The sequence below is a fragment of the Urocitellus parryii genome, chromosome 3 (assembly GCF_045843805.1).
Source record: "Urocitellus parryii isolate mUroPar1 chromosome 3, mUroPar1.hap1, whole genome shotgun sequence".
Taxonomy (NCBI): domain Eukaryota; kingdom Metazoa; phylum Chordata; class Mammalia; order Rodentia; family Sciuridae; genus Urocitellus; species Urocitellus parryii.
This window is the reverse complement of record NC_135533.1, coordinates 76,348,921-76,421,009: the sequence shown is the minus strand read 5'-3', so window position 1 is coordinate 76,421,009 and position 72,089 is coordinate 76,348,921. Positions and strand designations below refer to the sequence as shown.

Genomic DNA, 72,089 nt, shown 5'->3' with positions numbered 1-72,089 from the left:
AATTGGAAGTTTGTAATGATATTTATATTAAATATTTTAGTCTACTCAGTATTCTTTTAGGTACATCTGTTGTTAAAAAATCTTAACCTCTCTGATGATATTGCAAGTTTTAGTTTAAAGCAACTTATAAAACAGACAAATCTCTGTTTTTATATAGACCAAGGGACCTCACAATATCTTGGTAGGACAGATGATAAAGAACACTATGCTTGCTTGGATTACATGTAAGCCAAGAAATCTATGAGACTAACTTATTAAATCACAAGAGATAGAACATTTGATGTTAACTTTGAATGCTAAAAAGGATCTTTGCAGCTATTATATTTTTAAATGAAAAAAGGTTTGCCTTTCAGAGGGTATGATAAAAATACAGTTCAACAAATAATAGAAAGCTCATGGAAATTGGATGATTATTAAAGGAGTTGCTGACTTGGATCTATTTTCACAAAAGTAACTGGTAAAAAGTCAAGATTTAAAGAACCAAATGTAATCTCTTAGCCCATAACAATTTATGGGAATGAGTCAAAATAACTGGAACTCATGAACAAAATTAAGTAGTATATTTATCAGCTTCATGGTGCCAAAATGAAATACCTGAGGCAATTAACTTACTATAAAGAGAAAAGGGTTGTTTGAAGCTCAAAGTTCTAGAAATGACAAGCTACATTGCTATAAGCCTCAGGTAAGTACATTGGATAGTAATGGTAGGGAGCATGTGTCAGAGCAAACCACTTTCATCACCACAAGAAGCATAGAGAGACCCGATGGGCTCAGGCTACGTGATGCCTTTTGAAGGTATATCCCCAGTGACTCCAGAACCTCCCACTAGGTTCAGCTTTACTAAAGACTCCCCCAGTAGCACCACCCCAGGGACCAAGTCCTTAACTAATGGACATACGAGGACACCACTGACAAATGAAGTACATAGTGAGTAGCATGAATAAATCAAAAGTATCTAATATAAGTCCATTGTTACAAATTCTGCTCTGAATGTGACAAACCCCAATCAATTGGTGATTAATGTGTGTGACTGTCGTTATAGGCAATGCTAACAGTGATTTATAAACTTCTATTCTTTCAACTAAAAATCTCCTGTGATTTTACTCAACAAAGTGGTTCAGGACAATTAAACCCCCTCGTTGAACACACTAACAACATTCGTGGTGGTCAGTCTTTCAACAGTAGAGCTACAGTGAAAAATATAGACAACATTCCCTTAACTGCATTTGCAAGTACATATTATGTCTATGAGCAGCTAATTCTGTGAGTTCCATGGAGGAGAAGCCATCTCCAGGACCACCTGGACTATCTGCAACAGCAACAGTTCTATATTTATGCCATCTTTTCAAGGTTGTCTCAGAGATGGAGTCTTTTAACCACACATGCCTCATTGGATTTTCCTTTAAATAATTTGTATTTAATGAGAAGCTAGATCACCCACTGCAAAGTTGTTCAGGCCTTGGAAGATGTCTTAAATTCTCCAAGATGTATTTTCAATGACACAGGGGAGAAGCTCAAATGCAAACAAGATAAAATATTTATTTTAAAAGTTGATGATGTTCAAATATATATTATTTCCCCCTGCAATTTGCAAAAATAAATTGGGACATTTCAATAGAACAGATAAGAAACTACAGGTTCCTTTTTTTGAAATGTTTTCATTTGTTGTCTTTAAATTTATTTATTAAAGAACTAAGTGAAATAAAGATAAAATTAGAATATAAATAAAATCAGCATAGTACTGAAACCAAGATAAATTATTTTGGCATCTAGAAGAAGATTGAAACAAAACTTTTTCATAGGTGGACTGCAATAGTCTCTAAAATTTAAAGACAGAAAATGTCTGGGGATGCTACTACCTCCCCAGTCTAGATTACAGATCTCCCCTTCTACCCAGGATAGCTCACAAAAAGTCTGTGACTTGTGACTTCAGAAATTATTATGGCCATGGCAGTGATGTTGAACTGTGAGCCAAATACCAGTCAAGTTTTTCTTGTTCCTGTTTCTTTTACAAATTTAAATTTCCAAATCCTGGTATTAACTCTACTTACCCCAGAGGATCCTCTGGTGCACTTCTTGTAGGGGAAGAAGCACCACAGATAGAGACTAATGCTTTTAGAGTTTTCAGGCATTAAATTTTAAAATCAGGTCACTATAATGCTTTATTTTTATTTTTGTATATATTTTGGTACTGAGAGTTGAACCCAAGGGTGCTTAACCACTGAGCCACATCCCCAGCTGTATGTATTTTATTTAGAGATGAGTTTCAATGAGTTGCTTAGGGCCTTGCTAAGTTGCTGAGGCTGGCTTTGAATTTGTGATCCTCCTGTCTCAGGCTCCCGAGCCACTGGGAGTACAGGCGTGCACCACGGTATCCGCAGTTCACTCTAGTTCTTACGTCCATTTCTGATTCATTAAACTCTGGTCCAAATAATGTTAATTATTCATCCAACATTTCTTCTGTGTCTAATGATCTACTTTATTTTAATATGACTACTTTACATTGGTCATTTAAAATATTTATATTAATCCTTTTGTCTCTGGAGAAGAGAAATAAATATATGTGACTATTTTATATGAAATTTGTCTAAAGACTTAACATTTCTCTCCATGTTTAAGGTATTTGAGGATATAAAAATTAGCCTATTATTAATGGAAATACATTAGTAATGAAAATATATCACCCATAGAATATTAACGTACTGAAAGTTTCACTGGAAGAAAGTACATTGGGGGAATGGGGCTGTGTCTCAGCAGTAGCACACTTGCCTAGCATGTGTGAGGCACTGGGTTCAATCCTTAGCACTGTGTATGAATAAATAAGATAAAAATCTATCAACAAGTATAAAAATACTTAAAAAAATAAAGTACATTGGGATAAATCTTAGGACTTACCATAAAACACCAAGCTTCAAAGCTGTGTGATTTGAAACACAAGGGCACACAGTCTGTTGGACATGCTTCTGGCAGCTCTCAGAGCCTTGAGTGACCTCTGCAACCATGCTGTCAGGGTGGAGAGACTGAGAGTCATACAGTTAAATTTTGTCATTAATATGGTTAAATGTTTAGTTAAGTTACTACAAACTTCATTTTTTTAATTTGTCCTGTTAATTATTAAGATAAGCAGAGGTGGCTCCACAATGAGATCTAGGAACACGTGTGCCTTCTTGCTGGAGAGGAGAGATCGGAGCTCTGGTAAGTTATTCCTGTGCTTCATTATTTGGTAACCTTGGGGAAGTTACTTTCCTTCAAATAAGCTTTTAAAAACTGAATAATTTGCATACCAAAGTCCTGCAGGTGCCTATTCTTGGCCCAAGTACCATAATTATAATATACCTAAAATTTATCTCTATAGATGTCCTTGATTGACATAATGAACATTAGATAAAACCTCTCACCTTAATGCTTTTTATTGTGAGTGCATTGCAAAAGGAATTCCATACCCATCACCAGGCCTCATCCTCCCTGGGAAAAAAGTACTTCTTTTCCATGAGAGTCTGGAAAAGCCTAAGGTGACATGTTCCCTGTCACACCTGGCTGCAGAGTGCGCAAAACTCAAACTCTTCACTTAATATTTAGTAGGTTTTACTGCTGTCAGTGATACATGTACCTGCTGTCTTAAGGAAATCCATTATTTTGTGAATTCAATCTCCTAAATCAATAACGATTTACTATAAATTGAAGCAGGATGATTTTAAAAGAGAGTCAAAAGGGGGAGAATGTGCTCTATTCAGCATATTGTATCATGATATTTTTGAAATTTGGAATAAAAATTGAAAGTATTCTCAGGACCATTAAATAACAGAACATATTAGCTTAGGAAATGCCTTTGAACTATATGAAACCAGAATAAAAACTAAAATTGTCTTAATTCTGAAATGACAACTAACTGAAAGGTATCATCAGATCCCTACAAGAGCAACACTATGAAAGGAAGAGAAGGGAAATGTTGCCATCACCTATGGGAGAGCGTGCCATATCCACACACAGAGACACCTACGCACACTCACCCACGATGATCCTCATGTTCCTTTACATATTTGTATATTTGAATATCACATTAGTCAGCTTTACATCACTGTGACCAAAACACCCAGAAAGAACTTAGAGGAGGAAAAGTTTATTTGGCCTCATAGTTGTAGAGGTTCAGCCCATGGTCAGTGACTGCAGTGCTTTACGCCCCAAGGTGAGGCAGAGAGCCATGGGGCAGAAAGTCTTGGTGGTAGAAAGCTGCTCAGCTCAGCTCGTGGCTGAAGGAAAGCACGGAGCAAGAGAGAGGAGCTGGGGACAAGATATAATCTCCAGTGGCATAGTCCCATGACCAGACGTCCTCTAGCCACACCCCACCTGCCTCCAGTTACCAGTTAGTCCATTCAAATTAGGATGGACTTAAAGTTACAACCTCAGAAATCAAATCATTTCACCTCCTGCATCAACACAGGAACTTCAGGGGAATGCCTCATATCCAACCCTTAATGGACACCCCCAAATGCTCTTATTGTTAAGTTTAGCTACATATTTTTTTTATAAGAAACTATACATTTAGCTGTTTTTCTGTTAATGACTTATAGAGAGCTTTTCATTCTGTCTAAAATACAGAGACCAAAGGTGTGAAACACAGACCATTCACCACCAAACAGGCCACTGTAGCCTTATGTACTTCTGTTTTTGTCAGTTTATTTGTCCTAAATCTGTAACTACAAATGTTACAAATTAAATTCATACAAAGAAGAAATTCTACTGTTTCTATGAAAAATAGGTTAAAAGTTTAAAACTGAAAGGGAGTCACTAAAAATGCTTTTTTTCTTTTTCTTTCTTTTTTCTTTTCTTTTTTTTTTTTTTTTGGTACTGGGAGTTGAACTACCCAGGGGCACTCAACCACTGTGCCACATCCACAGCCCTTTTAATTTTTTTTTTTTTGAGACAGAGTTTCACTAATTGCACAAACTTCACAATCTTCCTACCTAGGCCTCCCTAATCACTGGGATTACAGGTGTGTACCACTGCACCTGACCTAAAAGTGCTTTTGAATTAAATGTGAACAAGAAAATCATTTAAGATTAATGTAGAAATTAATTTGGAAAATATTAACATTCTACAGTGTTTATTTTAAAGTGTCTTTGAGTTCCTACTCCACTAAAAAAAAAAAGGTATAGAAGTTAATAAATTACTGGTGTAATAGATATGAGAAAGAGAGTAACCAGCTCTGGCTCTAGATCCCTTACTAAAAACAAGAACTTGAGTCTACATCAAAAGATCAATTAAAATATGCACATTTATATAGGTTAAAATTTTAAAAGTGAAGGTGTGTACTCATCCTGTTTCCATGACTCCTGCTTTAATTTAATTTTTTGATTAACCAATTTCTTATCATTCTGACTCTCCTCACAGAAGAGCTTGTCTAACATCTTTAATGTACATAGCTCCTGTTCCACAAAACACTTGAGTCAACTTAAAAAAAAAAACACATATGTTATGCAAAAATATTCAAAGCCAAGATTCTAAGGAAGAAAGGAAAAAAGGAGAGTGAGAATAGTAGGTTTTACTCAGTTTTGAGACTTGGGTCAGTTTAATTTTCTAATGCCAAGGCAAAAGGACAAATCCATTGCAAGATTCGTAGCATCTAAATGAAGAAACAAAGCAGCCAACCTCTAGCACCTGAAAAACGAAAGGAAATGGACACTCATTCTTGAAGAAACTGACCCTGCCAACCCCTGGACTTCTGCCTTCTGAGACTGCTTCTCTGAGGCAGGTGTGCTTAACTAGAACTCAAAGATAATAAATGTGTGCTGTTTTAAGCCATTAATTTCTGGTAATTTACTTAAAGTATCAATAGGAAACTAATAAAATATAGGCATCATTCAAGATAGATGATTGTACATTCCATTTGATTGGTCTGAATAACTAGTGTGAATATTTAATTCCTTACCAAGTATTTAAGTTTAATACACTACTGTCAAAATATAGTCTGCTGTTGGTTTAGATTTAATTGATGACTTGAGAAAAGATTATTTATGCCATTTTTGAGACTAGTTTGTATAAGTAAAAATTCAGATTTAAAAAATTAGCTGGGTGTATGACTCAGTAGTCGATGGCTTGTCAAGCATGCACAGCACCCTGGGTTTGATCTCCACCCCATAATTATAAATAAATAAGAAAGAAAAGATGTTAGCTAAGCCCAGTGGCACATGCCTGTGATCCCAACTACTCAGGAGGCTAAGGCAGGAGGATTGTAAATTTGAGGCCAACCTGGGCAATTTAGTACAACCCCAGCTCAGTGGTAGAACGCCCCCAACTTGGGTTCAATATCCAGTACTGCCTGGGCAGATAAGGAATGGCTAGTCATTTTGCTGAAGGATGTTTGTTTACTGAAAATAAATTTCCTGCTTGAGTCTTGAACATTATGGAGCCACACTGAAACATTTTAAAAGTGAATCAACTACCAAAATTGCAAATTGTTTCAGAATTTGGGGAGCACATTTATTTCATAAAGAAAAGCCAACATGGAAGAAAATAATGTCTAATCAATATCAACACTTCAAATTCATTCCAGTACTCACCTGTTTAATTTCTTAAGCATGAAGAACTTTAAAATAGGTTTGCATTTTTAATCTAATGTTCTTCCTTACCTTCCCTATTAGTGTGCAAATGAACTGAGTTCTTGTAAAAATAAAACGGATTATATACAGGTAGCTGGATTAGCATCTGGCACATGGCAGGTATGCAGGAACTATTAGCTGAGTGTGAACACAGTTGGTGGTGGCAGAGTTCTCTTAACCCTGAGAGAACGTTAAGAACAAAAGGCTACTTTAATTGATTATTTTTGTACGATATTTAGCCAAATGCCGGATTAATTGCTTTTTTTTCTCTTCATTTATTTTTGTCAATTGAATATATGTGAAACATTTCCACTAACACTGCATTTAGAAAAATTCCCTCAAATTCATATGGAGCACAGGGTAAGCTGACTTACAGTAATTGGATATCAATATAAGCTGTTGCAAAGTTCAGCCTGCTAGATGGCTGAGGTGGTAAGCAGAAGACAGCAAGTTTATCTTAAAGTGATGTTGGCATGTTGGCACTTTACATATGATGGAAGATTTCTCACCACCCAGCTAGGTGTTCCCTGAGCCAGGACCTGTTGGAGGCTGTACATAGCTCTTGTCTTACCTTTTCTATGCTTGCACTGATAACAATAGAGAAAAGTATTGATACTTCCTACTGCCTACCACCTCAGCAAAGACTAAAGCTAGACCTGGAATCAGATTTTTGCTTAATATGAAGTTTGTGTCATTTAAAAACAGAACATTGATAGGACCTTGAATTCACTGTTTAAACAGAAAGGATTGTACCCAACAGGTCTTTCTAACTTAAACTCAGTGTGTGACCCCAACACTTAATGAACTTCCAAAATCACTTTCATACTCAAAACTACATAATTCTGTGTTTTAAGCTACTTGCCCTTTCAATAAAGAATAAATCACTTTTAAAAGCAGGGGTTATTAGCTGGGGGTACTTTTGCTTCCAAAGGGACATTTGGTAATGTTATGGAGACATTTATGGTTGTCACGCCTGAGGTGGAATGCTACAAGCATCTAGTGTGTATAGCCAAGGGTTACTGCTAGACATCCCATGTATGTAGACTAGTCCCCCATAGTAAGCAAGAACTAATCCCCAAATGTCAATAGTGCCAAGGTTGAGAGACTCATCAATGAGCGCATGAAGAAAGGAATAATGTGGGTTAGGGAAGGAAACTTGCTATGAGTGAAAGCTAGTAGTTGTGTTCCCAGGGAATATTTTGCTAGTTGCCTAGTTGCAATTTTGCAATGTTGATTATTACTTAAGAGGAAGCAAAGCATGCTCCAACTGAGTGGGAGAAACAGCTACGAACTTTTTAATCATGATAGGTCCCTCTGCCAAGGATACTCAGGAATAAAATTTGTGCATTAGTACAAATAGAAGAGGACATATCTTATGCAATTCTACCTCCAACCTTGAAACTTTGCTTTTGAAATAAGCACTTGAAAGAAATTCTATTTGTTTCAGACATAGCAAAAGAATTCTCTGATGGGAACTCCCTACTATACCAGGAAATAATTCATGGTGGGAAGTCCTGAACATTTTTCTCCTGGAGGCTCATGTCCACACAACTAGGCTAGGGTGTTACCTAAAAATACTCAATATTCCAAAATGAGGGCCAGCAGTTTGGGCGCAGGAGAGAAGCTTGTGAGATATTCAGACTCTCAGGACCTCCTGGACTTACTGGTTAGAGCCTGCACTGCAACAAGATCCTTCAGGGATTCCTATGTATATGAAGGATCAAGATGCTTTTCTGATGATCTTCATTCCATGGTAATAAGGCCTATTTTGTTGACACCATGAATTAAAGGATTTTGCTGTTATCAAGGTATGTGGGCCTTTGTTTATGACCAGTAATGTTGCACTGAAAAAGTTAGTTTAGCTTTTGGGCTTCAATATTCTCATTTGTGAAGATGAGAGGGTCTCTGAGTTCTTTTCTAATATTGCAAGAATTATAATGTTTTCCTCCAGTGTAAACACAATCCATAATGGTCTAGGTTGTCCTAGTGAGTGTAAATGTGTGAAGCACAGGGTCTCTGTCCAGTGCCTAGAATATGGTCAGAGCTATATTAATAATCATTGAGTTCTTATGCAATTATACCTCAACTTTGAAACAGCTTACTGAAGGGGTGTGCCTTGGGCCTACTCTTTACATAGGTATTCTTTGCCACCCTCGTTGCCAGAAAATTATGTATAAATTGACCCATTACCAAGAACCAGCTTAGCCTGAAGAAGCAGGCCTTGCTGGGAGTGTCAGCGTGGGTGCCGATGCCTTGCCTGCTTGCTCTTGGACACCCTCATCTGGAAGCAGATTTCCCAGCTACCTTCTAGGCAACACTGTCTGAATGCAGAATGCTGGGTAGGGAGGGATCTTGAATCATAGCTCACAGAGTTGAAAGGAGATCTATAACGCCCCTTGTTTTAAGAACTACCTTTGGGAAGTGGTTTGGGGAGATGGTATCTCAGCCTCATTGTGGTGATCATTTCACAAAGTAATCATATATCAAAAGACCACACTGTATACTTCAAACAATTACATCTCAATGAAGCTGAAAAATATATAAATGAATCAGACCACATATTAGAATATAAAAACGCTACATTACATATAATATCTTAAAGAATATATTTAATTGGTTAAACGTTTTAAAAGGTTTGTAAATAATAAAAATAGCAGGGGACAAGCAAGACCATTCTGCAAATAAATCATAAAGGCCACCACCCCTCTGTTCTTGAAAAGTCCAGGAGAAACCCTCAAAATTTTTGCCTTTTAAAATGATGGGATAATTAAAGTAGGAAAGTAAAATTAACTTTTACTATAAACTAAAGCATAGAAAATTTTTTTAAAAAATCATCATTGTACATTTAGTCATTAAAAAACTCTTCTATGATCTAGAGATGGGAATAATGTAACATTTCTTCATTTCTCAAACCAAGATAGACCTGATCCCAGCTGCCAAATACCATTCAGCAGGAAGTCCAGCATTACTTCTGCTCCCTGGGTCTTCAAGAATAACGAGGGCTTGCGCCTTGCTGCTTTGACAGGTTACCACCAGGTGGGAGGCCTGGAGGTGGCACCCTGACTGGACATTAATGCAGACCCAGAGCAAATCTTCATACCAGGCTCTGCACATGTCTGGCTGGCACTGCAGCTCCAGGCACATCCAGCCTCCTGCCTGGCCCCCTGCAGATGGCTTCATAGCCAGTACCATTGCCTCATAGCCTATACCACTCACAACTGTCTTGATGGTTTATGCCAGACCCTTTAGACACTCTAGGATTTTTAACTGGAGCATTTCAAGGGAGTTGACAGGTCTGGAACCTCCCTTGTGTATAATGGCACCATTGTAGAACCAGAATAACCAAAAAAAAAAAAAAAAAGAAAAGAAAAGAAAAGAAAATCAGCTACCATGAACTTTGTCAAGATGATCCCAAGATGAACTATAAATGTTAAACAATCTCCTTGCATTCATTATATCTGTTATCATAGGTTCTAGCATTCAGGGTTGTGACCAAAATAAATTTTCTTCCTTTCATTCCATTCTTTGTTTTGTTCTTACTGAGCCAGTCATTCCAAAGTAAGTGGTGGGGGAGGGGAGACTTGAATTTGATTAGAACAAAAATACATAAAATAACATGAACAGAAAAAAAATAAATGCAAAATAACAGCAGAGAAAAGAAAGAGTAGGAGGTTAATGCAAACTAGTAAGAGGTGAAAATATAACTGTGTGGGCTATGACAACATAAAGCATTGTCATAGTTGTGCCCTGATTTGGTTTTAAGCTTCCTTTTGTTCAAATAAAAAGGGAGTTGTTTACAGTTTGATGAGGAGAGAACATGCTATTTTCCTAGTCCAAACAATAGAAACAAACGGTCTTTTCTAAGGTGATTAAGTATGATCCCTATAGCCATCTTTCTCATACACTACTTTTCCTAGTAACTCTATGAAAACTAAGATAAAAACACCAGAAACTCAGGCAAATTCTTTCTGCAGATGGCCAAAATAACACGGCTGAACTACAAAGAGTTTTCTGATGGTCAATTTTGATCAAAAGAAGATTTTAGAATGTTTTTATAAATGAGACAGAAAAGAAAACACACAGTGGATACTTCAGATGTGAAGATAGCATTCAATCTCCCACCAAGTGAAAAGCTGGATTGGGGAATGAGGTAGAAGCATGCAGGAAATTCTTGAGTCTCTTTGCATAGGCAGCAAAATGGCAAGCAAGTTTAACATGGGCAGAAGCTTCATATCTGTTCTGAAGCATATTACAAAATAAGGACTCTGAGCCACAGAAAATACAAGTGAAGACCCTGGGGTCATATGTATGTATGTATAAGAAACAGACAGCAAGAGAAACAATAAGAGAGGTAAATAGGGAGCCTACACCCTGGGAACAAATATTTATCCCTCACACCTCAGATAGATTTTTAATTTCCAGAGTATACAAAGAACTCAAAAAATTAAACAATAAGAAAACAAATAACTCAATCAACAAATGGGCCAAGGATCTGAACAGACACTTCTCAGAGGAGGATGTACAATCGATCAACCAATACACGAAAAAATGCTCACCATCTCTAGCAATCAGAGAAATGCAAATTAAAACCACTCTAAGATACCATCTCACTCCAGTAAGAATGGCAGCCATTATGAAGTCAAACAATACAAGTGCTGGCGAGGATGTGGGGAAAAGGGTACACTTGTACATTGCTGGTGGGACTGCAAATTGGTGCGGCCATTTGGAAAGCAGTATGGAGATTCCTGTATGATATGTCAAGATCATTGTAATGTTTTGAGCAACTAATAAAAAAAATTTTAAAAAAGGCAAGCTTTCTAAATATGTAAGTAAAAAAATTCCAAGTTAAATTTCCCCTAGTAACTGTAATGAATTTCTTTGTGTAAATAATAAAGTAAAAATATTAGTATGATGCACTATTGTGCAAAATAAATATAAATGGTGACTTACAAAAACAAAACAGACATGATATATATATATATATATATATATATGGTTGGAGCTGTATATATATATATATATATCCACAGGTGTTTGTGTGTATGTGTGTATATGCATATATATAATACACATTAAAAACATTTATCTATATCAATATCTATCTATCTATCTATCTATCTATATATATAAAATGTATATATCTCTTGTGATTTTAGGCATCCACTGGAAGTCTTAAAACATATTCCTGTGGATAAGTGGATCAAAATAGTTGGATTTGGAAATCAGGTATCTTAAGTCTAATCTAATCTTTGATACCACCAGTTAATATTTGTGTAATGTTGAACAATCTTGGCTTCTTCCTTTTCAATAAAAACTCACCTTATCGTGTAGTGATAAAACCAATTCCAATAATAGATCTGAAGTTGCTGTGCAAATAAAGAATGACAAATATATGCTGTACTGTGTTCATATAAAAAGCATTCTGATAGTTTGGGTCACTTATGCTCATTTCATAGTCTTTTCTTAATCCTACTGGGTGTTATTATCCTGATATAGGTAAAAATTTAATATATATATTTTTTCATACATAAAGACCTGGGACACATATAAAGCATACCAAAAACAGCTTTGTGCAGAAAAAAAACATTTTAAGATGGATAAATGACACTGCTTGTATACTGTCTAATCCACTGCAATAGAGTATGTTTCTTCTTGGATGGACCAATGTTTTAGGTTTTTTTGTTTTTTTTTTTTTTTTTTTACAAGAACCAGAGACATTATCAGGGCCCTTCTTCAGAAACACATGTGAGGCTGTGAGCAACGCATTTCCTGGTTGCTCACATGAGATAAATATCTGGACAAGGCAAGATGGTAATGTGATTTTTCCACATTTCTTTGCAATGCTAAAGCAAGGCTGGGGTGCATCAGACACCACTGTCAATCTCATAGAATGGGGGCTCTATTTCAGGTCCAGAGACATCTCAGGGCAAAGAGGAGAGACGGGAAGTACTGCCAAATCTTCCTGGATCTTTGCAGCATGATAGCAAAACTGTCATAGTCGAGTAGAAGCAAAGAACAACTTCCATTTTTCTTTAGTTATTATCTTAATGGAGTAGATGCTTTCTTTCCAAATGCATCTCTTGTGTTCTTAAAAATCTATCATCATTGAGTACTTTCCTATTGTTGCTGTAATAAATTACCACAAACTTGGTGGCTTAAAACAATACAAAGGTATTACCTTAACAGCGCTGGAAGTCACAAGTCCGAAAGTCAAGGTGTCGCAGGGATGTGTTCCTTCTGGAGGCACTAAAGGAGAGTCCATTTCCTTGTTTTCGCTGGCTTCTAGGGGCTGCCTGATTTCCTTGTTGTGTGGTCTCCATCTTCAACACCAGCATCATATCTTTCTTTTTCTCACACCCTCTCTCTCTTCTCTGGGTCTGTCATCACACCCCTTTCTCTGACCCTCCCACCTGCCTCTAATAAGGACCACTGTGAGTACATTGGGTCTGCCCAGATGATCCAATTAACTTCTGTGTTAGCTTTCCTTTACTTTCACAAAATACCTGAGGCAATAAACTTAATAAAGGAGAAGGTTTATTTTGGCTCTTGGTTTCATTCCACAGTTGCTAGTCTTCTCGGTGGAACATCATGCATGGGGACAGAGTGGAGGAGTTCTGTTCACCTCATGGCAGCCGGGAAGTAAAGAGAAAAACAGGAAAGGGCCAGGGTTCCCTTATCCACCTTCAGGGGCACACCCCCGTGACCTAACTTCCTTCCACTAGGCCCCACCTCCTACAGGTTCCACCACTTCGCAATAGTGCTGTAGACTTTGGTGGATATTTAAGACCCAAACGATAGCAACTTTCCATCTCAAGGTCCTTAATTTACTAACATCGGCAAAGTTCTTTTTGCCACCTAAATTAATGTATTCAGAGGCTCTGGGCATTAGAGTATGAATGTATGTGGCAGGCCGTTTTTTTATTACTATAATCATCTTTGTCATGTTGATTGAATTTGAAAAATCTAGCTTACATATCTGTAAAACTGGAATTATTATATTTACCTCATGGAAATATAGGAAATAAAGGAAATAACCTGAATCAAACAACAGGCAGAACAGCTATCAGAGCAAAGCCTTTACACAGTGGCTGCCCAAAGATCTACTCTTAGTTAGTAGAAAAAAACTTAGATCTGTTTCTACCAAGACCCGAGTGACTGGAGGTCCCTTTGCCTTTATGGTCTCAGTTTCCTCATCTCTAAGATATAACTTGAGTTTTCTCATCAGCTTGTGTGAGTTTGCAATAGTGATTCAAGTTTCAATTTGACCCCACCCATAAAAGAAAGTACTTAACAGTCCTCCCCCCCAGTCTCACTTATTTATTTATTTGTGGAGGTTTTCAGGGGCTATTTTAAATGCATCAGCACAGTAAACTCCCTCCAGTCTTTCCACTCTGGTCCCCTTGGTTTACTTTGGTTTGACAAAGAAAAGAGATAATATGTATAGGAAACAATAGATCTAAGACAACTATAATTGGGCATATGAGAGAGGCCAAAAGAAAAACAAACCCATAGATGTTGCAAATAATTTTAAGTAAGCAGGGTAAAAGGGAATGAACATGCTGGTGTCACACATCTTTAATCCCTTCTACTTGGGAGCTGAGGCAGGAAGATCTCAATGCTAGCCTCTGCAACTTTACTGAAATCCCATTTTAAAATAAAAAAATAAAAAGGACTGGATGTGAAACTTACTGATAGAGAGCCCCAGGGTTTAACCCCCAGTACCACACAGTACCACAAAATAAAAAAATTAACATATATATGCATATATATGTATATCTATATACAGAAAGAAAGAGGAAAACAGGGAATGAGCATGGGAACATGTCATATTATCTGGAGAGACAGACAGGATCCCAACCATTATTCATAAACTATTGTCTTTGTACCTTAGACACTACTTCTACGCTGAGCCAATTACCTCCTATACAGCCTGCTAAGTTCCATTGGCCAATAGTTTACCTAAAGATATTCATGAATAGTTTATTTCTCTTCCAATATTTTCTCTACTTCACTACATTTACTGACTGCATCTTTATATGGATAATACATATCCTACCTTAAAAGATTTTGTGGTGCTTCAAGAGGGAAGAAATAGGAGGAGTAGTAATGCAGAAGCACAAATGCTTTTTCCTGAAATAACAGCAAGGGAAGCTGCTACGTGCAAGAACAAAGCTGAATTTTTGTGATTCCTAACAATGTGAAGAATTAAGTTAAATAAATGATACAGTACTTTTTCAGAAAAGACCAGCATTTTTCTAAGTGACCTCGTTATAGATTTTTCTAGTTTTTACTTAGAAGTCATTGAAAAAAACAATGAACAATGTAAACAGCCCTTAATAGAAGTTTTTTGTTTTGTTGTTGTTTTCTTTCCTTTAGAGTAAGAATGATGATGGTGATGATGGTGATGGTGATGATGGTGATGATAGTGAAGTTTTGGACAGAAGAGTCTTTTTCTATTACTGAGATTTCCATGAGGAAGGATGAATGCTCCCAGCCTCTTCTTGCTTTATGCCTTAAGTGGTAGAAGGGCAAGGTGGGTGGCAGCCATGATCCGCAGCATTCCTCAACATGTCAGTCTGATAGAAGGAAATCTATCAATGGTCCTGGGCATGAGGAATTTGGTCTCCTCTCTCTCTCTCTCTCTCTCTCTCTCTCTCTCTCTCTCTCTCTGTGTGTGTGTGTGTGTGTGTGTGTGTGTCTGGAATTGTAGGAGACAGTGACATGAAGTAGTGGGCTGGCTTAGTCAAAGTATCCAGGTCTGGCTATACTAAGGGTGGACTTTTAAGTTTAAACTCAATAATCCAGGAAGGCTCATGGGGCCTGCTTAAACTCAGGCCAAGTGAGTGTAGGGTCACTCAAAGCACAATGTGGTTTGGATCAGGCCTCCCTCGTCTAATATTTAAGATATGCTTGTGATTTTTAAGGATTGTAGAAGGACAAAGAGGTCCAAGAGTAAGCAGGAAAATAATTAAGAGTATAGTGTTACAGAAGCCCAGGTAAGAATGTATTAAGGAATGATTTCTTAATTTAATAGACCATTTGCACATGTGAAATTGGCATAGTTAAATCCAAACTGAAGGTTTGAAAAATGGAGGTTGGCAAGGAAGCAAAGAAAGCAAGTCTTAGCCAGCGGCTCGGTCAGATGTATAACAATTCTTTTAAAAAATGTAAGGAAAAAAACAGTGGTGATTTTATTTATTTTCCTTTTTAGAAGAGGATTGTTATGCTCATACGCTGAAGAAACCAATGTAATCAATGACTAAAGATGTGGGAAGACGAGGGTAAGGAAAACCTGAGGGGAGAGCTGGTAGAAAGAAATGTGAAAGGCAAAAAGAGTAGAGAACTGGAGATCATGTCAGACTCTTCACTCAAGTTGGAGATAATGCCATTGTAGAATGAGAAGACAGGGCCATGGTGGGACAGGTGGTGGGGTACAGAATCCATTTATTTCTATGGATCAGGGTTTGCCTGGTAGTTCTGTCAGAAGGGACTCTGGATCTTCCTCTTTTGTTTGATCATCATAGTTGATGGCTTCTGTTACCTAGCTCAAGGTGGCTGCTGGATCTCTATTATCACATCCACAAGCACTGGCTAGAAAGACAAAAAGCAGAAAAAGCTCTTTCCGGTGTCAGCAGGTTTCTTTGAGCAGCCTTTCTGGAAATACTTGACAAAATTTATACTTTCATATATTTGGGTATGTAAGGTACATCTATCTACAAAGAAGGATGGCAAATGTCTCCCCCCACCTCCAATGTAATCAGCAAAATGTCAGGGCTTTTGTGCTAATGGAGGGTGAGATGCTATGGCTGTAGGCAATCATCAGTCTCTGACACAGACATCGTAGGAATCTGGTGAGGTCAATTACTTTAGTATTGTGACTTTTGTCTAGTAAGACTGCTCATGTTATCATGAGCCAGGCCCGTGGACTGAAGTGACTGTTATCAATAAGAAAATGAACAAATCCAGGATACAAGTAAAAATACTGCTCAAGTCCTGATACCAAGGCCCAGGCTGGACTAAAAAAGGGCAATACAAATTTAAGGGTCTGTAGGTCACAGAGGCTAAAGAGTTGAACAAGATTGGGAAATGTTTGGGAAAATGATTAGAAAAGGAAATTTTGAGATGACAGAGGTTAGGCAATTACAAACAGCAGAAGTATGAGGTTGGCTGTACTTAGCTGGATGGAAAATAGGTTATTATAGTTGATGCTAGGAGATCTGAGAATCCAGCTAGAAGGGTCATTGATAAAGATGATATCTGGAGAGCAAAGTGGAAAGGAACATTTTAGGAATTGGAAACCACCTATTTATCAACTCAACTGTCAGCAGAATGAGAAGGACTAGTGGGGTATGGGTATACCTACAAATGAGAAGAGGCTTTTGCAATACCATAGGAAAATATCAAAGGCAGATGCTTACTGGGTACTTGCTATGTGGCGATTAAAAACATTTTTACATGAAAATTCTTAAACGATTGTGAAACAATTTTAAATTGTCAGAAAAGTTGGAAGGGTATGAAAAGAATTCCTTTACCCACCTCCCTCAGTTCCTCTATTGTTGGTGTGTAATGTAACCATGGTCTTGGTGAAAACTAGAAAACTGACCAAGTGCAATAACTTCACTTAGACTTCTGACGTTCTCACTAGTATTCGTTTCCTATTGCCAGATGCCACCCAGGGTATGCCTCTTTAGTCTCCTCTGATCTTTGACAATTTCTTGGCCTCTCTTTATCTCTTTCATGACCTTAACATTTACAGGATGCTCTCAGGAATTTTGTGGAAGGTCCCTAAATTTGGCTTTGTCTGATGTTTTTTTATGCTTAGACTGTTTTTTGTTTTTTTTTTTTTTAAACTTGATCACTTGGTTAAAATAGTGTTAGATTTCAACAACGTAAAGTTTTTATTTTTTCCTCATCTGTACTCTTACGTTTTGGAAGCAAGTAACTGAGTCTAAGTTAACTTCAAGAAGTTGGTGGAACCAAGGTCCACATTTTGGAGGGTAGAGTAGCTAAAGAAATTATTGGGGATTTTTCCAAGGGAATGATTTTTTTCTTTCCTATTTTTTTTCCAGGCATTTACTTAAATAAGGATGTATTAATGAACATTTTATTTTTTAGATTGTAATCTGATACTATCATGATGTTTTGTTGCTCAAATTAATATAGTTTTGGCCACTGAGAGCCAAGTATTTTTACATAAATTTGTTGAATCCTCCAACAATCTAGTGAAATAGGTATTAACTATTATTCTCCTTTTGTAAAAAAGGAAACTCAGGTTCAGGGAATTGAAGAAACTTTTCTACTGATTCATTTCTTGCATGTGTTGGAGCCAGGGTTTGCCTCTCATAGTCTCACTCCAGTCCATGTGATCAGCCTTGTTAAATACTCTGCAAGGAAAAGGATGCTCCACAAATGCCAGAGGTGAGACAGCTTATCACCTCCTTTTACAGGTAAGGTAACATTTGAGGGTGTTCCTCTTAGAGATAGTAGCTGCAGAATAGATAAGTATGCACAGAAAGATCATGAATAGTCAAAACTAAGCCTCTTGCCAGATGGGAAGAGGGAAGAGAGACTAACAGAGGGGCAGGGAAGGAATGTTAGGAGTTTGAAGGACAAATAGTATCATGAAACCTAAAGGAAGAAAAATGTTCTTTAAAGTGAAATCTGGTTGCAGGGCCATAGAAAATCAGTCTATGGTAAAAAAAGAAAATTTTAAAAAACCCAAAAAATCAGATTTAGGGTGACCAAAACTGTTTCTCAGAAAGGAGTCATAAGGTAATTTAGTCAAGAAAAGGGATGGAGTCCCAAGTGTATTTTCCCCAGGAAGAGGGAGACCTGTACACACAGACTAGGAAGAAGTATGAAGAAGCTATTTGCATGAGAATGAGAAAGGAAGGGAGAGCCAAAGAGATGAAGGAGTTTGGAGATGAATGTACAGACAGATTTTAGATGAACCTCTCCATGTTATTACCCAAACTGGAAGCACGGACATCTGCAGAGTATTAGAGAAGTATCACCCAGTCCTGTGGATGGCCAACACTACTGGGTCAGTGTTTGGCGGACTTGGTGAGCTGGGGCCAAGCTGGAGTTGTTCATGGTTGAGGGAAGCCACTGGGTTGAGGGCAAGCAGAGATCAGAAACAGATTATGGTGTTGCATTGCTCAAAATCAGGGATCCACTGTGAGAAATGAGATGTGAGATGATTTTGTTGTGTGAATACCACTAAGTATACTTATTTAGATGGTATAGCCCACTACACATGTGTAATAAATGCAATCTGTTGCTGACTGAAACACTGTTATGCAGTGCCTGTTTCTGGAATTTTTTTTTTTTTTTTTTTTTACTTTTTCCCCCCTTCAGACCAAATAGTTAAAAACAAATGGTTTTGCATGCATATGACCTTGGGTCTAATTTCTAGTATCACAGAAACAAAACAAAATAAAACAAAAAGCCACCAAATGCCTGAAAACCCTGAATATTTTAGGTAATTCTTAAAAGACAGTGTTAGTCTTTCTAAAATGTTCTCCAATAAGTGTGATGTTAACTTATGATCTGGTTTTTGAGAGAAATACCTGAAGGGACACACATAAAACTAAAGTAAAACTAATTGTTACTGGAATGAAAACTTTGCTTATCTCAGGAATTATTCTTCAATGAATTCCAATTTCAGAATTCTTGGAGACTGTTTAGCAGTTATGAACTTAAGGTCAAGGTTTCTGTGTCATTTATATTCGTTAACAATAAAGCCCTAGGTTTGGGCAATATTTTTTCTAAAGCAAGCATAAAATGTACTTAAAAAGGGTTATTTCAAATTTTTTAGAAGTATTCTTAAATTCTTATTTATTAAAATGGGGTTTTGGATTTTAGTCTTAGATCCTAATGCCACTACATTTATAACAATGGCAATACAATGATTTTTAAAAATGCTGTCCATTTCACAGGCATTTTAACTTATGAAGTTATTGAAAGTTTGTTTTTTTATATTTAAGTAAAGATCAAAATATCTAGGGGCAGGATTGGATAAGAAATTTATGAATTACTGACTTAACACATCCTTAAATATTGTAGGCTACCTTTGTCTAATGTAGTTATAACACAATACTACACTGTCTGAAATCATTTCCTTTATGAGAACCAGAAAGAAGAATTTACATAAAAACATTATTCATACTTGGTGACTGTTTTATTATCATATATATTATTATACACAACTTTGATAGGAAGGATAGTTATAAATCATACTCTAAACAAAAATCTATGCATGGCTTATGTAAGCAGTAATAGTTTGAAGGATAGAGAAAAGCCATGAAAATGTTCACCCAAAATTGATTAATAGTGAAAAATGCTAGTTTGTACATATAATGATTGAAAAGCTTCATAATACATTGGAACACTTATAAATCTTCAGGTACCATAAGAACAACCCGGTATAGGAAAGCTCAAATTTGACAGTCACATCCCTAGATGGGTACATCATCTCAATACAGCAGTTAGCATTCTTTCTTTCTTTGGCACTTAGCAATACAGACAAAGGTATATTTGGTTTAATGTGATTTTTATTATTCTTAAATTTTAGTTATTTTATATAGTTAAAAATATACAATACTGCTTTAAAAACTTTAAATTTTATAAGTGTATAGTTGATTATCATCATATTCACAATTTTAAAAGCCTATTTTTTTCAACTAAACAATTCATCCCATACATGTGAAAGAGACTAACAAAAAATAGTTTATAAGAAGACTTCAATGAGAAGTTTAAACATAAAAATAGAATATTAATCTAGAACACTGGTCTAAATCCTTAGTGATACTTCTGGCTGAAACAAATTATGAAATGTTTAGACATATTTTTTAACATTTAAATTAATCCTATAAATTCAAAATTGTGACTTAAAAAGTTTAGAATTGAAGAGATTTTGTTTGAAGCCTTATTTATATACATTAATTTACTAAAAAAGAGAAAAGAAATGAAAAATAATCTATTCTAATACTACATTTAAGTTTGAGATTCCATCGGATTTTAAAATAATGTATGCACAATGTTTTTACAACCTTCAGGAGTTATATAAAAACAAAGCAAAAGAAGAATGGCAGATAGTAGCATTTTTTCCTTTAAATCATTTGAGGACAGTAAAATTGGAAGGGTGATTAAATTTGCTTTATGGAATACAGGCCATGATAGCATAAAAACAACCTAATGTTTAAAGGTAAACAAACTGTGTGGCTTTTTCTTAATATCAACTTAAACATTAAATTCATTATTTAATGTAAGAAGATACACTGATAAAATATGTAAAGCCCAAACAAATTATTTATGTGCATATATAAGGTATTCTTATATGAAAAGTATTTTACAAATAATTTTGTTCATCATATCTACACAATGCAACATTCATTTCACTCTTTACAATACTTTGCACCAAACATTGCTATCTTCAATCTTAACATTCCTCAAATATGAGGAAAAACAAACCGTTTCCACTGTTCTAAAAGTGAAATTTATAAAGTCAATATATCATAAAGGATTACAGATCTAAGATAGTTTTTAAAGACATTTATACACATTGAAATGAGTGCTTTGCTTAATTTAATTAAAAAGCTAGACATAAAGCTCTTCTCTTCATTTCGATTCAATAAACATGGTTACATTTAACAGCAATTTTTTTTCACACTGAGACATTAACTATCATTGTGGAGACTTTAGTAAAGGTATAAACAGTGATTATCTTTTTGGAAAACACTTTTGAAATATAAGTGCTACAGTCTTAATATTTATATAATAATTAAGAAATAATTTGAAAAGACATTTTACTTTCAAAATTTTTCAACATAAGGCACATAGCAATATTTAGTCTAGAAACAACTAGATTACATAATAAATAATTATCTTTTCAAATATTATTTACCCTCTACCTGAAAATAGAGGGTGAGTAGTGCAGTAAAACATGCCTGAATTACTTAAAATGATTTGATTTAGGAAACAAATAATATTTATGTGCCAAAAGAATGTTATTAGTTTAAAAAAGGAAAGGAACATTTATATAAAATATACATCCTACAGTGTTATAGGTAGGAAAAAATGTGAGGCACTTAGATTAACAGTGTAGGAGGAGAGCATTGAGATTATCTATTTGTAAAGCACCAAACCATTTATTTCAACATCTGAGATAAAAAAGCAGAGGCTAAAAATATAGGGAAATAGGTTAGTCTTGTAACTTTGTACTTAGTCTACTAATGAGAACCCAGAGTTCAAACTGAAAGTGTTTCATTTTTATTCTGACAAATAATTTACATAAAGTTTTCTAATTTGAGAATATCAAAGTTCCCCTGAATAAGTTTTGTGTCTTCTGCAGTGCTCAGGTGATATGAAACATAGATGGCATCTCACTACTCTGTGGCACCACACTTTCTATTGTAATGATGATAATCTACCACATTGATATGTTTTTAAAACTCCTTTTGTAAAAACAAAGATTAAAATTTGGTTTGGAATATCAGTGCGAACAACATGCATCAGTGCCTCCATGTGAACTTGCTGATGCCCAACATTTACAGTTTTATTGTTCTATGATCCTTCACAAATTAATCTGATCCAAAAATTCAGGTGAAAATTGGACTTGGCATTATAGGAATCCACCAGGTGGCAAGTCAGGGAAAGGTCTGGCTTCTAATGGATGATGAAGTGGCTGCAGATGAGTGGTGGTCTGAGCATTACTTAAGTTGTTTAATTCAGCTGGATATGTCTCATTTAAAACACCTCCATTCTGAAACTGAAAACAAAAACAGTATTGCAACTTATTAGGCAAGATCTTTCAAATGTCTTAAGCCATTTAATAACACATTAATATGTATTAAAAAACAGTCCTGCATATTGTTAAACTTCAAATTCCTTTACTACTGCTGAATTTTAAATCTTCCATTCAGTGAAGACATGCTGAGAATATATTGCATATATTAGTTATATTCATAACCTTTTGGTTTTCCCATTAATTTGTCAAGAAATTTTGAAGGTGGTACAGATGAGTGATACAACTGTCTCACTTAGGATTGCCTTTGGGTTAGACAGGAATTGTTGGGTCAAAGATTAACAGTCATGAATCACATTAAATATTCTCTGTCACAGTAGGTTTGCATTGACCAGACTTCATCTCAGTAGACTATATGATCAATTAATTTATTATATACAGGATTGCAGGTGACCTAGGATTTTTCCAAAAATAGTTCTTGTGGAGAGTGGACAGGTCCCTGATCATTGGCTGATCCTGCGGTATTGGCAAAAGCCAAGCTTGGGAAACATTGCTTGCCAAAAGGCAAGGATAACAGCCCGGAGACTCTGCTCTGATGCTTAACAGTTATCAGACATTCCAGTACAATGGGTTTCCTAGGTGCAGCAGGACAATAGCAGGATGTTCCTAACACTGTATGAAACAGGATAGCTGCAAAAATGTTTCTTGCTCTGTAACTTCTTAGTGCACAAAGAAGCCTCTTGATAACTCACAAGCCATGAGCAATTTACAATGTTAAAATGCCCCTATAGCTTAACTTCTGATTTTGAGACCATATATACTTCTGGATCACTATTCCTCCACCAGAAGGATGATCTTAGCTTTGCTTAAAAACGTCTCTGTGTTTTCCTCCATCTCCCATCTCCCCTACTCAAGATCCTTTGTGGATGCTGCACGGGGTGTGTCAAATTCTGATTTTCAAAAGCTTTTTCAATATTCTAAAAATAATACATCATGTGTATGATTTGCTTAACCATTATTTCTGATTTGTAATATGTTTTTAATTAGTAAATACCACTAAAAGCATTGTCCCAATTACAGATCAAGTTACCTATCAAACAGAAATGCTTTTTCCTCGTCTTTTTACACTAAAACTAGTCCCATGCCTAGAACTGCTATTACAAATTCAAAGAGAAAAAAGAAAGGAATGAAGGACATTGAACTACATAGTTCTCTACAGTTTTATAAACTCTATAAGTTTCATATTTTTGGGGGGTTATATTTTAATACATTCATATAATGCATAATGATCAAATAAGGGCAATGAGGATATCCAGTACCTTAAAAAATATCATTTATTTATAATGAAAACATTTGAAGTCCTTCTAGCTATTTTGAAGTTTAGAATAGATTATTGTTAATTAAGTCACCCTACTGTGCTACAGAACACCAGAACTTATTCCTCTAATCTATCGATTTGTACATAATAACCTAGCCTCCTGTCCTGGCCTCTGGTAACCTCTACTCCACTCTCTACTTCTATGAAATCAATACTTTCAGTTTCCCTATGTGACTGCAATCATGTGGTATGTGTCATCCTATGTCTGGCTTTTTTCACTTAGCATAACGTCTTCCAGTTTCATTCATGTTGACACAAATGACAAAATTTTATCCTTTTTATAGCTGAAAAATATGCCATTGTGTATATAAACCACAGAATAAGAACTAAAAAAATCTTTACTATCATTTTCTATTAAAAAGTTCATATATAATTAAACTGAATGTATGAAAAAAGCCAGATAAAACAATTAGAGATAAAGATTCAAGTCACATTTATAAACTGTTACATTCAAAATATGTAGTGAAGAGAGGTCAGTGAACTTAACTGTAGTCAAGATATTTTTCAAAACTAACTTAGATATACTTTTAAATGAACTAAATATTTTATACACACACACATGTTGTAAATGGACATAATATTTTTATTTTATATATTTATTTTTATGTGGTGCTAAGGATCGAACCCAGGACCTCACATAATGCTAGGCAAGTGCTCTACCACCCCAGGCCCCATGAACCAAATATTTTGTAACAGAAAGGCATTAATGGAGACATATTCATGGATAGTCAGAGAGTAGATGTTATCATCAATATTAATTAATTTTTTAAAAAAATAACCATTTTTTAATTTAAAGTGTATTTGCTGCTAGAAGGGTTCTAATGACATATCTGAACTATGAATCAAACTTGATTCACATGACAAAAAGCCAACTGGTTTACTTTTTCAAGAATGTGGGCAGGGACAACAAGATAAAATTATATCACAGATATAATTAGAAATTCTATCTCCAAAAACATAGCAGATAATAGATTAAAATCAGGAATTGATGTAAAAAATGTTAACTTACATCTATTTATTTATAAGGTAGGGAGAATCATGGAAAGGGTTTATTTGGCTCTATAAAACCCTTACCTTGTTTAAAAATGCCCGTGGGCCTGGAATTGTTGGATTGTATTGCATCTGATCCACATGGGTGTGCTGAGGATCTGGCTGGCACTGATACATTGACATGGCCCCAGCATAACATGTCTGAGGAGTTGTTATGGTTGACTGCAGATTCATTCCATGCTTTTGGTTTTCAGGAACTTGTAAACAAGTGACAAAATCTTCCAAATTAGAAGTAGAAGGGTATAAGGACGGCTCAAAATTTCCTACAGGAAAGTCCAACTGTGTACACTTGGAATGCTGTGGTAACACAGGCTGATTACAGGGAACAAAGTTCTGTGTATAAGGCATAGTGTCTATGTCAGATTTGTAGGAGAACTCTTGACTGGCCCCATGTAAGTCTGAAAAGACATTGTATTGTTGTAGGTCTTGCTGAGGACAACTGCAAGGCACAGGCTGGTTAGAGTTCCAATTTGCAAACATGCCATTAACTTGCATATGCTTCATTTTCTGACACAGTTGTTGTTGTGGCTCTGCTACTACTTGCTTTTGGTGGTGCTGTAGATGCTGCTGCTGTTCTAACTGTAGGTGTTCCTGTACCATACAACTTGGGTTCAGAGCCACAGACTGTTGTTGTTGGTAACCAGAACTCAGGAAGGTAGGCTTATTTAAAGAATCTTGGACATATGTTAGGATTTCATCTGTTATGTCAATGTCTCTAAAGTCAACCTCACCAGAAGAGTCAGTTCTGAAAAATTCCTCATTCTGCATGCATTTGATATCTTCAAAATCAATGCCTAGGTTTTTCATAATACTGTATAATTCATTATTTTTATTATCTGGAAAGAGCCCTGTGTGAACTCCAGAAACTGTTGGGTTCATTTCCTGAGAATGTCCAATTTGCTCATGTTTTAGGATATTATCATTTCCCACTGTAATGATATTGCCTTGCGAATTACTGCATTCACTCACAGGTTCATTAAAAAAATTTCTTTCAAAAGGTACAGTACTCGAAGCAGGATAGTGATAAATAGATTCATCTTGTTGCATCATGGCATACAGGATGGAACTGGGATGCAGAGAATCCTTATTTGGAGTTGATGTGGTAGCACAGTCTTTTCCACTAGTGCTGGTTTTATTCCTTATTGGCAAGGCATCCATTATGGGAGGAACAGGGTTGGTAATCTCGTACAACATAGCTTCTCCAGTAGTAAACATAAAAGGCAGCATCATATTTCGTTTTCGTAAGTGCTCCCTTCCTTCTTCTTCTCTAAAATTGTATATAAGAAAGTCTGCATATATTAGGAAGAGTTTTATCATAAACATTTTAATGAAGACATCAGAAAAGATTAATAGCAAGTAAAGCATACTATAACTGAGTTTAACAGGAGGTAACATGGACTTTATTATTTTGATCTAAATTATTCTTATGACTGATGCTATAATGTTGTTTCTTGGACAAATATATTTAAATAATTTAGATTTCCCAAAAAAACTTAGTGTAGTAGTTAATTCCATGCTCATGTGACATGCCTAACTTGATATCCTGCAGAAAAAAATAAACTTTTGTATTCAAAAATGTAAAAACAAACTGGAACAATTTAGAATCTGAGGACAGGCATGTCTAAATAAAACAAAACAAAGAAGCACTAAAGAAAAAGACTGGTACAACTGGCAATAAGAAAACCAAAACTTTTCATATTTTTGCAAAACAATTCATAAATCAAGTTATATAGTCAGAGAAATATTTTAACATATACATGTATTTATAATTTAATATATAAATACAAAATATCATATTTAGCATAGAGAGCTTCAGTGTATCTGAGAGGCAAACAATTCAGAAGAAAAACTGGCAAAAACTGGCAATTCATAAAAAAAAAGTCCTAGAAAAATATGAAGAGATGCCCTGCTCATTAGTAATAAGGAAATGAAAACAACTAATCTCTTAATAATTGATAGAACACACACAAAATATTAACAAATGTACCAAAAGGCAAGATGAACAAACTAGATCACTGAAACATAAAGAGCACCATACTCCTAAACAGTGGACCATGGGTTGTTTACAAGAGCACATAGAATATTTCAGCAACACGGACCATATTCTAGAGAACAGAGAATAAAGCCATAACATATTTCAAAGGACTGAAATCCACTCAGAGAATGTTCTGACTACATTGAATGTTCTGACTACATTGAATTAAGCTAAAAGTCAATTATAAAACAACAGCTAGAAAAGTCCCCTAATGCCAAATACCACAATAATACTATATTTTTAAATAACCCATGAATAAAAAAGTGAAAATTAGCAAAAATATTTTCAATTTAACAATAAAAATAAGAAAAAAATAATAATGAGTAGACATAATGAAATGGAAAACAAATGTATAATAGGCCAAATCAACAAGCAAAAGTTAAATCCTGGAAAAGGATGGTCTTCTAGCAATATTAATTGAGGGGCAAATATTAATTTGCATACAAATATTAATTTGTATAGGTATATACATACTCATGTATTTATATAAGTACATAAATACATTTATACATTCATCATGTTCATGGGATGTAAGACTATATTATAAAGATATTAATTTTACCCAAAATGATCTATAATTTCAATATCATCCCAAAGTTCCAACAGATTTTTTGGTGGGACTTGACAACTGATTTCCGAAATGTATATGGAAATAGAAAGGGTAAAGAAGAGCAAAGGCAATTTTGAAAAATAATAATAAAAGCTAAATAAGCAGGTATCAAAACTTATAATAAAGTTAGAATAATTAGGGCAATATCATGGCACAAATAGAAAACTAGACCAATGGAACTAGACCAAGAAATTTTAGAAAAAGAACACAAATAAAATTCTCTGATCAATATGCAGTGTAGTAGGGAAAAGTCAACCTGTTAATAACTGTCTTTTCAATAAATGTTACTTATCAATTTGATATACATAAAAGAACAAATCATCTTTATCATTACCTCAAGCATATACAGAAAGCAAGTCTACAGAGTGGGAGAAACATCTGCAATGTAAATATTTAACAAGGGACTCATTTATAGATTACATAAAAACTTTCAAATCACTGTTTAAAGAATACATTCTAAAGCAAGCATTGTATTTACAGAGGGCACTAGGTTTCACCTTTCCTTCTTAAGCCCAGGAAAACTCAGGAGTTTGTTTTTTCTACAGTGTTCCTTGTTCAGCTGTTCAATAAAGTGTATTGATCCTGTTTTCTCAATGTTTCTCACCTGTGCCCTCTTTTTTCTCTACATATTATTTTAGCTTTTCAATGATGATTTCCAGACTCATTTGTCTTAGAATTATTTTAAGTTTTCATTTAAGAGAACTTATAAACCAAGTTATTGTCAAAAAATGAAATTAGGAGATTTCTCAGTCTTTGTACTTACGTTAGAGGTCTCTGGGTTGAGATGATATAATCTGGTCTTCCATTTTTATAAACTAAGCGTGCGTTGGACTGGACCCATGTCCATCCATTGTGTTTTGTAAGAAGCCTGAAAACTGTCATGCCACTTTCTCCAGTCTTAATCACTTAAATAAGATTTAAAAATCAAGTTATCAAACTCCAAACCAATACATTAAAGATAATTTCCGAAACAAGGCCTCTCTGACGTCTTTCTGGATATATTTCATTTATCACTAATTCTGAAACATATCTTGACAAATTTTAAAGGCTTAAAAACAGTTCTTTAGACCGTTTTGCTCTTGCTCCAGACTAAACATTTGAAATGTTGAAGGGAAGGGTAAGTACCAGTTGAAAGACTTCAGTACCACATGCAAGTCTAGAGAGCAGCTTGTTAGGGAAAAAAGATGAAAAAAATAATTTCATTTTAAATAAGGAATGTTTTCCAGTGGCTCAATACTTGACAATTTTTAAATTTAAATCTATATTAACATAGATTATGAATTATTAATGCCATTTAAAAATTCCTGAGCAAAACTTCATGGGCCAAATATGTCCGTTTTTGTAGTAATTAAACAGTGTTCCTGTACGGCAGCTGTACAGGAGTTAATAAACAAAAAGTGTAACTCTCATTAATCAAAATAATATTAAGCAGTAGTTTATTCAAATAGTTTCCTTAAATATGGTCCCTAATGTAATAGTTTAAACATGCACTATGATATATTTTTTTCAGGTTTATTGGTAAGGAATTACAACTTACTCCTAATATGTAATTCGGCACAATAAAGCATATCACCAGCATGAATAAACTGATATCCTGATCCTCTTGAACACAGCTCTGCTTCAGTATAGCCTAAAATAATCTGTCCTCTGTTAAAAAAAATGTAGAATAAGAATGAGTTAAAATTTAATATAAGTAATCAGGATAAATTGGTTATATGCTCTTTTCTAGAATATTCTTTACTTGACATTTAGAATTTCACTTTAGTAGGTAGAAAAAATTAACCACATCTATCTAAATTTGCTCTCTTGCTCACAGTCATAAATTTAGGTTTTAGCCTGTTTTCTTCTGGATAAACAATGAAAATTAGTACAGCTAAAAGTGAATCTAATAGATCAGACTGTAAAGGTAAAACAAAGTCTTCAGTAAAAATCTAGAATGCTAACACTGGAAGTGCTAACACTTCACTTTGGGAGGACAAGATTTGTCAAATTACCTCTCTGCATTTGCATACTAGAGGAGAAAAGCACTGACAGTGTTGACATGATATCTGAATGCCTAATATCATTCTACTACATAATTTTTAGAAAACTACTAAGCTTCTAGAGATAAAAAATGTAAAAGAAATGACAAATGTCATCAGAAGAATGAACCCTGCAAGTAAAGTACCTTACTTTAATAGGATACACACAAAAAAGTGTAATAATAATGGCTAATACAATAAACAAATAATATTATAACCTACATTGAAACAAAACATACATTTGATGAAATAAAAGTAGAAAAGTTGTTTTACTCACTTGGCATCACAACCAGTAGGTGTAAAGTCTAGTTTGTGTTTGGTTCTAAAGATGAAATTTTTGGTTCGAATTTCAAGTATGGATGGCGGTTGAAGTGGAGTAGCTATTGCAAACAAAGCCAACTGAGGAGGAAGTATTGACCCATCTTTCCCTTTCTTGTTCTGTCCATGAAGATATTTTAACCTTCCTTGGAAATTCATTGCCTTAAAAAACCAAAAATAGTTCATTAAAACCTACAGTATAAAATGGTTGAAATTTCAGTTTCCAGCCTGGCAGTTATTAGGGTTCTTGAAATTGCATAAAAGTTCCTGAAGCTGAGAACTGCTACTTACTTTCACTGTTCTCTCCACAGAAAGCCAACTAAAACTATCCCAAAAGGTTGAGTGAGAAATATTCTAAAAACCACCCCATGCTTCTAATGGTCCTGAGAAAAATATCTGTATCATTTTCTAGGCTTGTAATTGCCCTATCGTTTTCACCTACCACAGCTCCTTGCATATCATGCACTTGCTATATGTTTTCTCAATGGAAAAAACAGTAATAAGATCATCAAGAAAAGATCAGTTCTAAAACACACATAAGCTATATTTCATAGCTCACTGTAATCTTCCTCATGGAGATAAAACACAATTTTGTTAAAACACTAAAATGAATCATGAAATCACATGAAGAATGGAGAGTGCTATTAAAGAATAATTTTTAAAAACAAGAAATAAAGACAATTAAACAAGAAAAGATCAGTTAGTTGATTAAAACAATATCACCCCAGTGGATGATTCTGACATCAATTTGATAGCAGCTCAAGGCAGAATGTCTTTTGCACACAGACATTCCACCTCAAAAATAAATAATAATTAATCATGAGCATCAGTAATAGGAAACCTAAATCAAAGCACAACTCTAACACAGAGTAAGGAAAACTATCTTCAGATATACACTCATAAACACACACAAATCATTGTTTAGTAATGGTTAATTTAAGATTTGATTATCTGATTTAAATTCTCAAGAATTCACAAAAGATGCAATTTGTTTTATATTCTCTTTTCCTGTATTTATAGAGTGAACTGTTAAAGGATACAGTTAAGGAATAGACCACTTCCACTCTTGAGTATTCTGCCTAAGCTGATTCCTACTGTTATTCCACACAGGTGTTCAGACTACACAGTGAAACATCATCCCATGTCAGACATGAGTCTGCAATCATCAACATACAATCATTTTTCAGGTATGTAGAAAAGGACACAATATTCTTGTGTAGCAAGCATTAAACCCCAAGATGGTAAGCATTTTCTGATTAAAGAAAGGCTATTTAATTCTCTATGTCAAAACTGAAAAGCCCTAAAATAGCCAAAATACAAGGTTTCATGTTATTTCATTGAATTTTTATTATTAATTATTAATAATTGTTTTATTAAAGAACAGGATTTCTGAGTCACGGAAAATAGTCAAACTCTGAAATAATGATGTTAAAAAATTACTTTTCTTAAATTATTGAGTAAACTTTTCAGACTGAATTCAATTATGACCAAAGAAGGGCTTCAATGAACTTTTCTTTTGTATTTTTTATGCCTTCATAGAAAGAGTCAGTCTAAGATTTTGTACCATACCAGAAAACCAGATGAATTATCCAACAGACACCTTAGCCGGCATATGAAGCACCTCTCCATAAAGGAAGAGTTTTCTGGAGGAAGCTGCTCTGGGCTATAATAGACTCCTGGCTGTGTGAGGCCATGAGTTTCTGTAGAAATAAAAGCAACACAAATTTTATTTTCCATTTTGTTGTAAAATCAAATGTTTGAACAGTTATAATTCATGTTAACATGTAAACTGAGTTTGTATTCTGAATTTAAAAAATCATTTTCAGAAATGATTCTATTAGGAAAGTGCCTTCCCCCTCTTTCTAGTTAACCCAAACCTAACTTTAGAAACCTACCCTTCCCCAAATCATCTGACCCTCATCGTGAGCCATCTATGGGCTATGTGTGTGAGCTACGTGCACTTGAGCCTATGAGGGGACTGGTCTGGCACGATGCACTTTTGGGGGTGTGTGAAACATGTGTGCCTTTTTCTGTTGCTCTGCCTGTGATCCCACTCAGCACCTGATATGGGTGTGGCTTTCCAAGATGTCAATCAACCTGCTGACCACAAGACATCACCAAGCAAGACTCCACCCTGTGAAACCCAATCCCTTCCCTTATTTGGGTGGAATATTCTATGAATGGCTTTCCCCAATAAATAAGGGGGTTTCAGATGTGCTCTCTCTTGCCTCCCTTGCTTCCCTTGCCTTCCAGCATGGGAGCTGACATCTGAGTCCTCAGAACCGTCCCTGACCCCACAAAAGGTATTTCTGTGTTTGTGTGGTTTTTTATTTGCCAGTCCAGCCAGCTGGTGACAGACCCCTATAGCCCAACCAAGAATGTTAACCCTGCCCTTTGAAGAAGTGGCAGCAGTTGTTTCCACTAGAAGACGGTCTCCCCTTAAGAAACCCCTTGCAGATTTTCTATAGGTGCAGCACTCCACTCTCAGGGTGTCTACCTGGCAGTCTGCTCCAATTTAATCTTTTATTATATGCAGTGTGGTCTTTCTAGGCAGTTAACCTTACAGATTCAAAAAACCAAAAACTTATTTTAAAACATAGAACTTAATTTTTGTTTACATTTTTATTGAGCTATCACTGTTAACAATTTCCATATTTTAATGTCTTTTTTGTTTTCTTAACACTTTGACAGATTTCTGAAAATACTGCTTGCATTAAGAAAGGCTTTTCTAAACATACATTGGAGAAAAGATAGCCTCTTCAACAAGTGGTGCTGGGAAAACTAGAAATCCATATGTAGTAGATTCAAACTGAACCCCTATATCTCATCCTCCACAAAACTCAACTCAAAGTGATCAAGGACCTTGGCATTAGACCAGAGACACTGTGCTTACTAGAAGAAAAAGGTAAAGGTTCAACTCTATCATGTCGGCTCAAGAATGGACTTCCTCAATAAGACTTCTAAGCACAAGAAGTAAAATCATCAATCAATAAATTGGACAGTATCAAACTAAAAAGCTTCTTCACAGCAAAGGAAATAATCAAGAACATGAAGAGAGCCTACAGAATGGGAGAAAATCTTCGGCACCTGCACCTCAGATAGAGCATGAATTTCCAAGATATATAAAAAACTCAAAAAAATTAACACCAAAAAAAATGCAATCAATAAATGGGCAAAGGAACTGAGCAGACACTTCACAGAAGAAGTACAAACGGTCAACAAATTTGAAAAAAAATGTTCAACGGCACTAGCAAATAGAGAAATGCAAATTAAAACTACACTAAGATTCCATCTCACTCTAGTCAGAATGGCAATTATGAAGAATATAAGTAACAAGTAATGTTGGTGAGGATGTGGAGAAAAGGGTACACTCACACATGGCTGGTGAGGCCGCAAATTTGTGTAACCACTCTGGAAAGCAGTATGGAGATTCCTTAGAAAACTTGGAATGGAACCACCATTTGACCCATTATCCCACTCCTGGGCATATACCCAAAGGACTTAAAGTTAGCATACTACAGTGATGCAACCACATAAATGTTTATAGTAATTCAATTCACAATACCTAACCTATGGAACCAACCTAGTTGCCCTCCAACAGATGAATGGATAAAGAAAACATGGCATATATACACAGTGGAATATTACTCAACCATAAAGAAGAATGAAATTATGGCATTTGCATGTAAATATATGAAGCTGGAGACTATCATGCTAAGTGAAATAAGCGAGTTTCAAAAAACCAGATGCTGAATGTTCTGATATGTGGATGCTAACCCATAACAAGGAAGGGAGGGAGGGGAACTATAGAAGTTCACTGTATTAGACAAAGGGAAATGAAGGGAAGGGAAAGGGTATGTGAATAGAATAGACAGTAGAATGAATAGGACATAACTTTCCTAAGCTCATATATGAATAATTGACCAGTGTGATTCCACATCATGTATAACCACAAGCATAGAATCAAAATTGGATTGGATTGCATTCCATGTAGGGATAATTTTTGAAAATGCATCTTACTGCCATGTATTATCTAAAATCAACAAATAAAAAAATGATTAGACATATACCCAATGGAAATGCCTATCTATGTTTACCATGTAAAAGAATGTTTACAACAGCATTATGTGCAAACTGGAAACAATTCAAATATGTATAAATAATTAAAGAATAAATAAATAAATAAAAGGCCTTTCTATATTTGCTTATGCTAGTTTACTTTTTATTTGGTGCATTTTAATCAGAACAATTTACACATACTCCATCTACAACTTTGTGCTTTCTTCTGATCTTTCATGATGTTTCCAGTTATTTTTATTAAAATGTTTTTATAAAATATATTGCACTCTTACATGAAACTCCTCAATGGCTCTCATCTGTCAAATATTCCGTAAAGCCCCAGTCTGTGACCTGGCTCTTGCCTGTAGCTACAGCTTCACCTCTTTTACTGTTGCTACCTTTAGCATGGAGTTCTTTACCCTAAAGGTTCCCAGCCTCCTGTCACAGAAACATTCAAAACCACCAACACCATCCTTTGGTAAATATTCTTACCATCAAGTCCTTGTCCAGCGTCTGTATGCTGAGAAGTGTTCAATGCCCAGTGCAGCTGACGTTGAAATTCAGCTCGGTCTTCAGTATGGATAAGTTCATACACGCTCTGATGTATTACATCAGACTGAAGAAAAAGGACAAAGAAATTAATCAACAGCACTGACTAGGAAATTATATGGCCTACAGAAGTAATTTCAAAACCTATTTAGTGGTGATGAATGTAAATAAAATGATTGCCAAAGCTTCCTGTCATCCAAAGTAGGAAAAGCTGGAAAGAGAGACTAGCATGTAACTGATAAACTCAATGCTACCTGCCATCAATTTCCTCCATGAATGCTTTTTTTCAAATAGATCACCTCCCCATTCCTTAAATGTACAATATTAAGATCTGCTTTTGTTCTTTATCCACTTATTGATCTTTTACATCTGACTTCTTCCATGAATACTTCCATTAACACCCAGGTCTCTTTGACTTCTTTACTCTTAATAGTATTCGTTTTGTATTTCCTCCACTGTTCCCTAAAAGTTTTCTTAATATATTAAGTTTTTGATACAAGCAGACTCCGTTTGTGTAAAGGGATCATGTCTTTACCATATCACGTCCCTCATTCCTCTTGCCTCTCTGCATTTACATCAGTGCTGAGCTCCTTCCTTTAAATTAGTTTTCCTAGTTTTTTTTTTTTTTTTTTTTTTTAGTGCAATCATGGTATGATACATATCTGCCATCAGATACAGGATTACACACAAAACTTTCATGAAATAATTTTGTGTGTGATGATATTGTGTGCTCTATATTATTATTCCATTTCATTCTAAAAAAAAGGTTGGATAGTGATCTGATATATAAACTGCATTATTATCCATTAATGGGTCACAAGTAGCAACTTTAAAAATGGTGGCTTAAGGGGCTAGAGTCGTGGCATGTGTGAGGTCCTGGGTTAGATCCTCAGCCACCGCATATAAATAAATGATAAAAAAAAATGATAAAGATCCATTGACAACTAAAAAATATTTTTGAAAAAATGGTGGCTTAATCTACCACATGTGTCTCAGGTACTGAAGTTTTCTTAAATCCAGGCAATGTGAATGCCTGAGAAGTTAAAATGGAACACAAGTTAAGAGTTTCTCAATTGATATGAATCATGATGTCAAATCACGGTTAATATGATTATGTAATTCATTAAGTTTTAAACAAACTTTTTTATGAACATTAATATATTTCTTTTAAAATCACAGAAAACTAAAATTTAGGTTTTGACAATAGCCAGATTCTATTGCTTTAGTCATTAAAATTTAAATCTCTCTAGGAACTTAATCTACTAGCATTAAGTTGTCTCTATGCCATCCATTAGGCAATTGCCAGAATTATCACCTAAATTACAAATTAAAGCACACACATTCCTTTAAATAAAAATCTTTAGTCCATTGTGTTGATAATATAGAAAAAACCACAGTCTGTATAAGAACATTATATAGACAATGTTATTCAGTCCAGCAGTCTGTGAGAATGTCAGAAATGCAAACTGAATTAGAATATCTGGGAATGGAGCACAAAGATCTTATCAACTTCTTTAGGTGATTCTTGTGCACATGTAAGGTCTAGATACATAAGAACAGCAAGCATTTGAATATACTTACAATTTGTTCTCAAATCATACCAGATGTTCTTGTCCATTAAATATGCAAAATACTTTACAACTCCATTTATTCACCCTTCCTTTCAATGCTGTTAAATGAGCCAAATGTCGACTTCCTCCAATGACTTCCAGATTACTGCTTACAGTGCTTCTAATTCAGCTGGGTTCCCTTGTACAGCCATCTGATCACTACACATTTTTTAGTTTGGCTTCAATCCATTTCCTTTAGAGTATTTTCCATAATCCACATAAATCATAATTTATGTACAAACCATGACATTTTACATGTACCTTTTCACAGCACCTCACTAATTTCACAGTTGTCATATGTCTTCTGCGAACCATGTTATTTGATGGCAAATATTTTCTTTTTTGCTCCAATAAACTCTACTTGCCTTAAAGTTTGTTATATGAGATTACTGATTAGTGAAACAAGAAACACAATATCCACTAGTCATACAAAATTTCAGGATATCACAGTGCTATAAATTATTAGTATTAAAAATATTGGCTGCAAATATAGCATTTTATTTTTATACCATCTATATATTTTAATTGATATTTTATGTATGCAAATGGTTAACTCTGTCCCTGAACTGCAAAATATAAGCAGAAAGTTCATTTTCTTAAAAAGTAGTTTAAATAACAAAAATATACTTACTTGCTGAAAGCCCAGGTAATCTTGTATAGTAGAAGAAGCATAAAAGACCAAAGCATCTGTAGTGACAACCAGCACAAATCCATTCAGAGCCTACAAGGGAAAAATGTTGTAAAATTAGTAATGGAAATTTAAATTTTTATAAATACTGTCAGAGAAAGGCTATTATTTTATCTCTGAAAAATCTCTTCAAAATGATTAAAATTATATCTCACAAACATAGACATACCACATACCTTGGTAAAAGAAATTTATACTTCTGATTTGGCAGAGAAAAAAGAGCTCAATTTAAAGCTAAGCCCCAGAAACTTTAATTGGTTTCCTATTTTTCCTCATATTTTAGCTTTTCTGAAATTTAAATATGTCATACCTATCTTTTTTTTTAAACACAAAGTGTACAGAAATCATTCACTATTATCCATCACACTACTTTTTTTTAGAGAAAAACAGCAAGTAAAGATGCAGACTTTGGGATTTTTTTCAAGATGGGAGAATAGAGGAAGTTGCTTTCCTGGCTGTTCTGTGGAGTGAAACAAAGAAAGCAGATAGGCAACTACTTCTCAGCAACGTGGGTGAATGGAAAAAAAAAAAAAAAGTGGGGATGTTACTGGAATTTAAAACTGGACATTCAAAGCGGATCAGGGACTTAGGAGATTGAATATAATAAAACAGGGAAGAAAGCACCAGCACCAGCACCAGCTGCACAGCCACTGCTGCTGCTGGGCCAGAAGTACCAGCCAGAGCTGCCCTTCTCTGAGCAAAGTGGAGCCATACGGGAATTAAAGCAACCCACATTTTTAGGAGGCCTGAGGCGTGTCTGGGTACAGAGCAAGGATTCTGCCCAACTAAACTGAAAGGTGCGCTGCACAATATCCTTGTGCAGGAAAGAAGCCACCATCTCTCCAGGCAGCCAGTGAGGAACAAAGGAAGGACCCATTTTGCAGCCATGATGCAGGGGATGGTAGCTGAAGGAGCTGATTCCTGGCAAAACCGAGTTTGGCCTAAAATACAGGCCCAATAAACACACTGAACACCAAAGAGTATGATTAAGTGACCAGGAGAAAATCAAACACGGAGAGAGGTTTACACAGGAGAAAATTGATCGTGGAAACCCATCCAGCTATACCCCTCCCCCTCCAACTTAGGTGCTTGCAGGACCAGCTGAGAGACACACCTCTGGTTGGGGATTTGGAAGGCTGCAAGTGGGAGAGAATGAGTTTGGAGACTGAACCCAAGACCAGGAAATGTGGGGGCTGCATGTGTCACAGGGGACTAGGAAATGGCTCCTCCACCAAATGAACAGAACCCAGGAGAAATCCCTGGGTTACAGACTTCCAGTGTGGACTAGCAATTACTGCACCCTGGAGGTGAGCTGATTTAAAATCTCCAGATCAATTGGCATTCATTAAAGAGCCTGGAGTCCACCTAAGCCTAAACCCTGCCTCTAGGAATTCCACCTACAGGATAATCTCTCCTACTCCAGTAATCTGGAGGGTGGAGCATCATGCTCCAGATGACCCCACCTAAAACTGCTGAGAAGCAGCTGAGAATCTCTTGAACTCCAACAGAAAGAATTCTTTAACTTTTCATCAAGAATTATTTTTTCTTTTTTTTCCCTTTTTTTCTCTGTTTAATTGTAATCTTAATGGTACACAGACATTTACACAGCCTCATATTTGTGTTCTCATTTCTAGCATTTTTGAAGCCAGTTATGTTTCATAGATCAGTTTTTTGAGGACTAGAATATTTGATTAGTATATTTTAGGTGTTTTTTTTGTATTCTTTTATTTTTGTTTTAAATTTTAAAAAATTATTACTTTTTATATATTTTTTCTCTTACCTATTTCCCTTGGTTCTCTCTCTTTTCTTCTGCTAACACCCAATCTCTATTGTCCTCTCTTTCACTCTCTTTTTAATTTTTTACTTCCATCTTCTTTCCTCCCTCATAATCATCACATCCTATATCATTTCTGCTCTCTCCCTATGCACCATTCAAAATTGTAAACCCTTTTGCAAACTTACTGTTTTTATTATTGGCAATAACTGATCAGATCATTTATGTTTATTGTATAATTAACATTGTAGACATCATAGGAAGAACTATTTGGTTTAATGTTGATTAGTTGTTGCTATTATTTGTCTCCCCCTTAACAGTGAAGGACTGGAAAACTTCAGGGACACTATAAGTCCACAGGGTAGAATTTCTGACACCTCAGATCCATACTGTAAAATGGGTAGACACACAAACAGAATGAAAAAGCAAAGGAACATAATAAAAAAAAAAGTTATTTTATTATTTCATTTTGTTCCATACAAAATAGTAGTAATTTAAGCTAATCTAGAAAGTAAAATATTTAAATTTTTCTTTATTTGTCTTTATTAAAAACAAAGGAAAAGATTTCTAATCCAAAATTTCAGGCCATTTGGTATACTGCACCTCTGGTACTCTCCTTCACATTTTAGTGATTACTAGCTCATAACTACAGGTTGAAAATAAGAAGCAGATGGCTTTATGATAACTATATATATGAAATATGCTATTTTCTCATGTCTTCAATGTTTTCATTCATTTTCTTCACAGAGAGAACAGACACGCATGGCCCTAATCAAATCACAGTGTGTGATGCTTCCTACTGACCAGCAGTTGAAAAATGGTATCAAACACAGTCTGTAATGGGTGGGCTTATTTTAACGATGGAAGCTTTCCTATTTTAGGTAACAAACACATAGATTTCTAGCTTTGCATTAATATTATTCTTATTTATTATGTTTCATTGGTATAAGATATATCATACAGTTTGAATCATAATTTAAACCAATTTAACAACTGTTGTATTAATTAGTCCATATTTTCACTTGAAATAAAGAACTTCATTATCACCTTACTATATAACCGTAAATGTGTTATATCACATTAAGTGGCAATTATTGGAAGGTTTCCCTGTGACCTGAATAAAGAGTATATATTTTAGCTAACGTAAACACAAAGATTCTCAGCTGGGTGTTGAGAGAGGAATTATGTTTGAATATTTTCAATTTACTTAACATAATGGAAGCAGAGTTAATTTTTGCTATCAGCAATTTGGGCACAATTATAGAATAGTAATAAAAACATTACCCATTATTAGGCTATACTGCAGCATTCAATGAATGAATTTATAGAATTACCAAAACTTTTGGCAGCTTTTTGTTACAATAGTAAATTGAGTTCTTCCATTCGGTTCACTATATGGAAGTATAAATTATCATGTAATGGTGACAATTAGACATGGCACATAGCTCCATTCTATCTTCAACGAAATAAATATCTGAGAATGCTAAATGAGAATCTAGCATACTCTCAGTTCTAAGAAAAAGAAACTACATTTAAAAAAATCTATTTAAAATACTTTTACAGACGGATCTATCAGAAACTCTCCCAGATCTAAAGCATAGAAAGAAGGCTTGCAGTTGTTGAGAAAAATCTATGTAACATATTAAGAAGCCACATACATTTGCTAAAACTAAATGTAAATTATAAGATAATATATTTAAAAACATAAAATTTGTGTTAAGAATAATTTTTAAATTTTAAGTAAATATAGTTAACTATTTTAATTGAGCCACATTCCTGAAAAAAGTGCTTATAAATCCAATGTCTTAAGTGAAAATCTTTAAAATAAGCTAGAGTTCTTCCTATTTGTAGAAACCTAACAGAGGGTGATTAGAGGGTGACCTCTAATTAATCTACTTCACATGATTCCATTTGGTCACATTCACACTACTGTTGCAATTCAGATGAAAGTGGCAGAGAGCACCAGCCAAGTACTACATGAGCTAGGAATCAATAAAGATTAATTGGTTAATCTTGCATTTTCAATTGCTTTTATTTTAAGATACTGTATTTACCTGTAATAAGAATTCTCCTTCTTGCAAGTTCAGGCCTTCTCTGAATTTTCCTCTACTGCTATCCTGGCTTCCATTTCTGTCAGTGGGAGAGGATTTTAATGCAACTGTAGGAAAAAAAAAATGACATAGTAGGTAGATTTTAAAATAATCACTATTAAAAGTTGTAACAGAAAACTTCTGAACACCAAAGAGACAATTTGAAATACTGGTGTCTACAGACACAATCATGATGTAAATAAACCTTTTCACAATGCATGATTTCCAATTCTATGCTCATAACAAAACTGAAGGAGCTAATCAAATTGTCAGCAAGTTGACAGACTGTTTAAAAATAGTTTTTCACGAACTTATTCTATATGATTTTTACCATACAACTTAGAAGTTCCAAAGAACTGCATGATGCTGCCGTAAGTACTCTCTTCCTGCCCTTGGTCCATTCCTATTCACTTATATTTATGAGACTAAATTTCCACAGACTGTAACCTATAAAAATGATTTTAACATCTAAATATCAGGGAAGTAGTGGCAGTGAGGATAAAGAATCAACCATCTCTTATTAGGAGATGCATCTCTAAGTAAAGTTTTGAATCCACTAGTCTAGTTTTGGGGTAAAAACTATTAACATTGTTATTAGCTTCATGTTATATTCATAAATCAACTCATGGAACAATCATATATGAAGGGAAGACTGATGGCATAGAGAAGGCAGCATGTTATAATGCTCTCTTGCTCTGTGTGTGTGTGTGTGTGTGTATGTGTGTGTAGGGGGCATTTGTTTGGAAAGCAACACAGCTGAACAGAGATAATAATTATAACTACCATTCTACCAAACATTTTCAAGTATGATCTCATTTAAAAGCACATGACTATTGGTATCTGATGAGCACATATCTTAGCTCTGCTATTTACTAAGTGTGTAAGCTCTTTGAGGATGTTTCCTAAAACAAGTGGTCATTTTTTAAAAAGTCCATCCTATACGGTTTTGGGGAGGAGAAATAATAATATGTGAGGTTCTTGATATATAGTTGATCAACAGTTCAGTAAATTGTAGCTTTAATTATTAGTATTTCCTGGTGCTTAACAGTCATCTTATTATAAAGCATAATCTTTTAAGTACTTCAAATTTTTATCTTTCCATTTTTCTGACTCTTTTGTAAACTGTGACATTTAAATAAAAGAAACCATTAAACAAAACCACCTTGGCAGTTCTCTGAAGACTCCTTATTTCATTAGATCTTTATATGCCAAAAGAGTTTGGCTCAGTGAAAAGCTCGATTTACTAATAGCAAGGTTTTTCTCTCAGTTTCAGCAAATCATCACACAACGTATTTTCATGTTTGCAGTGTATTTTTTGATAAATCAATGCATGTGTCATACAAGAATCTTAGGCCAAGTTCTTGCCTTTGCTGAAGTTGAAAGACATCTCACTGAAAGAAGAGACCAGAGCTTGGCCTCTGAATGTAACAATTTTGAAAAGGCCAGAGAACAGATTTCCTTAGGCCAAAAAATTGGTTGAACTAAACTGATCTAACAATCAATCAAGACCAAAGGAAATACTTAAACTTTTCTCCCTGAAAGGTAGTAGAGAGAATGGCTTTTCTCCCCTTTCTGTTCTGTAAGTTACATCGTTATTGTTGTTTCTTGCTTTTTAATGGCCAAATTTGCTTGAATGTACTAAAACTTTACAATGCCGTTAACTAAACTCAGTTCCTTTTCCAGATGCTCTAGTATGGGGCATGATTTAAAGTCACACCAAATAGGACATATTGTTAAAGAGAAAATAACAAAACCCACCCAAACCTTCACATACAAAATCAGCCTTAAAATGGACAGATGATAATTGCCAAATTTAAATGGCTAGAGCAATAGGAATATCTTAAAATAATTTTTTAAAAAAAACTTTCTTCTTTTTTTTCTTTTTTTAGCGAGAGAGATAATTTTTTAATATTTATTTTCTAGTTATCGGCGGACACAACATCTTTGTTTGTATGTGGTGCTGAGGATCGAACCCGGGCCGCACACATGCCAGGAGAGCGCGCTACCCCTTGAGCCACATCCCCAGGCCTTAAAATAATTTTTAACCAATGGAATTGATGTCAGTTCCAAGTAGAGTTACTGATAGGAGACAACAACAGATAAACATTGGGAGATGACTTCTTGACCACTGAGAACCTGAATAAGAAATTAAAGAGACTATTTACCTCAGAGTAACTTACAATTTGTTTTGGGGCTTGTACTAAGGTATTTGTTAATGGAATTAGATGTGAGACCCTTTAAGAAGGACATATAAGCTAAGGAAATGAAGAACTAGAAAAGAATGCTAAAAATATTAAGTGCTAGAATGGGATTTAAGTAAAATGTTATGAGAACTTATGGGTGAAAAAATAATAGGATCAAATTTTCTCTAAATAATTCTTAAAATTCTAAATGTTGAAAGGGTAATATTTACTACAGTACTATTTAATTAATATAACAATATAATAATTCTTATAATTCTAAATACTGAAAGGGCAATACACACACACATACACACACACACACACACACACATATACAGAGCTTAAGTAGGAAAAATGACCACAAGAAATAGACGAATTCTAGATAGGGCAGAGGGGTGGGAGGGGAAAGGAGGGTGCAGGGGGTTAGTAATGATGGTGGAATGTGATAGAAATCATTATCCAAAGTACATGTATGAAGACATGAATTGGTGTCAACAACTTCATATACAGAGATACAAAAAAATTGTGCTCTATATGTGTAACAAGAATTGTAAAGCATTGCACTGTCAATTATTTAAAAAATAAAATCAATAATAAAATAAATAAGAATTATTTAAAAAAAGAAAAAAGAAAAGTGACCACAAGTGTATATAAATGCATTTGGGAATCATCATTGATAGGTTATACCAAAAAACACACAAATAAGTATTTCTGCTGTTCCTGATAGTCATCAGTAAAGGCTTTAAGTAAATATGTGTAAAGATGAGTTCAGGAAGAGTGCCCTCCCTTGACAGTTCCATCTAAAAGACACTACTGTGACATTTTAGGAAACTGCGCTGGCTGCTCCACCAGATTATGCAATTTTTACCCTTCCATAAACTTTCCCCTCATGTTCTTGAGCTCATACCTACTACTCTCCCTTCTTAAATCATCAAAAGCTATATTAATTAATACCAGTCACTTTCATGTATGTATTGGTTGCCTTGATTGTAAAGCAACGGAAGAGTAAGATGGTGACAGCACTATTTCTGACCATCAGAGTGACTTTAAATTTATTACTTAATAGCAATAAATGACACCAAGCACATACTCTATGCCCAGTACTTATGTTTTATTTAATTATTAATGCCTTATGATGCTGGCATTGTTTTATTGGAATATGTTAGGAAATCGAGACTTAGGGAAATTTAAGATCTTTTCCAGATTCTTAAACAGAGTTTTAAGTGGTACAGCCTGGACAAAATCCCAGGTAGCCTGACCCCTGTGTGTGTGGTGGTTTTTCAACTTCCTGCCAGAGAGAGATAATGAACTCTAAACTGAGTTTACATACTCTGAAACCATCATGGAAAACTTATAATAAATTGCACATCAGTGGGGTCTCGATTTAACTGAGTACTTTCTCATCTCATAGGACTGCTATGATGACTGACTATGAGATACAAATTTGAAAGTACTTCATTCAAAACTGCAAACCATTATATAAATCATATGCCTAATAGGATATATAACACAATTTAAACAGTACACCACTGAAATTAAATGTATGACAGTTCACATGAATAGAATATAACATCAGAAATCAAGTCATTAGCTAATTCTACTACTTGGGAAGCATCTGTTGTACTGTCACAGACATTTATTAAAATGTTCCCCATTAGTGAGATATGTGCAACCTTCCCAAGCAAAAGGAATACAGATACAATGAAATGCCAAGAAATTTCAACTATTTCCTCATTGAGAGGTCTCCAAAGGAATTACAAAATACAAATAGGAATTAAATCTAATCGATGATGGAATTTAGAATATAAATATATTATAGCATTAAGAAATACATCATGTTCCAAATGATTACAGTCTTATTCCTACATGCATTTAGTCATTTCCATGTTTCTTAATATACTACTTTCCTTCCTTATACATCTAGGTTCAGATGTCCATCTCCTGATAAGCCAAATACTTTCTCTTAAAAAAATATGCTTTGAATTGTTCAAAAAAGAAAATTCATGAGGAAGAAATATTGGTTTGTGGTAGATATATTTGTATTTTGTTATTATAGTTTGCATTTAAACAGAAAGATTCCATGATAAATTTTGCCAAGGAAAAGCATATGCCCTTTAAGTCCCTATTCACTGCTACAAATTCAATTCATTTTACAATAATATTTGTCATTCCTATTATTACTTTGACAGGGAAAATTAAATTCCATTCCCACGTTGATAGAAGAATAAAAGAGAGCAAAACAATGACTAATTATAAAATTCAACCTACCACATAAACTTTTATACAAGAGAAAAGGTTAAGTACTGTTGTCTTTTTAGCAAATCTAAAAAATAACCACTATTTTCATTCTGAAAAAGTACCTATACAAACAGAGATATGAAAAATTGTTGTATATATGTGTATTAAGAATTGTAAGGCAAAAAAAGAGTACATGTATAATGGCATAATTTGGCATGAACATACTTTATATACAGAGTTATGAAAACTTGTGCTATAAATGGGTAATAAAGAGCAGAATGCATTCCACTATTGTCATGTATGTAAAAAAAAAAGGCCTATTACAACTCTCAAGTGAAAACTGACTTTCAAAAATGTTACTTTAATATTCCTCCAGTTTCATATTCAGTTATATACAATTCCTCTGTAACTTGTTATGCCTCTGCATTAATGGAACCAATAAGATTAGTTAATTTAGCTTTTCAGTATGGGAATGAGTTGTATTTAACTTTTCACATATAGAAAAGCAGAATTCAAACTGCACTTTAACTAACATAATATAACTAATCATTTAGAACAGTGATTCTTAAACTTTGCAAGGCATCAGAGTTACCTGGAAAGCTTATTAAAATATGTTGCTGGGTCCCTGCCCCCTGTAATTTCTGATTCAGTAAGTTCAGGATGGATCCCCACATTCGTATGGATAACAACTCCCAGGTGATGCAGATGACCAGGTGCCACTCTTTATGAGAACAATGACTTAGACCATAAGAACTTAAGAAATAATTTAGAAATATTCTGGATGCAACATCTCCATATTTCCTAAATTAAAATTAACATTTAAAGAAAACACTTATTAATATTACTATTGGAAATAATAACTCTAAAAACAATTTTACAAAGACAGAACCAAAGTATATAACTTAAGACTGAAGCAGGGAAATAACACAATAGCACATTATGTGACAATAACAATTTTAATTATAAAATTTACTTCACAGATCTAGTATGTCCAGGACTAGTCCACTACAAACCTAAAACAGCAGGCAAGAATTATTATCATCCATGCTGAAAGGATGAAGAGTGTGGAACAGTGAGGTTAAAGATCTTACTGGAACCCACAAAATCAGTGAGCTGGACACTGGCATCTCCTACCCACCAGTGTTCTCATTAAAAGACACTCTTTCCCTCTGACCTCCTGAGGCAAGAGATGGGATGCTGCCTCAGAACACAGAAAGCAGGCACTTGTCACCAGACATGATCAAGAATCCAACTGACAACAGGATATTCTGTGAAACGGACAATAAAAGGTGGCCCCACATCACGTGGGAAAACTTCAGGACGGGAATAAAAAACAATGAACAGGAAGAAGTCATTATGGACAATTTTAGGTTCATTAAGTCAACCAATCCAATTTGACTGCTTGCCTTTCACCCTCTCGATGAGGACAACAGAATGATTTTATGACAACCAAGGACCAGAAAATACCCCCTCTTGTATTTACTCTTCAGCATGACTTCCATTTCATTTTGGTTACATTTTCAGGTACAATTTTTCTCTTTCGCCCTGTAACTTAAGAACTTGACACACCAAATGACAGCATCTTAAATGAACTCACCTTAGCACAGTTTCTTACTCCCAAATTTGCTTTCTCCACCTCTGCCCATGCTTAGAAAATCTTAGCTTTGACATTTTCCCTCTTACTCTATATGATCTTCACTTAGAATAATCTACTTACTTTCATGGTTAAAATATTAATAAAACTATTTTACAATAACTCCAAAATCTAAATCTCCAGCTCTGAACAAACAAATGAGTCTGAGCCACTAACTAAAATAAATTGATCAGAAAATCGAAGGCTGTAAGGCAGAATTTAAAAATAATGCATAAATACCATTAACAAAAAGTGACTAGTGTAATGTACCTGTTTGCTTTTGAACTTTAAAATGATTAATTTAATGTTATATGTGAATACAATTTCTAAAATATTAAACAGTTCACAATGCCTCACAAAAGGTCAAAAGGTTAAATGTGTGTATTTGAAAATTTAAGAAAAATAAAAACTGCTTAAAATTGGCTGGCTTTACCACGTCAATGGTGCTGCCTAAAAAAAATGAAAAATGTAAAGGCAAAAATTTATGACTAACTCAACCTCTTCATGGCCAATCAAGGACCTCAGAGACATATAACATAAATTAACAATCAAAGGGAACATATCAATAAATAAATTTAAAAGACAGAAAAGAAAAAAAATGTACAACACACAAATACAACCCATTTAAGTTCAGTCTGAATCTCAGACAGGGATTTGTCACTTTTAAGTATGCATAAAATTACACCAGCAAGCAAATAAACAAGACACAATCAGGAATGAAAGTGTCCTGTATGAAATTATATCATGAAACACTATACTCATTCATAGAATATAATGAACTATATAATGTAAATTGGGATATTTGAAGAAAAAAGAGATTAAGTTCCTGATCCAAAGAGGTCAGAATGTTAAAAATAAGAGCCAATATTTGAATGTGCTCACTCAATAAGAACGTGTTACTATTCTTTTTATTCATTCATGTTTTGGATTATGTTAAAGTCCATAAATTAAAATCTTAAACAACTTCTAGATTTATAAACTTTACTTATGGAAGTTATTATGAATCTTAGAATTAGACTGTCATGTCTTAGAATGGGCATATATGGTCAAATCACTATCTCAGAACGATAATGCTATTGGTAAATGAAACTCAACAAACATTTAATAATTTCAAATATATCAAACTGTTATACAAACAAACCTACTTTGGACATCCCTAGAATTAAGAAACCACGTTTGTTGTGACACTGACTTCTGCAAATTACTTAGCATACTACTGCAGATGACTACTGTATAACTTAAAAATTATAGCAAAGCATGTGAAATACAGAATTTCCATGAATGAAAAAGCAGATATATAAATCCATTAGACTTAATGAAACATCAATCCTTGAGAGCAATTTATTATTTAATTCATTTTTACTGATTATTCAAGCTTCTTGGTACACAGACACACACACACACACACACACACAGTTTTTCAAGAATACTGTTGTAGTTTAAAACAATACAAGACTGAAATTCACATAAATGCACAAGCTGAAGATGAATAAACACAATTGTTCTTTTGTCAAAACCTAATGAACTGGGAATAAACAAAGAATCTGCAAAAGAATGACAAAGAAAAGAGAATTTGTGGGCTTTAATTTAAAATAAATTTCACGAAGATCCATGATAGACAATGAGGTTTAAAAAAAAAAAATGTTAGGCCAGGCACAGTGGTGGATGCCTGTAATCCCAATGGCTTAGGAAGGTGAGACAGGAGAGGGCAAGTTCAAAGCCAGCCTTAGCAATGGAGAGGCACTAAGCATCTCAGTGAGATCCTATCTCTAAATAAAATACAAATAGGGCTGGGGATGTGGCTCAGTGATTAAATGCCCCTGAGTTCAATCCCCAGTACCAAAACGAAAAAAAAAGGTTAGATAATTACATCTAATATCATACCTAATAAATGTTAAATCATCACCTCTAATAAGTTAACTGTATCTTCCCTTCCTTTTGCATATTAAGATTTCATTAATTTAAAATATTCTAGCATATTAATAACTACACTATAAAATGGTGATTATTTTAAGCATGCATAATAAATCAAGACTCAGATGTTCTTCTGCAATACATAGTTCTTAAGCAGAAAACTATTTCTTATGACAATTACAAACGTAGGACTTTAGAATTATACAATCAGATCCTCAAACTCAGTTCTGTCAGACTTAAAGGTAACCTAGACAGGAAATCACCTTTTTGTTTGTAAGTTCCTTTTTACAAAGTAAATTTATACATATGAATTACAAGGATGTCATAAAAATAGCCCATGACGCAGGTATAATGGAGGATGTAAAAGATTTCATAGTTAATGATTACATTTTAATTTTTACTATGAATATTTTACTGAATTAATAAATGCTGCATGACAGGTAACCTCTACTATTGTAGAAATAAACATTTTTCTGCCTTTTTTTTAACCTCATTACATATTTGTTTTTAAAAAGAAAAGATAGGAATTTCCAAGTGTTTACTTTGTTTTCCAAAATTTAATTTGGGGGGTTGCTATTAAAAAAGCAGAACAATTAGAACATAATACCTACATGATAATGAGCATTTAAAAAGGTAATAAGAAAACTTAACTTTTAAAAAATTAATATATACCAAAATTCCTCTAAGAATAAAACATTGCCATACTCATTAGACAGGTCAATAAGCCCAATGTCTACTGGTCTACTGTTTGACAACTGTTAAGAGACACAATATAATAGGAAACAATTCTTCCCATTGACATCAACAATTTCAAAGGATAGGTTGAAATCACCAAAATCACAGTCTCTGTAAATAAACCTCTACTGATCATAGTCTTATTTAAACTTTTAAAATACTTTCTACCTCAGAGATAATGTGATAATTGAGCTTAACATACATATAGTTATCAAAGTACTTTGAACTTTGCCATAATGATAAATGACTAAGTCCAGTTCAAGTACTTAAAAGTTATATTTTAGAATTTTTCAATTAATTAAAAGTACATAAACATTAATGTTATACTCAAATCTTAAGTGTTGCTTTTTAGACAGTAACAGCAATACAGTCATGGCTTCAGAGATTAAGAAGATCCATCCAAGTTGGATTATTTAAACGTGCAATAAATAGATGTATTTTCTTGGAAAAATATCTATTGTTGTAGTAAAACTTGAGTTTCCTTTCTAACAAGATTGTATGATTACTCGTTTATATTGTTCTTTCCGCAGGAATTTACACACCCCCTGTTTGCATCCTGTTATTCATTTTGAATTTCCTTCACTTCGATATACTGTTTCCCTAACAGTGGGAGAGTGGATCCAACTGGGCACAAAATCCCAAGCAATGTCAGCATGCGCAATCTCCTAGTTTGTATTTAGCATTTATTCAGTTTGTAAGGGTGACCTTCAAAATTTTATTCTCTTTGTGCTCTAAAATGTTGTGCTGTCTTCCCTGACCATTAGTGATCTGGAGAAGACTTTGGGATCTCTTTTGATTTTAATCAATATTTTTTCCCCTTGTTTTCCATCTCACTCTACATTCCTGGATTGAACAACCTAAGATACTAAATCAGATGTGTGCACATCATTAAAATCCAAAGAAATACATTTAGATTCTTCCTAAAATTTTGTATGTTTAAATTTTTCCTTCTACAAGGAAAGCAAATAATTATTTAAAACTAAAAAATAAGGGATAATCAAGGCCAAACTAAGACACTGTCAAAAGACTCTGTAACATGCTCATTAAAATACTGATTCCTGAGTTTTACATAAAACCTACTGAATCAGCATATAAGACATCTACCCTAGGATGTGCACTTTAATAAGCTTTCCAGGTAATTTTTAATGTATAGTGAAGTTTGGAACTATTATTATTAAAGATCTAAAATTAAAAGATAATATAATTAATAAAGGAATTAAATGAATAGGTAATGAGATCCTACTGTCAAATACACTGAACGAAAATTAAAAAAAAAAAAACTCATTGAGAGCTGAGAAAATACTTTTTAACAAATGCTGTAACATTCTCTTAAAGATAAATTCTGGAATCTCCTCTGAGGCTTAAATAACAGGACACCTGGCTATTCGTGTGTGTGTGTGTGTGTGTGTGTGTGTGTGTGTGTGTGCGCGCGCTCGCGCGTGCGTGCGGGTGTGCGTCTTTACACACGTACACACATAACATGCTTTAAATGTACATGTCTGTATATCTACATGTTCACATACACACATCTGCCTTGAGGGCAGTAATTATGTTAGTATTTAAATGGCATGCTCCAAGCAGCTTCAGTTCTGGTCCTCTACTTTGAAATAGGAAAAAACTTGCTAGTTTTTTTTTCCTCTTTTCCATAAATGTAGTCTGATTGCTTATTATAAAGGTAAAGAAAAATGATTCAAGTCAGTAAATATTTACCAGAGTCTAAGGACTAAAGCCTTCCATCCTAGTTGAAATACTTAAATTTGCAATACATATATTTTCTTAGCAAAATATCTACTGATAGTAAAAAACAAAAAACAAAAAACCTGAAGTCCCTTTCTAACAAGATTGTATGATTACTCATTACTCAAACATTAAAACTCTCTAATGACAGATGATGTCTTATATGGCATGGAATTCCCCACTACACAATGAAGCAGTAGGCTCAGCATATTAATAAATGCTAAAGATCAACTCAGAATTCCATGAAGCTGTGCCTGGCTGCAAGGTTACGATCTATAGCAGTGACTCCCAAAATTCAATATACATCAGGCCCCACAAGCAATGTATGATTCCATGGGTATGTGTGTGTGAGGAGAATTAGCATTTCTAACAAGTTCCCAGATGATGCTGATACTGCCTGTATGGGTACTACTCTTGCGAACCAGAGATCTAGGGGAAAAGTCCTCAGAGCTTTGCTATATAAGGGTTCCCAGAAAAAAGAAACAACTGAGAAATGATCAGGAAAAACAATATAAGGAATCCAGAGACCTGAGTTCTAGTTTCAGATGTATCACAAAAAGACTAGATAACTAAAACACACACTCATGGACACACTACCAAATACTGCGTAAGTAACCTTCAAGATGAAGGATTCAATAAGATGAAACTGAAAATTCTAAGACTTTTTATTCAAATCTGAGAAAACCATAGTATCTACTATGAAACTTTTGAATATATAATCCTTCCTGAAATCACTATTTGTAAATTGGCATATATTAATAGCCCAGACCACAAGTGTTATACTATACAGCTTTTGTCCAAAAGAAAAAACAAGCAAGCAAACAAGCAAGCAAAAAGATGCTCAGATTAAACACATCAAATCACAGAAATACGAATCTAAAGGGAAACTGTTTTACAATATTCTAAACTCAAATAACAAATTCAAGTATTTGTAAATGTGTTGTCTAGATACTGCCTAGTGACCTAGACCAGCACTCTCAAATCATCTGGGAGCCTATTAGAAATGCAGAATCTCTGGCCACAGAGAATAAGGATCTGCACCTGCACATGATCCCTGGGTGACTGTAAGTACACAGAAATTTGAGAAGCATAGGTACAGGCCACTTGGAATTTCCCATTAATTCATTTACTATAGTTTGTAAAATAACATTTTAAAAAGATAATTTCCTTGAAAAAAATCTATTTTAAATTTATAAACAGATAAAAGAAATTAAGGAATTATTTTATAGGAGAAAGTCCACTGGATTAGACACAAGAGAATGAAGGGAAGGGGTAAGGAGAGAATAGGAAGACTAGTAGAATTAATCGGATATAACTTTCCTAGCCCTGTATTTGAATACATGACCAAGGTTATGACCACATCATGTACAACCACAAGAATAGGATCCTAATTAGAATAAGTAATACTCCATGTATGTATAATATGCCAAAACACATTCCTTGTCATATATATCTAAAAAAGAGAAAATAAAATAAAAAATTAAAAAATTTTTAAAAATAGACAATTTAATATATATTCAAGACATAAAAAAATCACATTGATAATAACTGCTTCACATCGAAACTCTATTTTCAACAAAAACTTCCATATAAAACACTCTATGATGACAAAATACTGTATTATTAAAAAGACACAAATATCACGTAGGCCCTTATCTCCAAACCATAACTTCCATAGTTGAGTAAACTGAGATACAGGGATGCTACCTGTTTTGGTTAAAGTCAAATAGTTTGTCAGTGGCAAAATGGAGAATGAAATCCAATTCTATTAATTCCTATGCTGAAGAGCTCTTTCCAATGAAGATAAAAGAAATAATTATATTTTCTTGCAGTAAACACATAAAGGAGTAGAAATACATATATAATTTTGAAAGGATAAATGAAATAACATACAAAAAATCCAGCAATAATATATCTTTGCCTTCTAAAAAAGAGAGAGTAACTTTAAAAATTAAACTGGAAGATAGAGAACTTGAACATATAATCAGAGCATAACTTCTAGATACATGAATTTCAAAGACTGACAGCATACATCAGTGAAGTGGCTGTACCTGTTTAATGAATGAAACTGGAAAACTGATTTTAGAAATAATTAAATTGGGGTTTGTCACCTAAGTTCTTCTATATAGTAGTAAACAAAACTTTCTTTCACAGATGGCTACTTTTTACAGTTATCAACATAGAAATATCCATATTTAATATAAGTATTTTATGTTGTCACAGAAAAATTAAACCCTGCTGTCATACCATCAAAGAAGCTCTTGGCTCGCAGGTAACTGACACTAAGCCTCAGAACTGAAAGTTTGTCCAGCTTATTAATAACATCTTGGGGAAAAGGCAGCAGGCTAGCCAAACGGTCCAATTCTGTATTAAGTCGGTCTCTATGTCGCTTGGAAGGATTTGACTTGATTCCTTCAGCCGGGATTGGCTTTACTCTGAAAAACAAACAAAATACCATAAAAATCCTTTAAAAAATATAAACCAAAAAATTCTATTGCATTATAACATCTCTCAAATATTTCTCTAATAAAACAAACTTTAAAAATCTACGTCAAGTTTACATAAATCTTGCCCAAATCTTCCTTTCATATCTTAAGAAAAACAAGGGAAAGAGTAAGATTCTTCATAACATTTTATTAAAAAGCTTATGAACTCATCATAGAAAAAATGTTAATTATATTGTATGAATACACTTACTTACTAAACTTCATACATATGAAGTGTTGTAATTCCCAACTGACAAGTGTACTAGGATACTTTTTCCCTCACCCAAACACAGCCATTGTTAGAGGAAAGAAAATAAATGTATAATAAATTATGTAAAAATCATACTTCCTTTGCTATCTTCCATAAGTATCTTAGCATCATTTATGTTATAGATGAATAGAAAAACCCTATTTAAAAAGTTTATCTTCACCATTCCCAGCTTCCTCTATTTATACATTTCATAATCATCCAATAGTAATGATTTCCCAAGCCCTCTTGGTATCTAGAGATGTTCCTGTAGCCATTCAATGTGGTTCTCAAATATTAAAACAGTAATAAATTCAACCACAGTTATTTATATTTGTTTAATTAAAATTAATAGAGGTTAACTGTGATTACTGGAAACTTTTGCTTTCATTACTAGGCAATAACTCCACTTAATAATAATTAAGCTTTCATAGTTTGTAATCTGAATTAGAAAGTCCAATGAAACCTCACTTCAACTTAATCTAGAGATCATCTGATACCCATAGTGAAATATAGAGAAGACAATAGAAAACCAAAGTGATTTTTAGACTCTATCTCTTTACACCTTTCCAAAGAATTCTTAAAGACATTTTTACAAGCCAAATGGAATTATATTATGTTAAAAAGTGTAAAATAACCTGGGTAGAGTGCCATTAATCTGATTCAATCAAAACATTTTTAGATAATTCATATTTAAAATGATATACATGGAAAATAAATATTTTACATAGAAAGACGATGAAAAAGTAAATATGGAATTTTAACATGTTAATTACTCAACCCTAGCAAGTACTATCTTCAGCACCTTATTTCTGTTTTTCTCTATAATAGTTCATGTTATTTCTATTTTTAAAATATCAAATTGGTATCAAATTGGCAAAATAGTATATAGATAAAAGTCAATACTTTCTCTAGACTATTTTCCTATAATCATGCTGTATCGAATCAAATCATTTTGTAATCAAATTCAAATCACATCTATTTAGTGTATTTCTTTAATTAACCAACTGAATTTCAACTTTTACTTATAATTCTTGTCTACATCATTGTATAGTTCTCTACTGTTTAATAACTAGTTAACAAATACTTATTCCCACTTATAATATCCTAGATAGCCCAGGAAAACACTCTTCTACATATTCAAAAAATGTGATGGAAGCTATGTAGAAGGAACAAGTGCCTTAAGAAAAAGATTTTATAGAAAAAGGTAGCATGAGGGTGGAATCTTGAAAAATGAAAAGGATTTCATAAGGAGGTATAACTGGGGGATGAAACTGTGGGAAGTCTCTATCTGCAATGTGAAGCACAGATTGAAAGTGAGAAGGGGAAAACTGTTGCGGCCACTTTCTTTCAACAGTCCTTGAACATCTACCATGTACCAGGTGCAGAACACTTAGTAGTGAAGAAAACAGAAAACTCCTGTCCTCATGGAGCGTACATTTCAGCTGGAGGACAGGGAAACAGAGGAACAAACATAGTTTTTCCAGGTGGTGACTGCTAAGAAAAATAAAGCTGGGTAAGGAGTTAAGGAGAGATGGAGGTGCTGGTTTTGACAGCCAGGGAAAGTCTCCCAGATGGGATGTTTCAGCAGGGGTATGTATGAAATGAAGGAGGAGCACGTGGACATCTGATGAAAACATTTTCGAAATGGAGAAGACACCAGGTTTCCTCAAAGTCCAGGCCGGTAGAAAGCTGGATTTTGATGTCTGAGAGTCATCCTAAGCTTTGAGTTGGGGTCTGCACAATCAGCCCTGTTTTGTCCATCTGTCTTTGATGATAGAGAATATGGAAAGCAGGGTAGGGGATTGCTAAAGTTAGGATTTCATCACCAGGAATTTCTTTCCAAAACATACATCTGCTTACGTTATTCCTCCGATTAAAACCTTTCGGTAGCTCTGAACTGTCCTTACTCTCTTCACAAAACCCTTCACAATCTTTCTAGCCTTTGTCTACCCTCTGGTTTCATTTCCTCCATCAGACTTCCTTATCTATTACATCCCAGAACTAAGAAATTTCTTAGAGTTATCAACATTCACTTTGGTACGTTTCAGGCAACCTCTGTTTTGTCTTACCCACTTTGAGTCCTTGCTCAAGACTTTTATAAAAAGTTATCCCACTGTAGCTCAGTGGTAGAGCGCCTGCCTCGCATGTGTGGGGCACTGGGTTCGATCCTCAGCACCACATAAAAATAAATATTTTTTTTTTTTAAAGTCTTCCCTGACCTGCTTTGTAGTAGATTAGATACTCCCAAATGGCTTCTGTATCTTGAACAAATGTTTTACAGAGCCATTACATTAAGGAATACTCTTTACAAATAACTTCACATAAATTGAAAATGTGTACACAGTCTAGTCCTGAACTCTTGGTAACTGTCCAGTGATGATTACAAAACACTGGGGAGAAGAGAGTAACACAAACACTGAAGCAAGACAAGTTATATGACACAAGGGAAACAACAGCAGCTCTAAAGCAGTCTCCATGTGGTACTGCTGCCCGTTGAGTGCTGGCTTTTTGTGGTACTCAACCCTGCATTAGATTCTGAGGCTGTTTCTTTACACAATGCAAAACTGCCCACATCTCTGATGTACTGCTGTATACCTTATGAAATATTTAGCATGAGAATCTAATTTCCAAAGGTCAAGTATTGAGCAACTTCGCTCCATATACTCATCTGTCGCTCACATTACAGCGGAAGCATCGTCATTTTTTGTAGCCCCAGGGCCCAGCATAGTAGTAGATTTCTCTATTTATACAGGGTAGATTTCTCTATTTATGTTTGCTAGCCAGAGGTGTTGAGAAAAGAAAGGATCAGAGTCTGCCCAGAGACAGTGATGGTATGGATGGTAAGAAAGGAGTGGCTTGAAGAGACGTTTAACCCAGACTCAAATGGGCACTGTACTAAGCCTAGTTGGTAAGGGAAGTAAAGGAGAGAAAAGCACTGAGCGAGGAGAGGTATCAAATGACTCTGGGCTTTGGAGCTTAGAAAAATAACTATGTTTCCCAATGGGAGATACATTAAAAAAGAAAAAAAGTGGCTTGAGTGATACTTGCATTTAGGTATAGGCCTGAGGAAGATGTACAGGCAGCAATATCTGCCTTATCACTCCTTATCACCCAGGAGGAATATAAGACAGACTAGAGAAGAACCAGGAAATCTGGAAGCCACAGAAGAAAGTAAAATACACAGAAGAATTAAGTAAGGTCAGGGTAGAGAAGTACTCAGCACTTCAAATCTACTGTGTTTCCACTAGATTTCAAACTTTTAAACAGATTGTTAAAGTACTACATTTGGCCCTTATTTGTAAGAAATATTCAGAATCATTTTGTGGAAATATTTCATATATGCTCACACAAATAAAAGCTGCACAGAATAAATGTAAATAACCAACTATAGTTATCATAGGTAATACTAATGTTTTTATTTTTATAATGTCCTTTCCATAATACAATGGCAACTAATGTTTAAATAATAGGTTACATTTTAAATATAAATAAACATCACTGGGAGATTTGGAGATCAGAAATCTGAAATAAGAGAGACAATGTAAGATGTTGATGAGGCAAAGAAGCAATTTATTATTTTTTTTAACCTTAACCTCAAAAATTCTGTCCCAACTTGTAAAACAAAACTGTTGTGAAATCAAGGCCCTAGCTGACTGCATGTCATGCTTCTGTTTTAAAAGCCCTGCACACAGTAACTACTGGTGGTAACAAGCCCCTCAGTATGTCCAAAAACAGTCTGAATCTTATCTTAAAGTCTTCATAACCTCCCAATCTAAATGTTAGCCATCATTTGTGCCCAGTGTTTGAAGCAAAACCCTCAAAATTGACAATCCAGTTTAATAACAAAATTAGTTGAAGTTTTTTTATATATTTATTATAAAGCATCAAAATGACAATGCAAAGATATAGTTTCAGTGATCCTATAAACTTAAAGTGATGTTTTCTAACTAGAAATTAGCTCTCAGTACTGAGGAGTTTCTTCTGTCACTTATTTTCTCTGGGCAATTTAATCTACTACCACTGCTTCAATCTACCTGCCAATAACTGCAAATATTTTTATTGTCAGTCCGTGTCCTATATGTACTCATTCATGTTTTCTAGAACTTGGGCCCACTCTTCTCAGCATCTATGATGGTCCTACTTTCCATCCACCAGCTAGGAAATGTGAAATATTCCTCAATACATCCCTCTACCAAACAAACTACACCCAACAAAGCCTAACCTTAACCCACAGTTATTCTTTACTTTCTCCTCTTAGCTCCAGTGTGTATGTACTCATCTCTGAATAAAAAGCTCAAGTGCTTATAAATTATGTGCTTATTATAGTATTACAGTCAAATTTCATTTATATGGTGGATACTGCTGGGTGTTTTCTTCCCTATATGAAGAAAAAATAATTCACAAAAATTTCTGAGATTTCTGGTTGGAAGTCACTTTAAATATGTCGGAATTCTGCCACTATCCTATTGCCGCTTTCTAGTTATGACGGGTTCTTTGCTTTCCCCGTGAGATATAAAAAGCATAATTTCTAGCACAACACATTAAAAATAAGAACCAAGAAAATGAAATTTGCCCTAGGAATTGCTAATCTTCCCATAATATTTAAAAAAATCATTATGAATGTTCTCTTAATTTTTCTATGCATGTTCACTTTTTTTTAAAAAAAATCAATACCCCTTGATCCTACATAAATCTGGATCTTTCATACTAGAATCACTGAAACATGGCCGGAAAAATTTCAAGTGATGGAAACTTGTTAAATTAGTGAATCTCAAATACCTACTATGTGCATGGTACTACATGCACTAGCTCTGACAGCTACAAAGATGAAAGAAGATTCTCTCTTTAAAGGGCTTACTTTTCCTTCTAGGAGGAAATATATACTATACCAAGACAAATCAAGCATAATATATTGCTCAAAAATTTATATGCTACAAAAGTGATGTACCAGATGCTTAGATGAAGATGTGGACATCTAAATCAAGTGTTAAATTCAAGCAAGACATTTCTGGTTTCATGATAGTAGAAAACATAACTTCTACAACTATCTTGCTCTTTCAGAAAAATCACACCAAAATAAGGAAAACAAAGAGAAATACAAACTATCTCCAATAAACCTAAGAAACAGCTGAACCTAGATGCAAATAAATAAAAAGATGGAAAACAGTTAGAAAAGAAATCAGCAGTAGCACACAACTAGAAGAATGTAATCATAGCATATGATAATAAGCATAATACTTATTTCAGCAGTAAATAATATTTATATAATTGAAAATAATGAAATAGTGAAAGTGAATGTAATTCAAAATTGCCAGGATGGAGACAGATGAAAAAGGTTAAGGAGAACTGAAAGAGTGCTAAAATCCTTAACTACCACAATAAGACATCAAAGGATAAAGCCTAAATTGCTAAATTTAAGAGAGTACCATAAACACACACATGTATATGCATGCAGGCATATGCACACTATATATATATATATATATATATATATATATATATATATACACATACATACACATATAATTGACTTTTTAAATGTGCATGTATATTATAAATAATAGGAATACATTTTAAAACAATATTTCAATAAAAAGGAGGACCAATTGAAAAACAAAAATGAGATAAAACACATTGATATGTAAAGAACACTTCAAGTAGAATATATGGAAACCTAAATATTCCTATTATCACACACAAGTGCAATCCCAACATATAAGTGCAATTATCTTCTCAACCTTTATTTGCTTATGAAATTGACAATATTTTAAAGCAAAAATGAAAGTATATAATCATGTCCACAGACTGCCAATGTAAATATAATTAGCAATCTTTTTGGAACTAATTTGACACTACCTCTTTGAGTGTAATATTTGGTTCAACCCTAAAGGTTCTACCCCCAAATTCCCCTTATAGGAATTTTTCCTAGGGAATAACTAATAACTAATATAAGAATTTACATATCACAAGGATATTCTCTAAAATACTAGTTAAAATATTGACAGATTGGAGAAACAGAACTTCCCCCAAAATGAAAACAGTGAAAATTATGGAATTCATGGCTATGTAGCCATTAAAAAACAATGTTTTAAACGAAGGAGGTAGGTAACAAATTAGCAAGATAGGAAAAAGAGATTCCAAGAGGAAAGGACATGAATGCAAGCATGGGATGAGCAAGTATAAATCATGATGGGAAATGGGAAATAATTTACTTCAGCCACAATGCTATCTGAGGAGAAACAGTGGACAACAGGAAATCCTTAGGATATGGGTGTACCATATGCATCACTGAACTTTTTCACTAGACAGTACTGTGAAGCTGGTTAAGAACATAAGCTTTAGAACCAAAAGATCTGGGGATCCATCATCCAAACTCAGGTTTTTTATGTACTACCCAACTAATTCTGTACTTAAACTTTGGTATCTATCCATAAAACTTAATATTGTTTCCTTAGTACTACTCTAAAAATAAAATAAGGTGGTATATGTAAAACATTGTTTTGTGTCAGAGTAAATGCTAATAAACAGTTGATTGTTATATTAAACCACTATGCAAAAAGAAGTGTGGAAGTACAAACGAACTATTGTTAAAGATTTGCATGGTTTTGCCAGGTGCTTTGGCAACCTCCTGTAGTCCCAGAGACTCAGGAAGCTGAGGCAGGAGAATCACAAATTCAATGCCAGCCTCAGCAACTTTGCAAGGCCCTAAGAAACCTGTCTCAAAATTTTAAAAAGGGCTGGAATGGCATGTAGTTTAGTGTTAAAGGGCCCCCTGAGCTCAATCCCCAGTATCAAAATAAATAAATATGTAAATAAAAGATTTGCCTGGTTTTATTTCTATGTAATTGTTTTAATTAAATTCAGGAATAAGCATGTGCTACGTAAGTTTATTCTCAATGAAGTGACACATTTCAGTCGCATCTGAAACTGAGAACACAATCATCTACTGCCTCTCACTGTTTCATAGGAGAATTGATTGTTCTGTGATAATGTAAGCTATAATTATTTAAAGAAAAGGACTTATGTTCCTGTCTCATCTGTATCTTTAACAGTCTTCACAATTTATAAAATGCTCATTGTTCTATTAGTTTTAATTGTGATAGTGGCAGTGTAGGAGTAGACTGTCATGTTTTAGTCATAAAACTTGACTAGATCTATAACAGTCAGGAAATTCGATCTCAACTTTTACTTCAGATCCAGTGCTTTCAATTTGTACAGTAAACTTTCTTTCCTCTTTTTGTCATTTAACGTTACCTATAAACATTTTTACTCACTTCAGTTCATAGTCCAAAGTGTGAGAGTATTGATAGCCACAACACATAAACTTTCTGAATAAAGCTATTTGAGAGAAATGATGGAGAAATAGTTATATAATTGAAAAGACCCACCTTTATATTTCAAATGCTTGTTAGAAAATGGCATCACACTACATCTATATGAAACATTTAATGAGGATAATATATTGAAAATAATAATACATAAATAAATGTATTATATAAATGAGGTTCGTGATGCTTAAGGAGATGGAACTGCAAGTTAGCAAGAATAGCAAGAAAGACAATGCTTTTATATCAATCTTATTAGTATGTTAATGAAGTCAAAGATTTCATCAGTGTGCATTTTAACAGAGGACCCTCCAATGCTCAGCATACTTCCAGTCCTGACACCTCACCTCACTCTTTCTGGCTTAATCCCCACTACTGCTGGAATAATCTTTCAGTGTGGCTGTCATCAACTCCACAGCTATTCTTTGTAAACATTCAGTACTAACTTCCTAGAAATATGGTAAATTGAAATGCCATTAATTTTTTTCTGTATTAGTAAAACTTCAAAAATATATTCAAATTTATTGTCGCTGAAAGAAAAACAGATTCTATTTAATCCTACAGTGGGCTTTTCAACTCTCTTCATGAGACAAAATAGACAAATACACAGAAACTCTTTCGTCTCCAAAGAGAATAAAAGAACAGGATGTAAATAAAAATGTCTGTTCTCTCTTTTAGAAGGTTTACTAAGCATGGAACAATATTCGAAGAAGAGTTAGTGGATTCTACTCCTAATATTGTCTTTGAGATTTTCTTCTTGAAGGTAGAAACATGGGATTGTATGCAAGGTTGTTACAGATTCTATAAATCCCTAACATTCATTGCTCCAAAAAGAAGGGGAACATCTATTCAGAATCTACTTTGTACAAGACACTTCAGTGAAATTAAATTTAACACATTTAAAATGTATTTCCTACTAATAAAGATAATTTTCAATGTGACACCTACCACTAGAGGGAGTTTATTTTGCTCAATAAATTCAAATGACTAAAAGAGCTTCAGGTTAAAATTATGTCACCTACTTTATTCCAAAATTTTATGGAATTGTATAAGCAAATGACTACCCTTTTAAACAGTTCTATAATAAATGCCATAAAATAAAATAAAATGGCTATAATTTAAAGAGTCCAAGTAAAGTAAATCAGAATAGCATAGCATTTTCCAAGTCAATATGTCTTTTTCCCAAGGTTATCATGTTTTAGGCCTCATTAGCTACAAAATAGTAGTTTAATTTAAAAATTCATATTAAATTTACTAGAAAGTTTAATAGTCTCATTCTTTGAGCTAACTTTGATTAACTGCATTTTTATTTTTATTCAGGTAAAAATAACTCCAACACTTTCATTTGCTCATCTAACTGTCAGCACTAGACTTTTCTTATAGAAGAAACTGGTGACACTTAAAACATCTATATGATTAGAAGCAATGCATGGTGATTGGTAAATGTTTGATAAACATCTATAATAACTATTAATATCTATAATAAAGTGTGGATGAATGAGAATACTTATAGTAGAAGAAAGTATTAAACGCAAGGATATTAAAGTCTAAGGAAGTATCAAAATGCATTCTACTGCTATGTATAACTAATTAGAACAAATAAAATAAAATAAAATAAAATGCATTAAAAAAGTCTAAGGAAGTACATTAAAATATGAAAATAATATAATAAAATAACATCTCATTCAAAAGGAAAATGTAGTATATTAAAAGGGAAAATCTTTTATAAAATATTAACTAGAAAACCCCAAATGTTAAAACTTTATAATGAATATAAAATTAAGGTACTTGATTTTGTTTATAAAGCAATCTATGTCCTTTTATAACCTACTGACTGAAACTTAATATCTTTAAAACCATTCAGGGCTTCAAATTTTCTTACCAAACACATAAAAGCCTATTATAAATTATGCTAAGTATATCATTATATTAATAAATACATAGAATAGGCATTATAGAATGCCTCTCAGTTTTAACCATCAAGAACAAAATCAAATTAGAAAAAATGCTTTACTTTACAAAACCTTTCTACAAAATAAAAATATTATAAATCAATGTCTCAGAATTGTCAAGACAGAAAATTGCTGACTAGACAATATTGCTAGATACACTGTATTATAAAACCTCTTTCTATATTATAACCAGTCTATCTACAGAGGGAAATCCTCTGTTAATGCAAAACTATTAAGTCAAAGATCTGAAGACCTATGAGAACTGAAATTTTTAAAGGAAATTAAAGTTCCAGAAAAATGAAACTTTAGGTAACTAACTTTAAATACTGTATAAATATGAAACTGCTATTTTTCTGGGTTCTCATATAGGGACAGTTAAGTTTTAAGTGAAAAGTACACTTCTGATTTCTTCTGACTAAAAGTTTAAGTGTTTTTAAAATTGTTCACGAAAATTTGAAAAATGCTGATGAAACTCAAAAGATAATAATACATCAATAAGACTCACAAAAGGAAATCTGTCTGAAGCACTGATTTTTTTTCCTGAAAACATTTTTTGATGTATTTATTTGTCATCTCATACAAACATTCCACCAAAACAAACACCCCCAACACCACCAAAAAAAAAAAAAAAAAAAAAGGAAGAAATTCCAGTGTAGTTACACTATTACAATTGACAAAACTTTGAAGTAGGGGAAAAGGGAATTACAGGTAGATATTAAGAATGAAAACTTCTCTCTCAATAAAAACTGTTCTAAATCTTTTACTTTACAGACCCTAAAACCAACCCAAAAGTGATAAGAAAGCTGCTTCTAAAGATAGCTAAGAATACAATCCCCCTGTGGAACCTGCCCACTGCACACTCCTACCTGCTCCCATCCCTGTAACTCTTTTTAACGATATTGTCACTACAAAATTACTGCCTAATAATTAAATAACGTGGCACAACATTAAGCCAACTGCTGTGGAGGAAAAAAAAATGCCTTTAACAGCATTCTGCATCTTCCTTCAAGACAGCACGTGTTTGGCTCTTTAAAACATCTCACCCCACAAGGCTTTCTACCAAGAATCAGAATTAAGACTGTCCTCTAACCTAACCCATGAGGATATTTAGAGTGGAGAGGGATTTCAAGACAGGTTTAGGCTAACTAATCCAGGAACACCACAAAGCAGGTCAGAGCTGTCAACAAATTAGTACCAAATAAGAGATTACAGAGTTGCAAATGTCAGAGGGCGCGTTTGCTCTGGTAACCCGGGGTGCAATTATTTTAAATGCAAAAACTGGAAATAAGAGAATCCAAGTCCTGGGTTTCTCCTCTGGCCTTCAACTCTCCATTGGGCGGGCTGTGTGGAGAATGGACCTAATCCCCCCGGATCGCGGGGATTTGGGGGCGGGGTAGGGCCGCCTCCCGCACTGGTGAGCCTGAGCGCCCAGCCCCCGTGCTGAGGACGCGCTTTGGACACTCACGTTTTCTGCACCGGCTTCCGCCGTTTGCGACTGGCATAGGTGATGTTGGCGCTGCTGCTGTTCATGGTGCCCAGCCGGTTGCAGCTCCTAACCGGCACAAACAGCCCGGTCCCCCCGACTCTGCGACCGGGAAGGCGGCGACCGCCCGCACGTTCCACGAAACCGCGCTCGCTCCACCTGCGTCCTCCTGGGACAGTGACTAGGGCGCCGCGCCCCTGGCGCCTAGCTCCCGCAGCCTGCGCTGGTCCAGGTGAGCTGCCCGGGCCTGGCAGTCGAGGAAGGGGGGGGTTGTGGGGGGAAGGGCGAGGGGCGGAGACCCGTAGCGAGGAGGCGCAGGTGTCGTCTACACCCGCGGAGGCGAGGCGGTGCTGCCCGAAGGTGAGGTGGCCCAATCGAAGGAGGAGCCTGGGCTTCTGTTTAGAATCCTGGCCTGGGTCGCGCGCGGTGGCGCCGCGCCCCGTGACCGTCACTGCTGCCCCTAGGGTGAGGGAGGCGCCGCAGCGCAGCTCCCGGGGCTTCCCCGATCCTGGGTGCTTCCCGCCCGCGGAGCTCAGGCACCGGCCACCAGTCCTTGCTGCCACTTGCTTCCGTTCGGCTACACGCCTGATTCTGGACTAAGCTGGCGGTCCAGGGCACGCTCTAGGGACTAAGCGTCGAGTGGACTCCCCTGACGCAGCCTCCCGTAGTCGCGCGCACCGGCTGAATAGCAGAAGCGTCCCCGACCCCACACCGGCCTCGCCCCGCCCTGCCCTGATCCCTGGTAGCCCCGCCCACCTGCTGGGTCCCGCCCCACCACCGTCTCCCTTAGGGTCACACCCTCATCCCAGCACGTGATGACGTAGGACGTAACGACGCCCTCCAGTAGCCATCTTCATGAGGTCCAAAGGAGGGTTTTTTGTTTGTTTGTTTATTTGTTTTTTGTTTTTTTTCCTGTAGACCTATTTTCCACCTGAGAAAGAGGTGTCAACGAATTATGCTTAAAATTTTTTAGGTATGTTTATTTGATTATATCAAGATATGCCAAGTGTGAGCTTAATTCCACTTATTTGATACTGAGTGGGCTAGTCAGCTAACTTGGCTAAGATTTTCAGTGAGCTACAGATGACCAGTGGAACTGTAAGTGTTCTAGTGGGGAACGCTTCCAAAAGACACATTTGTGTTGAGACTTGAGGAATAGGAGGAATCTTCTTGGCTATTATTATTATTAGGAAGAAAGCATGAGAGCATTTAGGATATTTGGGTGATATTAAGTAGTCTTGTATGATTGAAGAAGAGGAGCTGGAATAAGAGTCTCATACAGAGAAAAACTGGAGATAATATTCAGAAATTCTATAAAAAAATGATGAAGCCTTGATGAAAAGTTCTGATTTTATCCTATGGGTAATGGAAGTCTTTTAAAGATATTAATCAGGAAAGTGACATTACGGGGTCTTGGAAAGTCACTCTCAGAGGAATTTGCAAACTGGATTACTGGGGAGCAAGAATGCTTGCAAAGAGAGTAGTTAAGAAGTTGATGAAATAGTCCAGGTGAAAGCGCAAGGAAATAGCAGTAGTTAAAGATGAGTGAAGAAAACATTGAACATTTTAGAAAAGTGTAAGGGAAGAGGAGATGAGAGAAAACAATCCGGGATGGATCCAAGAGTTCTGACACTTCATGTTAACCACAATAGTGGATAGAGACAGGAAAATGTTTGCTCACAGAGACCAGAGGGCACCAATTTAAGATGAAGATTCCTAGATAATTTCTCACACCATACTTATTCCTATATTTTAAAATATCTTCAAGTCGGTCTACTCTGTGAATTTTTCACCTAAAATTCAGTGCAACAAATTGAACTCATTGACCCTGAAGATCTCCATGTTCATTCTTCACTCCACCTAGGAATCATCTTAAATTCCTCTATATTGTATGTGGATCTAGAAAATACTATTGAATTTTGTTGGTTGCATTATCCACAATTCAATTCCCTCCACATGTCCTCAATAATAACAGAAAAATAGTACCCTGATTAAATGCCAATTCATTCAGGATTCCTTAGCTTATTACAATATCATTCCCTTCCATACATTAATGCATTCAAAAGATATTGTGAGAATACCTACTATGTGCCAGGAATCATGCTAGTACTAGAAAATAAGTAGCAAACAAATGCCCTCAGGAATTAAGAACATATGGAATGTCATAAATGTAATGGGGAAGTACATGATTCTGTATTATGTTCTAGTGGATAAATTTTACCTAGTCATTGAGGCAAAGAAAGGTTTTCCCAATAAAATAATTGAGTTGATGTCTGAATAGGATCACCTAGGAGAAGAGCATTCTGTGTAAGTAATGACCCTTTGGTGAAAAGGAACCTGGCAAGTATGAAGACTAAAAGAAGTTTAGGATGAGCAGAGGGGAGAGGAAATAATCAAATTGCATTTCAGAAAAATCACTATATCTGTACGCTGTGGAGCAGATTAAAGATGGAAAAGTAAAGTGAAATGGATGGTGGCTTCTTAAGAAATCACTGCAGTAGCCCAGCCAAGAAATGAAAATGCCAAAACTAGAGTGGCAGTGATGATGGAGATAAAGAAAATATAAAAGATTTGGTAGATACCTGGGAGATGTCAGATCAGATAAGAGGATACATGGCAGTGAAGAAAAAGGATATGTCAAGAATGCAATTCATAGTTTTCTGGACTTGTGCATCTGGTGGAGTTAAAAATTATTAATTAACCTTCAAGCCTCATGTTTGAGGTATCTTTGAGACATCTAAGAGAAGATGTTGAGTACACCAGCTCAAAGAAGAGGTATAAGCTGGATACATAAATTCAGAAGTTACTGCACTTAGGCAAGAGAATATGGAGGTGTCATGTATGTTCATTAAAATGTCAGGAATGTATACTAGAAAATAATGAGTAGAACCGAGCCCTAAAGAATTAAAGAGCCCCATATAAGAACTCTGTATCTAATGGTAGATAAAAGATTATGATCCTGCAAAACACATTGGAGAAAGAATTTCTAGAATGATAACAGGAAAGTAAAATGACTATATAGTGTCATGAGGGACAATAAGCACAAATGTTGGTAGATGTTAACAGTAATGAATACTGTTGTTTTAAATAAAATGAGAAATGAAAATGTCATTTTTAGCTCTTTGACCTGAGGTCATGGATGACTTTAGTGAATGCTGTGTTAGGTAGTCACATTGAAGTGGGCACATTGATGATATTCAGAATGTCAGAAAATGGTACCTACAAGCAGAAGATTTCTTTTGTGTATGTGTGTGGTGGGGAAGAGGTTGTACCAGGGATTGAGCCCTCATGCATGCTGGGCAAATGTTCTATCAGAGAGCTGTATTCCCAAACCTTTTTATTTTAAGCTAATCTAAGTAGGTTGCCCAGGCCAGCCTTGAATATACTATCCTCTTGCCTCAGCCTCCAGTATAGATGGGATTTCAGGCATGCACCAATAGGTCTTGTCAAATGGTTCTTCTTTTTTAAATTTTTAAAAAATATTTTGCTGTAGTTGTACTTGGACACAATACATTTATTTTATTTCTTTGTAGTGCTGAGGATTGAACCCAGTGCCCTGCATGTGCTAGGTGAGTGCTCTGCTGCTGAGCCACAACCTCAGCCCCTCAAATGGTTCTTTTTAAAAGGTTAGTGGTTAGTGGTGAATAGGAAAAACACGAGACAGGAATTGAGGGTTTTTTGTTTTGTTTTGTTTTGTTTTGAAGCCAGGCATGCTGGCATACACCTATAATCCCAATCACATGAGAAGAGGAGGCAGAAGAATCCTGAGTTTGGAAACAAGCTTGGGCAACATGATGTTATTGTTATTGGTGGTGGTGGTGTTTTGTTTTGTTCCAGGTTTTCAGGGGGTGATACTTTAGCAGGTGAGAGAGATGGAGAGATTTACTATGTAAGAAGGACAAGGAGCAGTGAAGGAATAATAGAGATTATTGATAATAAAAGCAGGAGGATGAGTATCAAAGTGTAAATGGGAGATTAGGACTATAACAGATTAGATAATAGTAGATATAGCCTCCTAAATGCTTTCTATTAAAAGTGGTCCACAACTTCTCATGGGGAATTATAGGAAGTACAGAATCTGTATGTCCTTCATAAGTCAAAATCTGAATCTAACAAGTACTTCCAGGTGAATCAACTGTGTATAAAGTTCGAGGAACCATCCTCTACAGCCACTGGAAGAAAGGATAATGAGTGAGATATACTAGACCAGTAAAATTTAGATCAGAAAGATGAAGATGTGACGGGAGAATATTTTAGCATGAGCTACAAAGGAAGTGTATATATTGTAGTTTATAGTTTTTGTTTTAATTTTAGAAGAGCATAAAGTAAAAATAATCTGGGAAGGGGCAACAGGAAGGTGAACATCAACCCTATATCCGAGCTATGTCATAAGGAAAAATAATTACATACCATCTGGGAAGGCTTGTAGGGAATAGTATCCTCCTGGAGAGCCAGCTTTCAGTTTAAGGCAAAAAAAAAAAAAAAAAAATCCCCCAAAAGACAGTACATGTAGCAGGAAATTTACTATTTATGGATTAGTGGATTAGCAATTCCAGGGTCACAGAGTCAACTATCTTACCTTCTTTTCCATTTCTTTATCTCTGTATAAGTATACAGAGCCATTCTATCTGAACTTTATAAAGTGTAAAAGAATAATTTCTTCCCAGCATAGTAAAAATGCACATCAAAACATAATTTATTGATTCTGTAGCTTATAGCTCCTCATTAGAAAAATGGTGTATTCAATGTACTATATTCGATGAATTGATCTTCATTCAGTTTTTTTAATGTCTACCCTCTTCAGAGTTGTTAGCATTTGATTCAGTCAATATCTATCTTATCTTTACCTGCTTTCATGCTCTTATTTTTTGTTTGACTTTAAAACTGTTTTCATTATCCAGAAGAAATATTATGCTATCTTCTATGACATAGCCTCAGTTAAGTAATAGATCTTTGGACAGCCAGGATTAAAATAAAATGTCAGACAAATTTCCAGAATTCACTTCATTTGAGTAGTGATCCCATGAACTTTCCTTTAACATTGTGCTTAGCATGTTAATAAAGCCAGTTTTTAGTGTAAAGATATTTAAAGAAAAAATACAAACTGATACTTTCTAGAAACTATTGTTTTTTATGTCTAATTACCATATTTTGGTTCTCAAAATATGGTTTGTGGCATAAAAATCTGCCAAGTTTTCCCTGATCAATTTTTAGTAGCAATATAATTGTTTCCTTTTAACAATTTGCTGATAAGGGTTCATGCACACTTGACTGCCTTAACCAGAGAATGCCATTCTTTTAATTAATGAAATGAGTTTAACTTCTGAAGTTTCAGATGCAGCTACATGTCTATAGGTTTCTAAATGTTTTAGGACTTGTATCAGCTTATAAGTATACTTATAAGTCTAGAATAAAGGAAAACAACTGCTAAACCTTTTCTGTCACAATATATGCATTCATTCATTTCGATGAGCAAAATATTTTAGCACCTGTAATATACCAGACATTGTGTGATACATGGTGATATCAGACATGTTCTTGTCATTTAGAACTCACATTGTAATAAGAGAGATGAGAATAGCTACATAAATAAGTGTATAATTGCAATTGTACTAACTGCTGCAAGATGAATTATCTGAGCATGCTTAATAGGTAGATTTGAAATAGGGGAAGTTCTCTGAAGAAGCTTTAGCTGAGACCTAAAGCAGGGGTAGGCATTTTGTAGATGAAGTGGGGAAGGAAGGTTATTGGAAGAAGACAGAAAATGTATCACTTTTTTGTCCTCTTCAGTCCTACAGCTCCTTACCCCTGGGTCTCAGAATTCTTTTGTAACTCATGCTCTAGATCACATGCTCATGTCTTAGATCACACATTATAATTATATCAAGTGTTTGTTTGTTTGTTTGTTTATTTATTTATTTATTTATTTATTTATTGGTACTGGGAGATTTAACCCAGGGGCACTTTACCACTGAGCCACATTCCCCTCATAGTAGTTTACAATTACTTAATTTTTCTTTTTATTTTGAGACAGAGGCTCATTAAGTTACTTAGGGCCTTGCTAAATCACTGAAGCTGGTATTGAACTTGGAGTCCTCCTATCTTAGCCTCCTGAGGCACTGGGGTTACAGGCATGTACCACCACATGCTGTCAAATATTTTAAAAATCATAGCCCATGCATTCCTTTAGATCTTCATGAAGCTGGGTTTCTGTAAGTTGTGAGGAAGTACAAGTACCAGGAGAAATTACTAGGAAAGAGGAAATGAAATGCTGGTTTCAAATCTGATTTGAAGATTTGAAAATTTGTACGGAGTCCAGTGTAGGTGTATATCATATTAAGAATGAAATAAAATTAAATATGTGTGTATTATTGTTTAAAATAACTACTATATTGTTAGGATGGACATACATGAGTTTGCACCTATCTATGTAGTAAATGAAACTATTAGGTAATTTTTTAAGCCTGTATCCATTAAAAAATTACTGAGACATTAAGAATCCCACAAACCAAGACAGTTTTGCAACCTTGAAATAGCTAATTCCCTCATTTAACAGGTGAGAAACTTCGGGCCCAGGGAGATAAAGCCTATAATCCAGATCTTCTGACTTCTATTCCAGTCTAAATGATATTATTTCACTGTGAGCTGTTTTAGTTCATTCCTTAAAAACAACCACTTTACTTATCAGTTGTTTTGTCTCTAGCACTGATGACTCTAACATAGACAAGTATATCTAAGGGCTAGTTCTAAATGCTTAATGCAGTCTTGCTTAGATATTCTACAATAATATCATCATCAGAAGCCACAAGTAAGTAATTAACAGATGTTGAAGAATTTTGTAAAGATGTTTTAGGCTGATTTTAGTCTTAACTGTGACAGGGATATGCAATAAAATATAGAAATAGTCAAAAATATTTTCATTTACTTAGGGAATATTTTCTTAAATATCAATATGCATTAAGTTTAAATTTTGATTTTTACTCTCTGGAACTCTTTTTCTAATAAATGTGATTTTTGATTATGGGAAAGTTTATAAAGAAAACTTTGTTCATATGCTAAGATTCATATCTGATTTATTAGCGTTTTGTTAAGATATATAAATATAATTTATATTAAAGTCATTTAACTATAGAGAAAATGTATTTTGGTAGATATAACAATATTTTCTGCATTTTAAAGTAAGCTAAATGAGGATCAAATGCAATTATTTTTAAAAGAGCAAATATATTAATTTGATTTCTTCAAATTTTAAATAAATGTAAACTACTATGAAAGGCTGATCTCAAATCTATATTTTAAATTTGCTAAACTTTAAAGGACTAGTGCATTTGTATGCATATTAAAACTGCCCAACAATGTGTTCTTTCTTGAAAAATGTTTAACTTAAATTTAATCAATCTATAGACAGTAGTTCTCCTCCTGTGTTGCATACTGTAATCACATAGAAGCTTTATAAAATAGAGTTGCCCAGGCTCTATATATGTCATGATTTGATTTGTCTGGGTTGTAGCCTGGGAATTAGGATTCTTAAGCTGATAGTGGTATCATGGTTATTTTGGAGAAGATCCTTATTCTCAGGAAATGCAGAAAAGAGATCGAAGATAAATAAAAGAATACACAAATGAAG

The 72,089-nt window shown here is 34.7% G+C and overlaps 1 protein-coding gene across 1 annotated transcript; it reads right to left on the bottom strand.

Moving 5' to 3' along the window:
* Positions 1-19,809: 19,809 nt before the first annotated feature.
* Positions 19,810-65,152, bottom strand: Ahr (aryl hydrocarbon receptor). The gene is made up of 11 exons (XM_026408527.2): positions 64,445-65,152; positions 53,214-53,401; positions 40,491-40,594; positions 36,606-36,695; positions 34,308-34,431; positions 31,326-31,456; positions 29,716-29,918; positions 28,955-29,064; positions 28,181-28,322; positions 24,797-26,039; positions 19,810-22,368 (listed from the first exon to the last, which is right to left on the bottom strand). Exons 1-11 carry the CDS (start codon positions 64,507-64,509, stop codon positions 22,222-22,224), a joined length of 2,547 nt encoding a protein of 848 aa, XP_026264312.2. The 5' UTR covers positions 64,510-65,152; the 3' UTR covers positions 19,810-22,221.
* Between the last annotated feature and the right edge of the window lie 6,937 nt (positions 65,153-72,089).

Bases quoted from the DNA above. Each gene is read 5' to 3' on its own strand.
- Ahr (XM_026408527.2), bottom strand. From the start codon at position 64,509: ATGAACAGCAGCAGCGCCAACATCACCTATGCCAGTCGCAAACGGCGG. The intron at 31,457-34,307 runs GTAAGAATATTT...TTATTTCTACAG, and splicing joins CGCTGGACAAGGACTTGATG to AAACTCATGGCCTCACACAG. The intron at 29,919-31,325 runs GTATGGTACAAA...TGGTTTTTTAAG, and splicing joins ATAATTCATCTGGTTTTCTG to GCAATGAATTTCCAAGGAAG.